Source organism: Podarcis liolepis (assembly GCF_965112155.1).
Source record: "Podarcis liolepis genome assembly, chromosome: 15".
Taxonomy (NCBI): Eukaryota; Metazoa; Chordata; class Lepidosauria; order Squamata; family Lacertidae; genus Podarcis; species Podarcis liolepis.
The window spans coordinates 5,821,712-5,892,976 of NC_139566.1; the positions used below are offsets into that span (position 1 = coordinate 5,821,712).

Here is a 71,265-nt window from a genome sequence, read left to right on the forward strand (position 1 = left end):
TCGTTCTCAGGGTGGCCAACCATTATGGGAAACTCTCAAGCAAGATTCTGGTGCAAGAACTATTCTCCCCTCCTGTGGCTTCCAGAGACTGGTGTACAGAAGTATTTCTGTCTTCGACCAGAGAAGCAGAGATAGCCATCAGAACTAGTAGCCACCAATAGCCCCCTTCACCTCCATGAATTTGTCCAAATCTCATTTAAAGACACCCAATTTGGTGGCCATCCCCACCTCTTGTAGCAGTGAGTTCCACAGTTTAACTATGGACTCACTGCCTGCAGAAGGACTTTTCTGCGCCCTGAATCTTCCAGCATTCGGCTTCATGGGGAAACGATGGGAGCCCCTTCACTTCCCAGAGATCTCGGGATCCTTTCCAACTCTGCACGTCTATGATTCTAGGTTCCAGCTTGTCAACATCCATCTTCAATTGAGACGCCCAGAACTGGACACTGTATTCCAGGTGGGGGTCTGACCAAGGCAAGATAAGAGTCGTACTATCCCTTCCCTTGACTGGGACACTAGACTTCTGTTGATGCAGCCTAGAATAGTGTTAGCTTTTTTTTGCTGCTGCGTCACACTGTTGACTGCAAGTGAAAATTAAGAAACGAGCTTTCAGACTGATTCGGCAACATCCCTTGCAAGGACTTCCTAGTGATATTTGTTGCAAACTCCATCTTGCACCTTCCGCTTGGTCCAGCCCTCAGCTGGTTCTTCGGCCCCTTCCCCTCCCTTCCCCCGCTTCTCGCACTCATCCAGCAAAGCCAATTGGATCTGACATGACGCCTGAGCCTCCCGGTTTAATCCTGGGTTATGTTTCCCTCCAGTGACCACGCTGGCAAAGATTAGCTGAGGGGCTCAGGAAAAAAACAACCCAAACACCTCTCCGTTCACCCAGGGGCTCTTTATTAAAGAGGCGTCGTCGTGGGAGAGGAATTCGCCAGTAGGAACAGACGAATCCATCAGTTTCGGGTTATCTCAGCTCCTCCTCTTCCAGTTTGGCTCTCCACATCAGCTTTCAATTCCTTCTCGGCAAAATGCTTGTGAAGGTTCGTCGGAGTACTTTAGCGTGAATTTCCTCCTGTTTATTTATTGCATTTACAATCTAGCATAAAGCCACAGGTTTTTATTATTTATATAGTTATATATTCAATATTTTAAAATTTTTATTGGAAATTTTATTTACAGCATAACACAAACCCCCCAACACTGAAATCCACCCCGATCAGACGCGAACATAACAAGCAACAGGCATAATATACAACAATACAAACAACCAAATAAAAGACTTCCTTTATCCTGTTTCTGGCATCCTTATTTACTTCTTATAAGCTGTTTCCTTTATGAATAATTATTAAGATTTTTCTAATTATAACTTAAATATCCACAAAGTCTCCTGCGGACATTAATCGAAACAAGTCCAGGTATGAATTTTAGGGCACTGTTTTGTGAAGTATTCTCTGCATTTTCCCCATGCTTTTTGAAATTCTTGTCAAGTGTGATCTCTAATTGCCTCTGTTAATCTAGCCAGTTCAAAATTGTGCCAACAAAAATGGAATGGCAAGACAAACTGTTAGAGTATATTTATATAGTTATATATTCAGTGCCTTTTTTGGGGGGGGGGTACGCAGGGGTACGCATACCCCTAAACATTTTACGGTCTTCAAACAAAAACATCTTGGAGATCCCAGGCCGCAGGGAGGTTAGGCTGGCCTCAAACCAGAGCCAGGGCTTTTTCGGCTGTGGCTCCAATCCATAGGCGCCGACTCCATGGGGCTTGAGGGGGCCCGAGCCCCCTCAAAAATTCGTTTGGGGGGGCTCAGCCCCCCCAATAATGTCGGGCGGCGGTGGGCGCGTCCGTGGCTTTTATAGGGCGCCCGGCGCGCACCAGCTCAATAACGGGCACCGGCGCGGCGGGGGGCGCCGGGCCGGGGGAGGGGGGCGGCCGGCCTGTCTCCTTGGCAACCCCATTGAGCAGCGCCGGCTCCCCCGGGAGGGCCATCCCCCCGCGCCGCCGATCGCCAACACCGCCGACGCTGTGGCTGCCCGAGCCCGAGCCCGAGCCTGAGCCCGAGCCCGAGCCAAAGCCCGAGCCCGAGCCCGAGCCAGAGCCCGTCAGTCAGTCAGTCAGTCAGTCAGTCAGTCAGTCAGGAAGGAAGGAAGGAAGGAAGGAGAAATGGGGAGGGAGACGAGGGAGGAAAATTGCGCGCAGGGTGAAGAAAGGAGAAGGGTGAACAAGACGAGCTTCCAACCCAAAAAAGGGCTGGAAGACTTGGAGGATGAAGGATCGGGAAAGAAAGCGACGCCTTCCCCGCCCGCGACGTCGCCCGCTTGTCATTGGCAGCGCAGCGGGCGCCCAGAGGGGCTGGGCACCGGCGCAGGGCCGCTCCACAGCCGCGGAGGACAGCTGTGCGGCTAGCAAGGTGCGCCGCGTAGAGCGCGGCCCTTGTGTGGCCCGGTGGCCAGGCAAGCTCGGGCGGGGACCCCCATGCGAATCTAAGACGGGAGAAGAGGGCAGAGCAAAGGGGGTCCCTTCCCCAACCTCCGGCTCTGAGACTTCCCTGCGCCCCAGAAAAGCGAAAGGATTTTCTCTTCTTCTTTTTTTATAAATATTTTATTAAAAATACAAAGTTAGAAACATACACTGAAGAAAAAAGTAAAAGAACAAGAAAAAGAAAAAAAGAAAAAGAAGAAAAGAAAACCAACCATTCAACACATTTTTTATATAACTAACTGGACTTCCTCGCATCTCCCTTACCCTGCATTCTTTATAATAAAGATATCAGCAAATTATTACATTGTTTCGTACCTTATTTTGTACTTTTCAAATACTATACCTCTAAATTTAACATACTTTTCATCAGTTACTTATATCTTAAATTAAACATAGTATTACCTTAGATTTTGACCTTTTCTTACTTAAAATATAATTTCCTGTTTCCCAAATCTAATTGCTGAAGCTATAGTTTCCGAATCGTTTAAATTTTTAACATTCATACAACTTATATTGTTTTTGTAAATAGTCCTTAATTTTTTTCCAGTCCTCTTCCGTTGTTTCTTCTCCCAAATCTCGGATTCTGCCAGTCATTTCAGCCAGTTCCATGTAGTCCATCAATTGCGTCTGCCACTCTTCCAGTGTGGGCAAATCTTGTGTCTTCCAATATTTTGCGATAAGTATTCTTGCTGCTGTAGTTGCATACATAAAGGAAGTTCTATCCTTCTTTATCACTTTCTGGCCAACAATGCCCAAGAGGAAGGCCTCTGGTTTCTTGGGAAAGGTATACTTAAATACCTTTTTTAACTCATTATAGATCATTTCCCAGAAGGCCTTCACTTTTGGACAAGTCCACCAGAGGTGAAAGAATGTCCCTTCAGCCTCCTTACATTTCCAACATTTATTATCAGACAGGTGATATATTTTTGCAAGCTTGACTGGGGTCATGTACCACCTATAAATCATTTTCATAATATTTTCCTTCAAGGCATTACATGCCGTGAATTTCATTCCGGTGGTCCATAACCTTTCCCAGTCCTCAAACATGATGTTATACCCAATATCCTGAGCCCATTTTATCATGGCTGATTTGACTGTCTCATCCTGAGTGATTTTCTCTTCAACCTGCCCTCCATCCTCTTGCGGAAAACTCTTTGCCTGCCCTGCCTGTATCTCGTTTTTGCTTTTTAATTCCACACACGCACCCTTCGGACTTCATGGCAATCGGGCGTGCGGGTGCGTTTCCTAAGAGAGTGAGGACCCCCGCCTCCTCCCCACCTGCTCCCTCGCCAGCCAGCCAGCCGCGCGCCCTAGCCAGAGACCCCCGGCCGTCCCCGTCGCGCAATCGGCTGGATCTCCCTTCAGCAGGCCGTGCTCACAACTCGGCCCAGGGACCCCCAGCAGCGGATCTCCGGCTCAGCTGAAGAATCCGGCAACAAGCCACCTCCTCCCCAATCGCTCCGCCGAAATACGCTCCAAACCCCCCCCCCAGATAGGCCGCCGGCCGCCAAGTCTCGTGGCGCCCTGAGCGAGGGTCTCTCCCCAACACCGCCACCTCGAACTGCGTTCTCCCGGCTACCCGAGCGAACCAGCGGCAGGACCCCGGTATGGGCCCCCCCAATATTTTTTATAAGTCGGCGCCCCTGCTCCAATCTGGTGGAACGCTCTGTCACAAGAGACTAGGGCCCTGTGGGACTTGACATCTTTCTGCAGGGCCTGCAAGACGGAGCTGTTCTGCCAGGCCTTTGGCCAAGGCACAGTCTGACCCCCTCCTTCCGTAATCCTCACAGAACTCTAGCCCAATGGTTGTCATTAATTTGATTCTGAATTGATTTTAGAATGAATTGCTTTCAGAATGCTGTGTTACTTTTATTGTTGTTAGCCGCTCTGAGCCCGGCTTCGGCTGGGGAGGGCGGGATACAAATAAACTTTTATTATTATACAGTGGTACCTCCGGCTAAGTACTGTATTTTTCGCACCAGACCATAAGACGCACCTAGTTTTTGGAGGAGGAAAACAAGAAAAAAAATATTCTGAATCCCAGAAGCCAGAACAGCAAGAGGGATCGCTGCGCAGCGAAAGCAGCAATCCCTCTTGCTGTTCTGGCTTCTGGGATAGCTGCACAGCCTGCATTCGCTCCATAAGACGCACACACATTTCCCCTTACTTTTTAGGAGGGAAAAAGTGAGTCTTATAGAGCAAAAAAATACGGTACTTCATTTGTTCCGGAGGTCTGTTCTTAACCTGAAACTGTTCTTAACCTGAGGTACCACTTTAGCTAATGGAGCCCCCTGCTGCCACCGCACGATTTCTGTTCTCATCCTGAAACAAAGTTCTTAACCCGAGGTACTATTTCTGGGTTAGCGGAGTCTGTAAACTGAAGCGTCTGTAACCCGAGGTACCACTTTATTATTATCTGTGATTTTTTTTACTTTTGTCCATTTTCTGTATTTATTTCCCCTGATTGAACTATAAAATGGTGATTTTCTTGAGTCAAAAACCCCCTAAACATTTTAAGGAAAAAAGCACTGTAAATATTTATGTGAAGCACTGCGCACACACACACACACACACACACACACACACACACGTGTGTCTCTGGTCTGGAATGAGTTTTAACAGCTGGGACACTGCATCTGGTATAAGGGGGCCTATCACAGTCCGCCTGCGTAGTTCCTGCAGTGGTCAAATGCCCCAAAGAACCTAGGGGTGCAGATAGACTGCTGCTGGAGCTGGAGGTTCCATAAGGACATCGGAAGAGCCAGGCTGCTAGGTCAGGCCTGAGGGGCCCCATCCACCACAGCCCGCAAGCAGGACCCGAGTTCAAAAGCAGAAACCATGCAACTTTTCAGCAACTGAAACATATTCCTCAGCCTAGGGAGAACATCTTTGCTACCACGTTGCATCCCAGGCCCTTTTCTTAAGGCTGTGAGGTTGCGGCACCCAAATCTCAGACGCCTGAGTCCTTCTGGACGTGGCTGCAGGGTTGGGGTGTGAGTGTTTGTGTGTGTTGTCCCATTTTGCTATCAGCTTGATTCTTGAACTTTCTTGCAGGCCGTATTGGCCCCAAAGAGCACACTCCGGCGGGGTTTCGCAGCCCTGTGGGCAACGCCCCCAAACAACTTGGCGCTTTTCAGCTCGCTGCTCCTCTACCGCCTCCTCCCCTTTGGCCACATGACCCCCTTCCTCACCCCCCCTCCTCTGCAAAATAACTTTTCCTTGTTTTTCGATTTCCAAACAAGTCATCCCCTTGTCCCGTCCTGCTCGCCTCTGTTCCCCAGCAAAGGTCGCAACCTCCTTTGCCCTCTGCGTGACACGTTCGGTCACGCCTTTGCAGCATTCCAGAAAACTGACATTCCGGATTCCCCAGAGAGAAGTCGAATGAGAGAGAGGGGGGGTGTCTCCCTCCTTCCCCCAACCCCTAACTAGGCAAGCCTCCTTCACCATCACATTGACAAATGCAATATTCAGAGAGAGAAATCAACCCCAAACTAGGAGCGTTTTTTTCTTCTAGGCCTTGTTTTCTGGGGCGAAGATTTGGTGGTGATTTTTTTATTAATTGCAAACTTTATTGAATTAAAACAACAACAATGGCCAAGCATAAGGCGTTGTCTTCCAGATGCAAAGTCTTGTATGTAGTCATCCACATGGCATCGAAACACACGAAGGAAATCTCTGATATTGCAGAGTCCATACCCAAAGGATACGCTTCATTCTCTAGAGCTTTAAAATAATTTCTCCTTATTGGCTGCTGCAACTGAGAAGGAAGGGAGATTACAGTGGTACCTTGGGTTACAGACGCTTCAGGTTACAGACTCCGCTAACCCAGAAATAGTACCTCAGGTTAAGAGCTTTGCTTCAGGATGAAAACAAACCCCTCTTCCTTTGTTTTTCCTCTGATCACCGTCCAATGGTGAGTTAAGTGCCTCCATAAGTACTATATTCCACTTATACCTAGAGCATTAAGATAATTTCTCTTTAGCGGCTGCTGTGACTGAGAAAGAAGGAAGATTACTGTGCTATGGTTAATAAACTGATATAAATTGAGAAATGGAGATTTGAAATTGACCGGGTACCCAGGACACAGAGAATGGAAATAAAGGCATCAGGATAGTGGTCCAAGAAGGTATTGGCGTATCGGTTAATTTCAGTTCTCTCTCATTTTTCCACTTTTCTGTTCAGTTGTCTGCATTCCCACCACAATTTGCGGTTATTATTAAAGTCTCTGTGAAAATCCATCCGCGTTTGGGTACCACTTTCCTCTAACATACAAAGGTTTATATTGATCTTATTTCTATTTACATTATTTCTAAGCCGCTCTTCCTAGAAAGTTTTCAACCTCAGAGCAGGGAACAAAGCAATAACAAACAAACAGAGATAGAAACAGTGTGCAAAAATGACAAAATCATTATAAACAGGACCGATAAACAACTAAGAAGCAAAATCCCAACACAACTTAATATTTCCAATTTAACAAAGTTCCAAGTATATGCAATTTTGCTTATTTTTGACATTTCTGAAAAGCAAATTTTTGAAAAGCAAATTTCCCCTAATATACAGTAACTGCATTTTTATGAAAGCTTCCATAGAGTGAATTTTCCAGGCCACATTCACACCCTGCATTCAATGAACCATGCTGCCACTTTAAACAGTCACGGCTTCTGCAAAGTCTCCTGGGAGTTATAGTATCTTCAGGGTGCTGAGAGTTATTTTGGAGATCCCTATTCCTTTCCCAGACCTAGAATTCTCAGAGGGGTTTAGCAAGCAATCCCGTTCCACAGGGAGCTCTGGGAGTTGTAGTTCTGGGGAGCAAGGGATAGAGAAGGTCTCCTAACAAATCTCAGAAGTCTTGAACTACAGCTCCCAGAATCCTTTGGGGTGAGGAAGAAGCGAGGGCCGTTTAAAGTAGTATCACAGCGCTTTGAATGGATGGTGTTAATGCGGCCAAAGTTTCTACCTCTGGGAGTGCTGGGAAGGTGGGAAAGATTTGAACTCGAGGAACCGATTGCCTCAGTGTGAGACAGCTTTGCGTTTAGTTTAGCCCATGAGGACTAAAAGCTTAGATTTTTTTTAGTGGAATGGCTTGTATCAGCCCTCCCGCATGGCTGTTGCTCGTTGGCTTGGAGTTAACAGTCAAACCGAACGAGGTAGGAGTCCCATGATTCAAAGGCTGGGGCAAATGGCGGTAGAGGCACAAGTGAAGCCATGGTTCCGATGCCGACGTGGAGGGCGATGGATGGAACACAGTGCTCTAGCCAGAACGGTCAGCTCTGAATTGCTTCTGCTCCGTGATTTCGCTCAGTGTTTCAGTTCAGTGATTCAGCTCATCTCAGCTCAGAGAGTGGGCGCATCTGGCTGTGCTCTGATGTCCATCGATCCCATCCTCGTCGCCAGTGTTAAGTTGTGGGTGAACATATCAGACGACACAGCGACTCTTCAAACAGCTCTTGTTTATTCACAGGCCAGAACAGAACTGAACTGAAGGGTTCAGCCAGCCTGCTTATATAGAGCTCCAGTACAACGTAACTGTGACAACTTTCTGTAACTATCCAATCACTGAACGTCACTTTCGATCCCTTATTTGCATATGTGGACCTGAACTGTCTACAGTATCCCCCTGCTGGCCCAGGGTGAGAACTTCAGTACATAAGAGAATGGATGGTGTTAATGCGGCCAGAGTTTCCACCTCTGGGAGTGCTGGGAAGATGGGAAAGATTTGAACTCGAAGGACCGATTGCCTCAGTGTGAGACAGCTCTGCATTTAGTTCAGGACATAAGGACTAGAAACTTAGATTTTTTTTAGTGGGATGGCTTGTATCAGCCCTTCTGCGTGGCTGTTGGCAGATCACCACCAACACACACACACACAGAGAGAGAGAGAGAGAGAGAGAGAGAGCGCTTTGGAGAAATCACTTTCCCAAGCTCTGATTGATGACCACACCACCTGTCCGTGGAAATCTCTGCTCAGCTGACATTTTAAAACAGCCCCTCGCTTGCCCCTGACCTCACCTGTTCCGGGTGGTCTTTTGAGGGTCACCGGGGGCGTACCTAGAGGCGAAGAGGTCAGAGGGAGCAGTTTCTGGAAAGACGCCTTTTTCTCCTGCTCCCCACAACCTCCCAGCCTCTTCCAAGACAGCTGAGGAGTTTTAAAAATATCATGCAAGGGCCTGCCAAATATTTGCCCCTCTCTCGGAGAGTGAAAATCAAGGAAATCTTAATTTGTCTGTGTGCCTGGGGGCGTCATTACAGATTTGAGACACATTCAGGCCATTTTTGACCAAGGCTGGTCTTGCGTAGAACTTCGTTTCTGGGCCGGTTCTTCAGGGCGACAGGTACCTCTGAGCATGCACAGAGTGCCCCTCTGCTAGTTATTTGCTTAGCTGGTAAAAATGCTCGATATGAGTCCCTTGAGCAGTTCGCAACTCCAAAACCTTCATTAAAAACCGATAAAAGAGAGTTTAAATATAAACAAAACCTGCAATTTTTAGACAATGATGCAGAATTAAATGGCATGTTAAAAGTGTGTGTGTGATTGACAGCTTCTAGATCAGGGATGATGACACGCACACATTTCAGGACCAGGAAGTAAATGTGGCCCTCCAGACCTCCCTATCAGGCCCTTGGAACTCTTCTCAGGCCACACCCACTCCCCTAGGCCACGCCTCCTCTCCCCAAGCCACTCTCCAAGCCAGCCCCTCTTGAGTGTTTTTTGATTGCCCCAAATGCATGCTTGGTAAAATGTAAAGGTTGCCATGTGCCCAGATTTAGCCGGTGGAAATCGCTGAGATGTCTGGAGAAATCTAGACGCATGTAGATTTTGGCGAATTTCCTTGAAAACAGCTCAAACAGCTTTGCCAAAAAAATAAAACAAGCTCAACAAGCTTAGTTTTCACGTTCTGAAATATGGCAACCCTATGATAAATGAGATTTGTACATTGTCCTTCATTCAAATATTGCAGGGCAGTTCGCAACATAAAAATACAAAATTCATAATAAAAGAAAAGCAAACCCATAAACCCCACCCCCCATGAACACAGTTTAAAACACCATAGATTTTTTTAATCGGCCAAAGATCTGGGAGAAGAGGAATGTTTTTACCTGCCCCCTAAAGATATTCAAAGAGCATTGCACCAGCAGGGAGCCACTGTAGAGAAGGCCCTGTCCTTGCATTGCCTTCCTCCGCACATCTTGCTTAGAGGAGAACAGAGAGGGGCGTATTTCATCTTCTGTACACAAGGCAAGCTTCACAACCCCGCACACATTTCCTTTGCCCCCCCCGCCACTCGCCCCCCAAGCTGCCCAGAAGGGAATGTGGCCTGTTCCCCCAGCAGCTGCTGTTCTAGCCAATGAAAGCTGCCTTCGCAACAGGTGTGATTTGCCCTAACCCTAACATTTAAAGCCCTATACGGCCTCGGTCCAGTACACCTGAAGGAGCATCTCCACCCCCATCGTTCTGCCCGGACACTGAGGTCCAGCGCGAGGGCCTTCTGGCGGTTTCCTCCCTACAAGAAGCAAAGCTACAGGGAACCAGGCAGAGGGCCTTCTCGGTGGTGGCACCCGCCCTGTGGAACACCCATCAGATGCCAAAGAGAAGAACAACTACCTGACATTCAGAAGACATCTGAAGGCAGCCCTGTTCGGGGAAATTTTTAATGTGTGACATTTTAGTGTATTTTTGCTCTTTGTTGTTGATGCATTGCTGTATATTAATATTTTGTTGGAAGCCGCCCAGAGTGGCTGGGGAAATCCAGCCAGATGGGCGGGGTACAAATAATAAATTATTACAGTGGTACCTCGGGTTAAGAACTTAATTCATTCTGGAGGTCTGCTCTTAACCTGAAACTGTTCTTAACCTGAAGCACCACTTTAGCTGAAACTGTTCTTAACCTGAAGCACCACTTTAGCTAATGGGGCCTCCCGCTGCCGCCACGCCACCGGAGCATGATTTCTGTACTCATCCTGAAGCAAAGTTCTTAACCCGAGGTACTATTTCTGGGTTAGCGGAGTCTGTAACCTGAAGCATATGTAACCTGAAGCGTATGTAATCCAAGGTACCACTGTATTATTATTGCTGAAGAAACCCCACTGCGCGACCCTGCTCTCCGATGAGGTCTAGAACCTTGATGCTTTCTGGATAAACTCTCTGGCTCCCTCCCAACTGGTGGCCTCCCTCCTTGTGCGCTGGAGACGACAGCTGCGCCGAAGAATGTGCTTTGCACAGTTCCCCGTCTTTTTCCCAGGGCCTCAAATCCCAGTTGGGCTAACCTCCTGAGACCTCTCCTTGCGGAAGGCAGGCAGCCAGCCAGCAAGGGGTTAAGAGTAGGATGTTCCCCAACAATACTATTGGGGGGGGTGCAAGGAGGCGGCAGCAGTGGCGTTGGGGGGGGTGAGACCTCCCTCCCTCCAGACTCTTCTTGGGCCTCCAGACTCGAAAAAACAAGAACACAAGGTCAACGCAGGAACTTATTAATCTGCCTGCGTGACGCCAGGCCTGGCCATAATTTTACGCGGATAATTAACTCCTTCCCGGACGAGGAAACGGGAGGGTCGCGTGTCACCCGGACCCGGCTCTTTCGCGCGGACGTGGCCGCGGCTGGACGGAGCCGCTTTCTCGCCTTCACTTCCTGGATTCCCAGGCCACAGGCGGTCGCCCCCCTGTTGCTCCGACTCCATCTGGGACACTGGAATCGTAGGGTCCCCCAAAGGTCATCTAGTTCAACCCCTGGCTGCAATGGAGGAATCGCAAGCTAAATAAGTCCTGGTAGCACTGTGGATTAAACCACAGAGCCTAGGATTTGCCGATCAGAAGGTTGGTGGTTCAAATCCCCGCGACAGGGTGAGCTCCTGTTGCTCAGTCCCAGCTCCTGCCAAGCTAGCAGTTCGAAAGCACATCAAAGTGCAAGTAGATAAATAGGTACCACTCTGGTGGGAAGGTAAACGGCGTTTCCATGTGTTGCTCTGGTTCGCCAGAAGCGGCTTAGTCATGCTGGCCACATGACCTGGAAGCTGTACGCCGGCTCCCTTGGCCAATAAAGCGAGATGAGTGCCGCAACCCCAGAGTCGGCCACGACTGGACCTAACGGTCAGGGCTCCCTTTACCCTTTACCTTTAGATGGTCACTCAGCTGCTGCTTTAAAAACTCCAGTGGCGGAGAGTTCCAAGGTCAGAGAATCTTGGAACCAGAATCTAGGCCAGCCCCTTGCAATGCACAGTTAAGAATCCCAGGCTCCTGGGGTATTTTTTTGGTGTGTGCTTGTTCCTTAACTTTCTTCCAGGGGTTCCAGGCACAAAACAGAGGGAGCTTCCCCTCTGCTCCATCGCTGTGAGTCTGCTATGAGAAAAGGTTGCAGCAGCTGGAGATTTTTAGGTTAGAGAAAAGGCGCCACGACATAAAATGATGCGAGGCGTCTTCCTCTCTCTCTCCTAACTCCAATGAAGCTGAATGCTAGAAGAGTTCTGATCGCGGCAAAATGGAAGAGTAATGAAATCCCCTCTATACAAGATTGGATCCAAAAGCTGACAGTATATGCCGAATTAGACGGTCTATCAGAAAAAATAAAGAATAAATCAAAACAGAGATTTGTTTCAAAATGGGAGGTTTTCAAAGAATATTTGAAAAATAAATATCGTAGTTTAAATTCTGTTGCAGCATTCGAGGAACTTCAGTAATAGTTGCAAGGTAGATATAAGAAATTAGATATGTTAAGGAAAAGTTTTATTATGTTAAAAGTGTGTATTGGCAATAAATAATATGAAACCGAAATATGGAATAGATGGGAGGTTGTGTCTTTAGTGTTAAGACCAATATTTGTTTTATTGTTTGTTAAGAAAATTATGTGTCTATGGTTATTCCTGTGTGTAATTTGGTATTTGTGTTTTTTTCTTTTTTCTTGCTGTATCAAAAAAACAAAACAAAACAACAAAAACAAAAACAAAACAAAAAAGAAGCTGAATGCTGGGAGACTCAGGACAAAGACAAGAAACTCCTTCGTCATGCGGTGCATTGTTAACCTGTGGAACTCCCTCCCACATGAGGCAGCCATGGCCAGGTGGCTTTAAAAGAGGATTGGACAAGTTCATGGAGGAGGAGAGAGCTATTGGCTGTGCTCTGCCCTATACATAGGGGGCAGCAATGCTTTGGAATGATGTATGGAAGTGAGAGCTGGACCATAAAGAAGGCTGATTGCTGAAGAATGGATGCTTTTGAATTCTGGTGCCGGAGGAGACTCTTGAGAGGCCCATGGACTGCAAGAAGATCAAACCTCTCCATTCTGAAGGAAATCAGCCCTGAGTGCTCACTGGAAGGACAGATCCTGAAGCTGAGGCTCCGATACTTTGGCCACCTCATGAGAAGAGAAGACTCCCTGGAAAAGACCACGATGTTGGGAAAGATGGAGGGTGCAAGGAGAAGGGGACGACAGAGGACGAGATGGTGGGACGGTGTTCTCGAAGCTACCAGCATGAGTTTGACCAAACTGCGGGAAGCAGTGGAAGTCAGGAGTGCCTGGCGTGCTCTGGTCCATGGGGTCACGAAGAGTCGGACACGACTAAACGACTAAACAACAACAACAATGCTTTGTAATACCAGTTGCTGGAGCCCGGAGGGTTTTTCTGCTCAAATTGGGCTTCTCTTTGGGGCCACTGGTTGGCCACTGTGGGAACAGGGAACAGGATTAGTCAGACCCCCCCTCCAGCCTGATCCAGCAGCTCTCCTGACGTTTTCCTGCATCTCTCCTGCCATCCCCTTTATTTTAAAAAACCCCGTCTTCCTCAGGACTCCGAAAGCCAAGTGTCAGCCTCAGGTCGGGCCGTAAATTATTCCCAATTCCCCTTCTCCTGTTGGAGCCTGACCTGATCTTGACACGCTGCTTGCCGTTTCCCCATTCCGCTCTCTCTTTTTTTAATGTCTCTGTGACAGGCCCACGACGGCTAGCCGTCCATTCATCCTCACCTGGGTTGTGAGCCAAAACCCATCCCTGCAAGGTCTTTGTGTTGCTTTTGGCTCTGCGGAAAGGGCAGGGGGACAGAGGGGCATCTCTTGACCCTTCCCTCCTCCACTCTGTGCCCGGGTGCCCCATCTGCAAGGGATGTCTTCCAGATTTTCATAATAATAATAAACAACATTTTTTTATTTATACCCCGCCCTTCCCGGTTCAGAAAACTGGGCTCAGGGCGGCTAACAACGAATTTCAAACACTTAATTGATGCAACAAAAAACAGCATAAAATACAGTATAAAACAATAAATTCAGAATACGAAAATCAATTGGGGGGGGGGGGAATCCATCCAATAAACATTAGATGATCACCAGGGTTAGCTGGCTAAATTAGTCCTATTTGGGCCAGCGAGGAGACCAAGGGAGAATTAGCTGTGGGATCCCAGAGCGGGTAATCTTCATAAAAAGGGAAGGGAAGGAAGGGGAATGAAAGATCAGGCTAAGTTCAAATTGAAAGCCAGGTGGAATAGCTCTGGCTTAGAGGCCCTGTGGAAGGAGGTTAAATCCTGCAGGGCCCTGGTCTCATGGGACAGAGCATTCCACCAGGTCGGGGCCATCACTGAGAAGGCCCCTTTCCAGAGTGTCCAGGCCAAGGGGATTCTATTCATAGCTGGGCCAGGATGGAGGCCAATCGTAAGGTAGCCAAAGACCCCAGTGGCTTAGCTCATGGCCATTTGGGAGGAGGGTCTTCTCTGGTTTGGGGTCCCCCTCTCCACCTTCTGTGATTTCCATTCTGCCCTGACAGAACTCCACCCTCTGGCCTATCCTCTTCCTCCTCCTTTCCTGGGACACTAGAGTCATCTAGTCCAACCCTTGCAACGCAGGAATCTCAACTAAAGCATCCATGACCCAACCTCTCCTTGAAGACCTCCACAACCTCCCAGGGGAGCCCCTTCCACTGTCAAACAGCTCTTAACGTTGGAAAATTATTCCTAATAATAATGTTGTTGTTTAGTCGTGTCTGACTCTTCGTGACCCCATGGACCAGAGCATGCCAGGCACTCCTGTCTTCCACTGTCTCCTGCAGTTTGGTCAAACTCATGCAGGTAGCTTCGAGAACACTGTCCCACCATGTCGTCCTCTGTCATCCCCTTCTCCTTGTGCCCTCCATCTTTCCCAATATCAGGGTCTTTTCCAGGCAGTCTTCTCTTCTCATGAGGTGGCCAAGGTATTGGAGCCTCAGCTTCAGGATCTGTCCTTCCAGTGAGCACTCAGGGCTGATTTCCTTCAGAATGGAGAGGTTTGATCTTCTTGCAGTCCATGGGACTCTCAAGAGTCTCCTCCAGCACCATAACCTAATAATAATAATAAATAAATAATAAATTTATTATTTATACCCCACACATCTGGCTGGGTTTCCCCCAGCCACTCTGGGCGGCTTCCAACAAAATATTAAAATACAGTGGTCTGTTAAACATTAAAAGCTTCCCTAAACAGGGCTGCCTTCAGACGTCTTCTAAAAGTCTGGTAGTTGTTGTCCTCTTTGACATCTGGTGGGAGGGCGTTCCACAGGGCGGGTGCCACCACCAAGAAGGCCCTCTGCCTGGTTCCCTGTAACTTGGCTTCTCTCAGGGACGGAACTGCCAGAAGGCCCTCGGAACTGGACCTCAGTGTCAGGGCAGAACGATGGGGGTGGAGACGCTCCTTCAGGTATACTGGACCGAGGCCGTTTATGGCTTTCAAGGTCAGCTCCAACACTTTGAATTGTGCTCGGAAATGTACTGGGGTCATCCCCTTTATTGTCATTTGGAATCCATTGGTTTGGGTCCTACCCTGCGGAGCAGCAGAAAGCAAGCTTGATCCAATTTCCACCGAACAGCCCTTGAGATATGTGAAGATCTCAGCCTCCTCTTCTCCAGGCTAAACATGCCCAGATCCTTCAACCGTTCCTCATCAGGCTTGGTTTCCAGGCCCTTGATCATTCTAGTTGCCCTCCTCTGCACACCTTCCAGCTTGTCATAAGAACAAAATAAGTGTCTTGGATAGACATATCCTGAAGCTGAGGCTCCAATACTTTGGCCACCTCATGAGAAGAGAAGACTCCCTGGAAAAGACCCTGATGTTGGGAAAGATGGAGGGCACAAGGAGAAGGGGACGACAGAGGACGAGATGGTGGGACAGTGTTCTCGAAGCTACAAACATGAGTCTGACCAAACTGCGGGAGGCAGTGGAAGACAGGAGTGCCTGGCGTGCTCTGGTCCAGGGGGTCACGAAGAGGCGGACACGACTGAACAACTAAACAACAACAACTGAATCAGGCCACAAGGGGGCCCATCTGCTCTGGCATTGCCCCCCAGTTGCCCCCAGTGGGAAACTAGCAAGCAGGACTCGAACACAAGAGCAACTCTCCGCTCCTGCCGTTTCCAGTAATTGGCATTGCTGCCTTGAACTGTGGTTAAAACGCTTCTTAAACTGCGATACTGAGAACTGGACCCAGGACTCCAGGTGGGGTCTGACCAAGGCAGAAGAGAGCAGTATTGTTCCTTCCTGGATCTGCACCCTAGACTTCTGTCAATGCAGCCTAGAAAGGCATTAGCTTTTCTTGCTGCTGCATCACACGGTTGGCTCACCGTGACGCCTCAATCCTTTATCAAGCGGTTTTTTTCTGCATCCTCTTAGAGCCCTTGCTTCCGACTTGACGTGACACATCCTTTTTTTTACAATTAGCTCCTCTCAATCATTCTCTCCCCCCATTCCCCCCTCTTTTACAATTCAGATTGTCACAGCTTTTGACAAGCCTTCACACAGATTTATTCCCTTTGCCTTAACAATGGGGTGTCTCTCTTTAAACAAAGCAGCCCGTTACCTTGAGCCAGGAATCATGCTTAATTGTTTTTTCCGCTCCTTCTCCTCCCCAACTTTACCATGTTATTATCAGCCTGCAAACCTTGCTGCATCTGTGTTTTCCAAGCCTGGGTATTCCAGCCCCCACAAATCTTATTTTGAAAAGGACACTTAACTATTATCGATCCTTTTCATTATTTTGATGCATCCGAGGCCTACATAATACAAAACATCTCTCAGCAGCTTCCAGCAATAATGGGCTTTCCCCACGAGCGACAGAGTCCGAAATGCACTCCTCGCTTTTGTGATTTGGGCTGTTTTTAATTATCTTGCGTGTAAAACGCCTTGAGACAGTGGTTTAGAAGGCGATTAATATTAGTGTACTAGAAGAAACAAAGATGACCAGTGTCGAAGCAATGATTCTTCAACATCAATTTCGTTGGACTGGTCATGTTGTGGGCATGCCTGATGATCGTCTTCCAAAGCAACTCCTCTATTCCGAGCTTAAAAATGGAAAGTGTAACGCTGGTGGTCAACAAAAGAGGTTTAAAGACTGTCTCAAGGCAAATCTAAAAAAATGTAGTATAAACACTGACAAAACACTGGCCTGCGAGCGCTCCAGTTGGAGAACAGCCTTTAGCAAAGGTGTCATGGGCTTTGAAGACACTCGAACTCAGGACACAAGGGAGAAACGTGCTAGGAGGAAGGCACGCTTGGCAAATCCACACCGGGATCAACTCCCGCCCGGAAACCAATGTTCCCACTGTGGAACGACGTGTGGGTCCAGAATTGGCCTCCACAGTCACTTACGGACTCATTGTTAAAACCGTGTTTATGGAAGACAATCTTACTCGGCTACGAGTGATCGCCAAAGAAGAAGAAGGATCTGTGAGAGACCAGGGTTCGAATCTTCCCACTCGGCCATGAAGCTCAATGGGTATGACCTTGGAGGATAATCACAGCCTCTCTCAGCCTAACCTCCCTCACAGCTTGGGCTCACGGAATATTATTACATGATGTTATCGCTGAGCATTATTACATAATTGGATCACCGCATAGGATTCCTTATTCAATCGGATCAGTGAATATTATCACATGTTGCTTTATTGCATTATATTGTAAATCGGATCATTCTACAGCCACCTGGAATGTTTACAGATTGAAAAAGGGAAGAGAGAAACAACCACCAGCTTACTTTTTTTAAAAGCCAAACAAACAAAAAAACCGCAAATCTACTGGTGACAACAAGAAGGTAGATCAAATGGGGGATCTTGCTTTGTCTATGTCTGAGTGAATCGCTGATCTGAAGGCGGATGACAGCTGAATGGGGAGGGGGGAGGTAGAGCAAAAGAAAAGCGGTGTGTGGGGTGTGTGTGTGTGTGTGCTGAGGCAGGAGGAGGGACCGAAAAAGAATAAGGCGGGCATGGAAGGAAACGGAGACAGGGGGACGGAGGGGAAACTGAGGCAGAGCAGAGAAGAACAATGAAATGAAGACAAGAGAAATGAAATGAGAAGAAAGAACAGGCAGGGTAAAAAAAAAACAAAGACAGAAAGAGTAAATCTTATAATTAATAATAATTTATCATAACGTATTGCCCACTCTCAGGGCCGGCCTGTCCATGGCTTGCCTCAGGTGGCAAGACCCACAGGGGCAGCAGATTTGGCCTCCAAGCAATGCATCCTATGTAGATCTTTATATCCCCCCCCACTTGTTCCCAATGTAGATCTTCACTCCCCGCTTCTTCCCTGCTGGGGGAGACCTCGTTTTTTGGCATTTGCCTCAGGTGCCGAGATATATTGGGCCTGCTCTGCCTGCTGTTCACCCTACAGTTCCTCAGGTGGATTGCAGCAATTAAACCACAATATGAAAACGAGTTTAAAAGCAACTTACACTTAGGCGGGTCCATAAATATGCACCTTGAGTGCCGAGAGAGGAAAGGAGGAAGAAACAGTGGAAATCAGGCAGGGAGGAAGAAAGAAAGAGCAGGAAAGTGAGGGGGAATGAAGGAAAGAGACAGTGTGGTGTAGTGGTTAGAGTTGTTATACCAGGATCTGGGAGCCCTGGGTTAAGGTTCCTCCACCCAGCCGTGTCTGCCACCTGGAGCACGAAAAGGTGAGATGTAAATGTAACTTGTTTTTTTATAACACAACTTACTTTTGTTATAAGCTCATAGTATACTGTGGAGTTTGAAGGGATTCTGGGGGGGGGGTCATCTAGTACAACCCCCCACGATGCTTTGGGTAATCAATAATAATAATAAGCCACGAAATTAAAAGACGCCTGCTTCTTGGGAGAAAAGCCATGACAAACCTAGACAGCACCTTAAAAAGCAGAGACATCACCTTGCCAACAAAGGTCCGTATAGTTAAAGCTCTGGTTTTCCCAGTAGTGATGTATGGAAGTGAGAGCTGGACCATAAAGAAGGCTGATTGCCGAAGAATGGATGCTTTTGAATTCTGGTGCTGGAGGAGACTCTTGAGAGTCCCATGGACTGCAAGAAGATCCAACCTCTCCATTCTGAAGGAAATCAGCCCTGAGTGCTCACTGGAAGGACAGATCGTGAAGTTGAGGCGCCAAGACTTTGGCCACCTCATGAGAAGAGAAGACTCCCTGGAAAAGACCCTGATGTTGGGAAAGATGGAGGCCACAAGGAGAAGGGGACGGCAGAGGACGAGATGGTGGGACAGTGTTCTCAAAGCTACCAGCATGAGTTTGACCAAACTGCGGGAGGCAGTGGAAGACAGGAGGGCCTGGTGTGCTCTGGTCCAGGGGGTCACGAAGACTCCGACACAACTAAACGACTAAACAACAACAACAACAACAACAACAAATAATAATAATAACAACAATAATAAGAATAAGAATAAGAATATGAATGAATAAATAAATAAGAAAGAACCCCCGTGATACTTTGTAATGCTTTGGGTAAATAACAACAACAACAATAGAATGAATGAATGAATAAAAATAAAGAAAGACGGGGAGGAAACTGAGGCAAACGGCACGGAACGCTAGGAACACGCTCTCCTTTTAAAAACCCATTCTCGGCTGGAGCCACGCCCCTCCTTCCACGCCCCAGCCAATGGCAGCGGCGCCCCTTTCGCCGGAGCGCTACATTCGCTTCCTTATATGGAGCGCCGCGCCTTATAAGGCGCCGCCTAGTCGCCATGGCCACGTTGTCAATGGGTCTCTATCTCTCCGCGCCCCCCGCATCCCTCCCGCGGAGCACGTGACCCGAGGCAGCAGGAGAAGCAGCGGCGGCGGAGAAGCGAAATTGACAAGCGGAGACGGAGGAGCGACGCTGCTGCTTCTGCTGCCGCCGCCGCATCTCTCGGAAAAGAAAAGTTCTTCGCCCGCTCCGCTTGTCCCTAGGATTTTTTTTAAAGCCAGTTTTGAGGGAAGCGGGGGAGGAAAAAAATAAAATAAAATTCCGAAGCATTGTCCGGCAGCTTGCACGGGCGGGAGCTGCGCGCGGGCGCAACTTCAGGATCGGGGCCGCCGCGCTGCGCGCAAAAGAAGAAACTACTGCTTTTTTGCACTGGAGGGAGAAGCGCAAGGAACAGCCTCGAGCCCCTCAGGCGGAATTTGGTTCAAAGAAAAGAAAAGGGAAAAAAGAGAGAAAACCATCAATTTCTTCTGCAGGATTCCGAAGGAGAATTAAAAGCGATTTTCGAGCAGGTCTGGGTACTACCCTCCTTTTCCCTCTTCCTTTCCGGTAAAGGAGATGCCCCCCCCCCCCGCTTTGGGATATTATTATTATTAAACCATATTTTATTTTGGTGGTTTTGCTTGTGGTTAAGTCATTGCTGCCCACTCTGACAGATAGGAATTTGTTTTTGAATTTATTCGGGGGTGCAGTGGTAAGTCAAAGGAGCGCTGCCTGCTATTTTTTTTTTGTCTCCCTGTTGGAGAAGAAAAGCGTTTCCTTATTTCTGGGGTACTTTCCCCTTTTCAGGTAGAAAATGACACGAGGCCACATCGTGCTATAGGCACACCTACCTGTGAGTTTTACTCCCTCCTAAAGTAGCGAGCTCCTCCGCTGACTGCAGGGGCGCGCGCTTACTCCTGAGTAAACGGGTGAAGGTTTTTGCCGTGTCAGGAGCGATTTATCCCCACCCTCTCCCGCAAAAGCAAGACAGGATAATGAGGACTCCCGAAAAAGAAAAATTAAAAAGAAAGAACTTTCGTTGGGGGAAAATGTATGAGAGTTTGCAAAACCGGCAGAAACTTCACAAATTGATTTTTTGCTCTCTTTAAAAAAACAACAACACGATTGTTGCTGTTGTTTGCAATAGTTGTTTGCAATAGTTGTTTGCAATAATGATGTCTAAGGATGGCTTTTGATGTTCAGCTGAAAAACAAAAAACGTGTCCAGTCATTTGTACTGGCATCACTTGCTAGGATTATTAATAATTATTTCTGTGGGATGAAATTATGGTAATTCAAATCGAGTTTAATGGTACTAAATATTCTGTTATAATTAAAGAAAAAATTATATGTAATTTCCGTAGCAGGATTTGACATCTGTTAAAAATATTACTAATGCTAATAAAGTTGCTTTAATTGTAATAGGGTGAAAGCTTAACACAATTGTATATAGACAGTGGCATGAATATTTATTAAATATTGACTGTTGTTACTAATGACCGTTAATGTCTAGAGAAGGAAACAGGATCTAATAATATTAGCAACAATAGTGTTATCAACAGTAATCACTAGTAATTTTATTAACAGCAATCTAATGCTGTTAATCATGATGTATCAATTACCATTACCTGTAAAAATAGCAACGTATTAATAGGAATATATTGCTAATAATGTACAGTATTGCTTTTAACAGTATTGCATTACTGATATTACAGATTTTGCAGGTAGCAATATCAATACAATTAGATGCCATTTCTTCCTGCGCAAAGCTTTTAAGAAATATTATTTATTATTCAATGGACATTCCTTGCTATAGGGGGAAATGACATTTATTCATAAATCTATTATTAGGAGGTGGTTGGAGATAATAAATTCTTCAGAGGGTTGGTAAAAGGAATATCGTTTTAATTCTTGCTACGCTTGGAAAAAGACAAATTCTCTCGCCCCCACCCCCAAATCCCTCATTGATCTGTAGATGATCTTCATCAGCTGTATTTAATACCTTGATCGGGGGTCAGTAGGAGAATAAAGATATATACAGGGGTTCAGAGTTAAACCCACATGCTCCCTGATCCTTAAAATAGTTCACCGGAATAGATCTGTCTCATTCATGCAAGCTACTTTCTCTGTTGCTAGAGAAACTCTCTCTCCTTGAAAACTGAAATCTGAATGCCTGTTGATTTTGAGCATAGAAAGGACAGAATGGGGAGGGAAACAGAGGATAGATTGGGGTCTTTGCCCTGGCTTAGATGGCTTCAATTTGCCCACACCCCAATGGCAGAAGCACCCTAAAACCCCAGAGACGGGCATTTCTGGTGATGAAACATCCATCCCAGAGACAGTTTCGGATGAAGGCTCTCCCTCTCTTTTGGAAGCCCATCAAAATCTGATGGATCGTTTCTTTGGAGCCACCACCAGGGAACTGACTTTAAACTACCTCTCAAAGACTTGTTTGTTGCATTTTCTGTTCCTTTTGGGACACCGCTGCCTTAAAAGGCAGATGAACAGCCCCCAAAAGGCTGTCTTAAGATGTCGTATATTTTACACTCGATGGGAATGTGAACTTTAGACAACCGGGATGGGAGTTCTGTGGCTTCTGGTTTTTCCTTCCTTGCACAATGTTTGCTGAGCTCTCTTCTTAAAAATAAACTAACCTCTTGCACCTTTTCTCTCTCCCTGTCCTTCCTTTAAAAAATAAAACCCCCATGCACAGATCTGTCAGGATTTGAATGCCTGCTAGCAGCTGCCGCCTCACTGGAAGAAGTTTTCTCTCTGGTTATGGGTACCCTTTTCGGAGTCGTTATAACCCTGCTGCCTGTGTGCTTTCCATCCTCTGGCGACTGAAGACCCGAGATTCCTTCCCTTCTCTCTGCTGGGCTTCTGCCAAATCGAGGCATTGTGATCTTCTTTCTCCAGCGAAGAAGGCAGACTGCTTCTTTTGGGAAGACCCACGGGGAGGAAAATGGAGAGAGGCGACTGCAATTTCCCCTCCCGGCACTGATTCTTACTAGTGGGGATTTTGGGATTCCCTCTGCCGCTTTTGGAAGAACGGAAGAAAACCTTCGTTTACAGTTGCCTGCTCGGACTTGTGGGGCGAGGAGTGGGGGGAGAAACTGCCAAAGACGCCCCTCCTTTCATTCCTTATTCTTCTCCCTAACCCCCCCCCCTTTGCAAAGCATGCAGTTGTTTGCTGTTCTGCTGGAAAGTAGATTTATAACCCCACTTTCTTTAGGATCTGTTTCATCCTCTTCCTCCTGTCTACCTGCTTCCTCCTTCTCTCCCTCCTTCACGGCTGGTCCTTTCCACCTTCTCCTTCCCAAACCTCAGCCACTCACCCCCTGCCCTTCTCTATTCCTCTTCCCTCCTCCTCCTCCTTTCCTTCCTTCTCTCCCTCCTTTCTTCTCCTCTTGCCACCTGTTCCCCAGCCTTCCTGCCCATCTCATCCTTTCCTTCTCTCCCTAGCCGTCATTCTCTTGCCCGTTGCTGCCCCTTCTTGACCTCCCAGCCTCTGCAGCCAGCCCCATAGCTCCTCCAACCAACCCCCCCTCTGCTAGATCTCTCTCTAACCCCCCTGCAATTCTCACCCCCTTTCTCCCCTCCCACTCCCCTCCTTTCCTGCCCCTTCCTTACGACCCCTCTCCCAGGATGGCTCTGGTGGTGACCCCCTGGCAGGAAGAGCTTCCAGGCGTTCCTCCAGGGGTCCCGCCGCAGCTGCCAGCCCCAGCCCCCCAGGAGCCCAGCGGGGGCAGCAGCGGGGAGGGCAAGGCGTCGGCCTCGGCCGTGGACTGTCTGGTGTGCGGGGACAAGGCCAGTGGGAAGCACTACGGCCAGTTCACCTGCGAGGGCTGCAAGAGCTTTTTCAAGCGCTCCGTTCGCCGCAACCTCAGCTACACCTGCCGTGCCAGCCGCCAGTGCCCCGTCGACCAACACCACCGCAACCAGTGCCAGCACTGCCGCCTCACCAAGTGCCTCAAGGTTGGCATGCGCCGTGAAGGTGGGTTGCCTGGGGGGGGGGGTGTCCCACACATCTCCTCCTCCTCTCTCTCTCTCTCTGTTTTCTTGCAATCTCCCTCTCCTCCTTTCGCTCTCCAGAAGCCAGTCTTCCATTTCTTCTTCTTCCCCGTTTTCTTTTTTTTATATAAGATGTTTATTAAAATTTTTCAAAATATTAAAAAAGAAAAATAGAAAAATACAAAATAAAAGTAATTAAAAACAACTCAATCTTTCCATTACTTATTTTTCATTAGCTTGTTTCCCGGACCTCCTCACGCCTCCCTTTTTTGTATTCCAATTCAGTTTGTTGGTTCAGCAAATCCTTCCCCTCTTTCTTTATCCTAATCTTTAATTTTAAAATATTGTACCATTACATCTTTACCTATTCGTAATCCATTTTTCATATTCCCTTATAGTATTGCAGCTAAAAACCACTTAGTTTCTATCCAACATCATTCTAACATTCATTAATTTTACAATATTTCTGTAAATAGTCTTTAAATTTCTTCCAATCTTCTTCCACCGACTCTTCTCCCTGGTCTCGGATTCTGCCAGTCATTTCCGCCAGTTCCATATAGTCAATCACCTTCATCTGCCATTCTTCCAGAGTGGGTAAATCTTGTGTCTTCCAATACTTTGCAATAAGTATTCTTGCTGCTGTTGTAGCATACATAAAAAAAGTTCTATCCTTCTTTGGCACCAATTGGCCGACTATGCCCAGGAGAAAGGCCTCTGGTTTCTTCTAGAAAGTATATTTAAATACTTTTTTCAATTCATTATAAATCATCTCCCAGAAAGCCTTAATCCTTGGGCACATCCACCAAAGGTGAAAGAATGTACCTTCAGTTTCTTTACATTTCCAACATTTGTTATCGGGCAAGTGGTAGATTTTCGCAAGCTTGACTGGTGTCATGTACCACCTGTATACCATTTTCATAATATTCTCTCTTAAGGCATTACATGCCGTAAACTTCATACCTGTGGTCCATAACTGTTCCCAGCCAGCCATCATTATATTATGTCCAACATCTTGTGCCCATTTAATCATAACAGATTTCACCGTTTCATCCTGAGTGTTCCATTTCAACAGCAGATTGTACATCCTTGACAAAATCTTAGTTTTGGGTTCTAACAGTTCTGTTTCTAATTTTGATTCTTCCACCTGGAAACCAATTTTCTTGTCCAAATTGTATGCCTCCATTATCTGTTTTCCCCTGTTTGGATCTCTCTTGCTCTTTCCTTTTCTGGAAGTTGTGACATCCCTTTACTTGCTCTGCTCCTCCATGCTGCCTTAGGGCTCCTCCGGAGAGCAAGGGGAAGGAGCGTAGCTCAGTGGTCAGAGCAGCTGCTTGGCTTGCAGAAGGTCCCAGGTTTCATCCCCGCTGGCAGAGGCTCTCTTGCCCTCGAAAGCAACTGCCAGTCTGTGCCAAAAGCACTGAGTTTCCAGCATCCCTGGTTTTTCTTTTTCTGTGGGTGTATTCTGCGAAATGTCATTGATGCATCAATAGTCTTATTATTTATGTATTCATATGTTACCTGCCTTTCAACCTAAGTTCCCAGGGCAGGTTCCACCAACTAAAACACAGTACAGTGGTACCTTGGGTGAAGAATTTAATTCGTTCTGGAGGTCCGTTCTTAACCTGAAACTGTTCTTAACCTGAAGCACCACTTTAGCTAATGGGGCCTCCTGCTGCTGCCACGCTGCCGGAGCACGATTTCTGTTCTCATCCTGAAGCAAAGTTCTTAACCCAAGGTACTATTTCTGGCTTAGCAGAGTCTGTAACCTGAAGCGTTTGTAACCTGAAGCGTATGTAACCCGAGGTACCACTGTATTGAAACGGCTAACAATCGCAAAAATAACGTGGGCCCTAAAAGGATACGGCTTGAGTGTCAAAAGCACTTCATTCAGTTTATATATCCCACGCTTCCTCTCGAAGGAGCCCAGGGTGGAAAACCTATCAATCATGTAGAAGGGAAAGAACATAAGCAGAGCCCGCTGGATCAGGCCAGTGGCTCATGTAGTCCAGGATCCTGTTCTCACAGTGGCCGATCAGATGCCTCAGTGGGAAACTTGCAAGCACAAAGTGCAACACACAAAAGCACAGTTGGCCCCAGTGGCTCCTGTGGGAGGGAGTTCCGCAGTTTAACGATGCACTGGGTGAAAAAGTCTTCCCCTTTTCTCTGTCCAGGGATCTGAGGGTCACCGGAAACAGTCTTCTTTCAACCCCCAAATGGCAACCTGGGTAAAGAGGGATGTTTTTAAAATCCCTCCTGAAAGTCAATTACGAGGCAGGCGGGCGCATCTCGCTCGGGAGGGCATTTCACAAATGGGGAGCCACCACCAAGGAGGCCCTGTCAGTGCCAACCGGGCCTCCTTGGTGGTGGCACCCTTACTACCAAGGCCTCCTCTGCTGGTCTGAAATGCTTGATACTGGGAAAGGTGCTTTTTAAAAAGGCACTGGTGCCTTAGTGGCCAATGGTGCGTTAATGGCGGATAGATTTGTGCATAGAAACAGAATAACCTGTTTTATACGGAGTCCAAACATTGATCCAATTAGCTCATTATTGTCTCTGCTGACTGGAAGAGGCTCTCTGGGGTTTCAAGCAGGGATTAAATGTGGGATCTTCAGCATGCAAAGCAATCGCTCTACTCCTGAGCTGCTGTCATTTCATTCAAAAATAAGAAGCTAGTCCTCATGGTTCTGAATAGAGGATTGGTTGTAATTGGGAACTGCCTTACACCAAGCCAGCCCCTTGGATCAATCTAGCTGTGTGTTGTCTACACTGGCTGGCAGCAGCTCTCCAGGATTTCAGGCAAGGGGTCTCTTCCAGCGGTATGTGGGGATGGCAGAGATCGAACTCAGGACCTTGTGCACGCAGGGTCCTTGCTCTGCCACTGAGCTACGGCCTTTTCCTGAACCATCCACACATCATTCTGCTTTATTAGCTGCGTTCTGCAGTGCTTCCTCAATGTCCGTATATTATTGCCACCCAGAGGGGCAAACTGCGATTCTTGCATTGTAGGGGGTTGGACTAGATGACCTTTGGGGGTGCCCCTCCAACTCTGCCATTCTATGGAAAGCAGGGCAAAGAATTAAATCAGGCCATTTGAGTTAAAGGCTGAGAAAACGATAACTAAAATCGACAGATTTGCGCACCGGCTACTTCCACCCCTGTCCTGATTTTATTTACTTCTGCTCTCCAGGGGACCTGGTTTAATTTCAATTTATTTGTGGCATGAAAAGTGAGGAGGATTTCAGCAGGGAGTGCTGGGACTTGACTGGGAACAAAGCAGAGATTCTGCTGCGAAACCTTTGCAGCGGCAAACTCTGTCGAATGGGAAATAGCTGCCCTGCCATTGTCCTGAACCTTCGGGACAGATAAAAGAAAGAGCTTTTTCACACAAGACGTAGCTAGACTCTGGAACTCCCTCCCACATGAGGGCAGAGGCAGCCACCAAGGCTTGAAAAGAGGACTGGGCAAATTGATGGAGGGGAGAGGGCTATTTGTCACTAGCACTAGCCCCTGTTGGCTACCAGGCACTGCGGCTTTGCTCTGCCTCCAGGAAAGCTTCTGAAAGCCGATTGCTGCAAATCGCAAGCGTGGAGAGCACTGCTGTTGCGCTCAGGCCCTCCTTTTGGGCTTCCAAAGAGGCATGTGGATGGTCACTGTGAAAAGAGGAGGCAGGACTACAAGGCCTCCACTTGACCTGACCCAGGCGCCGGGCTCTTCTGATGTCTTTACGTTCCAGAGGAAGTCTATTTACATCCCTAGTTTCTTACAGGTATTTGGCCTTGGTGAGGAGAGGATGCTGGACTAGACTGGACCCCTTTGGCCTGATCCAACGGGCTCTTATTGCATTCTTAAAAGTAAAGGGACCCCTGACCATTAGGTCCAGTTGTGGCTGACTCTGGGGTTGCGGCGCTCATCTCGCTTTACTGGCCGAGGGAGCTGGCGTATGGCTTCCGAGTCATGTGGCCAGCATGATGAAGCCGCTTCTGGCGAACCAGAGCCGAAACGCCGTTTACCTTCCCGCCGGAGCGGTACCTATTTATCTATTTGCACTTTGACGTGCTTTCGTACTGCTAGGTTGGCAGGAGCAGGGACCGAGCAACGGGCGCTCACCCCGTTGTGGGGATTCGAACTGCTGACCTTCTGATCGGCAAGTCCTAGGCTCTGTGGTTTAACCCACAACGCCACCCGCATCCTATTGCATTCTTACGAGAGCACTATACAAAGTGCCTATGTGGGGACCCTAATTCTTCATCTTCCTTCCATCCCTCTTCTGCTTTCCCCGCCTCCCGTTTTCCTTTGTGACTCTCTCCCGTTTCTATCCTGTTTTCCGCCAGTTCCCCTTTTCTTCATTTCCCCCCAATTCCCTCCACGCCTCCTCTTTGCTTTCTCTCCTCCTTTTCTCCCTTTCTTTGCCTTCCTCTTCCTCTGCAACCCTTTTACAAAGGCAGATCTTGATTATCTACCCTTGCCAACCACGTGCCCTTTGCTGAATCATCCTCCTCTCTGCTCCTGCAATTTCTTCCCTCGTTCCCCTTGATTCATGCCATCTTTGTCTTTCCAAGAACCACCCAGGGTAGGACAGCATCTCCTCCTTTTCATCTTCGCCCTTCAAAATTATTTACCTTTCCCCTTTCCTTCTCTCTGTCCTTCCTCTGCGCTTTCTTCTTCTTTATTTTTTAGGATGCGCCACTTAAGATCCCGTTTCTTCCCCTCCATATTTAAGCAGAGGGGCTCCTTTGCAAGACGATTGGACACATTAATGGCTGATAAGGCTACCAACAAGGGACGCGGGTGGCGCTGTGGGTTAAACCACAGAGCCTAGGACTTGCCAATCAGAAGGTCGGCAGTTCTAATCCCCGTGACGGGGTGAGCTCCCGTTGCTCGGTCCCTGCTCCTGCCAACCTAGCAGTTTGAAAGCATGTCAAAGTGCAAGTAGATAAATAGGTACCACTCCGGTGGGAAGGTAAACGGCGTTTCCATGCGGTGCTCTAGTTCGCCAGAAGCGGCTTAGTCATGCTGGCCACATGACCCGGAAGCTGTACGCTGGCTCCCTCGGCCAATAAAGTGAGATGAGCGCTGCAACCCCAGAGTCGGCCACGACTGGACCCAATGGTCAGGGGTCCCTTTACCTTTACCTTTAAGGCTACCAACATCTGCTGGCTGCAATGGCTATTTTCTGCCTCTACTGTTGGAAGCAGTAGCTGCTGAATAATAGCAGTTCTAGGAAACCACATGGGGGGAAAGTGCCCTGGCATTTGGGTCTGGCTTGTGGGCATCTGCTTGGCTTTTGTGGGAACATTTGCAGGATAAAAAGCTACAGGATTTCTGGGAAAGGTTTCAAGAAGTGCACAGATTAGAAAGGAAACCAGTGCAGCTGCCTCAAAATAGTTGCAAGCCCCCGGCAGTGTTTTTTAAAATCATTTTTTATTTTTTAATATATCTTTATTAATTTAAAATAAATGCATTTATGAAAAACAGATGTACATATAAGTAAACAAACATACAATCAAACAAACAAATAACAGAAAAATCAAACAAGCCACTACACTATCAGAAGATTAATATAATTATCATCATATATACTCCTGGTATTGAACACAATTATAAAATTTGTAGAAAAGAAATTTAAAACCGACTTCCAATTAATCTCACTGTCTATCCGTTTCTTCATACCGCACAGTTACTTGTATAATTTCTTTTTACCTCCTCCCTACAAATGTAGAAACAATGGAGTAAAAGGAAACATCTTGGCAGAATTAGACTGAGCCCCCAGCAGTGTTGAAAGCAGCACGGTGTCTGACCGCCCCAGTAGCAGGTAGAGAAACAACTAATCATGGCTCAGTGATTTAAAAAAAAAAGTTGTCTGGAGGGGGCAAAGGATTCCTTGGAGGAGAGAGAATGCGGGAAGATTTGAGACGGTGTTTTCAGAGCTTGCTCACACAGCACAACCTGTGGAACTCCCTGCCACAAGAAGCAGGGACAGCGACCAACTTGGATGGCTTTAAAGGAGGGTTGGGCTGGTTCATGAAGAGGGCTATCGATGGCTGCTAGCGACGATGGCTGTGCTTCTGCGTCCACGGTCAGAGGCAGCAATTCTTCTGAACGCCAGTTGCTGCAGGAACTGCAGGAGGCGAGAGGGCCTTTTGTGCTGAAGTCATGCTTGCGGGTTTCTGACAAGACGGGCCCCTGGCGTGATCCAGCAGGCTTGTTTGTGGGGCCAGAGCTGAGCGCCCCCTGATCTGCTGGTCCTGCCAATCATGCAGAAGGTGGGGAGGAAGCAGGGCAGGGTTCCCTTTGCCTTGACACAAGCTTTTTTTTAAAAAAATCATTTTTATTGATTTTCCAATAAAAAACATCCATTTAATATATCCAATCATAATACTCCAATTAAAATAAAAAACTAAAAAAGAGACAAAATTATAGTCCAAATTATAATTATTAATTTCTCGGGGCTCCCCAAGGGTCTGGATCTCTGAAGCAAATCTCCACATCTTAGTCCTGTTTCTCCTCGTTGTTTCCATATTTTCCACATCTCAATTTTGACGCTTCTTACTTAATTTTCAATTTTCTTTTTCACTGTGATTACTAACAACCCCAATGGCATGTTATTGCATCATACTATATACAAAGCAAACAAAATAATAATAATAATAATAATAATAATAATAGGAGGTCAATTTATATCCTGCCTTTTTCCCTGACAGGGACTCAAGGCGGCTTACAAATAAAATAAGAACTGCTAATTATTATTTTTCTTTGAGGGGTGCAACCATTTAAAAAACAATTAAACAATGTAATTAAAATTACCTATCTGTCTATAGGGGAAGCGGGTGGCACTGTGGGTTAAACCACAGAGCCTAGAACTTGCCGATCAGAAGGTCGGCGGTTTGAATCCCCGCGACGGGGTGAGCTCTCGTTGCTCGGTCCCAGCTCCTGCCAACCTAGCAGTTCGAAAGCACGTCCAAGTGCAAGTAGATAAATAGGTACCACTCTGGAGGGAAGGTAAACGGCGTTTCCGTGCGCTGCTCTGGTTCGCCAGAAGCGGCTTAGTCATGTTGGCCACATGACCCGGAAGCTGTACACCGGCTCCCTCGGCCAGTAAAGCGAGATGAGCGCCGCAACCCCAGAGTTGGTCACAACTGGACCTAATGGTCAGGGGTCCATTTACCTTTACCTATCTGTCTATAAGATTCCTGTGTTGTACTGGGTTGGACTTGATGGCCCCGGAAGGGTCCCTTCCAACCTTATAATTCTGTTAAAAACATACTGGCAATCTCCCTACGATAGGGGAATGGCAAACTAAGCTGTTGGACTGCGCCGAAATGGCAAAACTGACCGGAAAGCTCAGGAATCAAGAAGACGAGAACTTCAAGAAAGAATGGGGGGGGGGGGAATTATAATTTATTTAGGACACCATTGTAAAGCAGGTGAAAACATTACCAGGATTCTAATAATGCTTGTAATGGATCAAATATGATGGACAATATGGACAGGTACAAAATATTGTTGTTGTTTAGTCGTGTCCGACTCTTTGTGACCCCCTGAACCAGAGCAAACCAGGCACTTCTGTCTCCCACTGCCTTCCGCAGTTTGGTCAAACTCATTTTAGTAGCTTTGAGAACACTGTCCAACCATCTCGTCCTCTGTCGTCCCCTTCTCCTTGTGCCCTCCATCTTTCCCAACATCAGGGTCTTTTCCAGGGAGTCTTCTCTTCTCATGAGGTGGCCAAAGTCTTGGAGCCTCAGCTTCAGGATCTGTCCTTCCAGTGAGCACTCAGGGCTGATTTCCTTCAGAATGGAGAGGTCTGATCTTCTTGCAGTCCATGGGACTCTCTAGAGTCTCCTCCAGCACCATAATTCAAAAGCATCCATTCTTCGGCGATCAGCCTTCTTTATGGTCCAGCTCTCACTTCCATACATCACTACTGGGAAAACCATAGCTTTAACTATACGGACCTTTGTTGGCAAGGTGATACAAAATATAGACTGAAATAATACGCATTTGGAAATGTTGACACTAGATTCAGAGAAATGTGTATTGGGCATTGTTACAGCTCTTCATTTGTAAAACCAAATAAAAACGATTAAAGAGACCACATACTGGCAATCACTACAGAAAAATAATAATAAGGAAACGAAATGGAAACATTTGCATCCTTCGTTTCCCAAGCAGGATTGGTGTTGAATACTGAGAATCTTAAGTCAGAAGTCCAGGAGATAAAATTTTCCCCTCCCCAGGACAACGTAGCAGCATATTGGTTTCCTGAAATAAATGCTGAGATGCGAATCATGTGCTTTCTCCCTTCTTCCCCCGATAATATTTTATTTATTTTCCAACAATAACAGAAACAAAACAAACAACAATAAAAACCAAAATGAAACAAATTGACTCCCCCCCTAATCCCTTCCTTGGTTCCATTGTATATCAATGTACTACCTGTCCATTATAAAGTTTTAACCATTTGAATTTCTTATTGTCCATTCATAATAAAATTACAAGAATTCTCAAAACTCTGCCAATGTATTAACCTGTGTACATTGCAATAAAGTCCTTCCATTCTTTCTTAAATTCCTTGTTGTCGCTTCCTCTTAATTTCATTGTCAACTTTGCCGTTTCAGCATATTCCGTTAATTTAACTTGCCAATCTTCTTTGGCCGCGACGCTTTCTTCTTTCCAATGTTGTGCTGTTTGTGCAGCCGTGGTTGCGTACATAAACAAATTCTTTTGTGATCTTGGTAAGTCCATTCCTGTAATACCTAGCAGGTAATCTTCTGGGTTTTTTTTAGCAAAGGTTATTTTAAACACCTTCATTTCATTATAAATCATTTCCCAATAATTCTTAACAATTTTGCAATTCCACCATTTATGAAAAAATGTACCTTCTCTTGTTTTACATTTCCAACGCTTGTTTTCTCTAGTTTTGCACATTTTTGCTAGTTTAACCAGAGTTAGATACCTGAAGGAGCGTCTCCACCCCCATCTTTCTGCCTGGACACCGAGGTCCATCTGAGGGCCTTCTGGTGGTTCCCTCCCTATGAGAAGCCAAGTTACAGGGAACCAGGCAGAGGGCCTTCTCGGTAGAGGCACCCGCTCTGTGGAACGCCCTCCCACCAGATGTCAAAGAGAAAAACAACTACCAGACTTTTAGAAGACATCTGAAGGCAGCCCTGTTTAGGGAAGCTTTGAATGTTTAATAGACTATTGTATTTTAATATTCTGTTGGAAGCCGCCCAGAATGGCTGGGGAAACCCAGCCAGATGGGCGGGGTATAAATAATAAATTATTATTATTACTTATTATCTATACATCATTTTTTCTTTTTTATATACATTTTTATTATTTTTAACATATTAATTCCAACATTCATGCAACATAACTTCTCTTCTTATGCAATATTTTTGTACTTCCGTCAACGCCTCTGATGATGTTCCGTTCTTTATCACTTATTATGCATTGCTTAATTACATATTACCTTTAATTATCCTTAACTAATACAGTGGTGCCTCGCAAGACGAAATTAATTCGTTCCGTGAGTCTTTTCATCTTGCGATGTTTTTCGTTTTGCGAAGCACGGTCCGTCGCAACTGCGCCTCTTCAAGCGGCTTTAAGAAAAAAGCGAACAAACTCGCAAGACGTTTTCGTCTTGCGAAGCAAGCCCATAGGGAAATTCGTCTAGCGAAGCAACGCAAAAACCGAAAAACCCTTTCGTCTAGCGAGTTTTTCGTCTTGCGAGGTATTCGTCTTGCGGGGCACCACTGTAATTCTCCTCAATGTCTTTTTTTGGGGCAATATTTCAAATAATTCACCTTACAAAACTTCTTACCAACCTACTAGCGTGATCTGTTCATCACAATTAGTTTTCAAATAGTCCGTAAATTGACTCCAGCCTTCTGAGAATCTCTGGTCCCGCAGGTTTCGAATCCTTCCTGTTAGTTTATCTACCATATTTTTTGCTCTATAAGACGCGCCAGACCACAAGACGCACCTAGTTTTTGGAGGAGGAAAACAAGGGGAAAAATATTCTGAATCCCAGAAGCCAGAACAGCAAGAGGGATCGCTGCGCAGTGAAAGCAGCAATCCCTCTTGCTGTTCTGGCTTCTGTGATAGTTGCGCAGCCTGCATTCGCTCCATAAGACGCACACACATTTCCCCTTACTTTTTAGGAGGGAAAAAGTGAGTCTTATAGAGCAAAAAATACGGTAATTCTGCATAGTCCATCCATTTCATCCTCCTTTCTGCTGCCATTGCATATAGAAGCAACCTATACATCATTTTCTCCCTCCCTCCCTTCTTGTCTCCCTCCAGCCGTGCAACGGGGGCGCATGGCTCCCGCGCAGCCCAGCCCGGGCCAGTACCCCTTCACCAACGGAGACCCCTACAATTGCCACTCATACCTGACGGGCTTCATCTCCCTCCTCCTCCGGGCAGAGCCCTACCCCACTTCCCGCTATGGGGCCCAGTGCCTGCAGCCCAACAACATCATGGGCATCGAGAACATCTGCGAGCTGGCCGCCCGCCTCCTCTTCAGCGCCATCGAATGGGCCAAGAACATCCCCTTCTTCCCGGACTTCCAGTTGGCCGACCAGGTCTGCCTTCTGCGCATGACCTGGAGCGAGCTCTTCGTCCTCAACGCCGCCCAGTGCTCCATGCCTCTCCACGTGGCTCCCCTCCTGGCCGCCGCCGGCCTCCACGCCTCGCCCATGTCCGCCGACCGCGTGGTGGCCTTCATGGACCACATCCGCGTCTTCCAGGAGCAGGTGGAGAAGCTGAAGGCTCTGCACGTCGACTCGGCCGAGTATTCCTGCCTGAAGGCCATCGTCCTCTTCACCCCAGGTGAGCATCGCGCACTGCCGGATCGGAGGAGGAGGAGAGGGCTATCGGCGGCCATGACGGCCATGCTCTGACTCGCCATTTCATCATTCGGGGCAAGCCAGAGAAAGTCCTCCTTCACGCAGGGCATTGTTAAACTATGGAACTCACTGCTGCAGGAGGCAGCGATGTCTGCTATTAAGTAGTGGGTGGACATAGCAAATGACACAGAGATTTCTCCAAATACCGTATTTTTCGCTGTGTAAGACGCACCCGACCATAAGACGCACCTAGTTTTAGAGGAGGAGAACCAGAAAAAAAAATATTCTCTCCCTCTCTGCGCAGCGCCTCTCCAGCAAAGCAGGAGGAGAAATGGAAGGGGCTCCGTTTCTCCTCCCGCTTCACTGAAGAGGCACTGTGCAGAGAGGGAAAGCTGCGCAGTGCCTCTCCAGTGAAGTGAAGTCAGAACAGCAAGAGGGATCGCTGCGCAGCGAAAGCAGCGATCCCTCTTGCTGTTCTGGCTTCTGGGATAGGTGCGCAGCCTGCATTCGCTCCGTAAGACGCACACACATTTCCCCTTACTTTTTAGGAGGGAAAAAGTGCGTCTTATAGAGCAAAAAATACGGTAGTTCTTTATAAGTAAGCTGGAACTAAACTGAACAGCAAACAGCTCAGCCGGCCTGCTTTTATAGGCAGCCGGCTGTCAACATCGTAACAACAACAGCCCAGGGTTTCCCGCCTAAATTAACTTACGTGGACCTGAGTGAAAACTATACAGTGGTACCTCGGGTTAAGAACTTAATTCGTTCCGAAGGTCCGTTCTTAACCTGAAACTGTTCTTAACCTAAAGCACCACTTTAGCTAATGGGGCCTCCCGCTGCCACCACGCGATTTCTGTTCTCATCCTGAAGCAAAGTTCTTAACCCGAGGTACTATTTCTGGGTTAGCAGAGTCTGTAACCTGAAGCGGCAGTAACCTGAAGTGTCTGTAACCCGAGGTACCACTGTATACACAATACCCCTGGTGGCCAGGGTGAGAACTTCAATACATAACATCGGCCATCTTGGATGGCTGTAACAGAAGGCTGTCGTTGGTTAATGGCTGTGCTCTGCCTCCAGAGTCAAGAGGAAGCGATGCTTCTTAATACCTAGTTGTTGGAAACTGCAGCAGAAGAGAGGGCTCTCCTGCTCCGATCCTGCCTGTGGGTTTGCCATGGTTTGCAGCTAAAAAAGCCAATGCAATTCTGGGCTGCATCAATCGGAGTATAGCATCTAGATCAAGGGAAGTAATAGTGCCACTGTATTCTGCTCTGGTCAGACCTCACCTGGAGTACTGTGTCCAGTTCTGGGCACCACAGTTCAAGAAGGACACTGACAAACTGGAACGTGTCCAGAGGAGGGCAACCAAAATGGTCAAAGGCCTGGAAACGATGCCTTATGAGGAACGGCTAAGGGAGCTGGGCATGTTTAGCCTGGAGAAGAGGAGGTTAAGGGGTGATATGATAGCCATGTTCAAATATATAAAAGGATGTCACATAGAGGAGGGAGAAAGGTTGTTTTCTGCTGCTCCAGAGAAGCGGACACGGAGCAATGGATCCAAACTACAAGAAAGAAGATTCCACCTAAACATTAGGAAGAACTTCCTGACAGTAAGAGCTGTTTGACAGTGGAATTTGCTGCCCAGGAGTGTGGTGGAGTCTCCTACTTTGGAGGTCTTTAAGCAGAGGCTTGACAACCATATGTCAGGAGTGCTCTGATGGTGTTTCCTGCTTGGCAGGGGGTTGGACTCGATGGCCCTTGTGGTCTCTTCCAACTCTATCATTCTATGATTCTATTATATGATGGCGGGGGCACTTTGCTGGCCATGGTGAGAACAGGATGTGGGTCTCTTCTGATCGTGTTGGATCTGATTGCGCAATTAATTCAAAGGTGGCTGCAATGCAGAATGGCTTCAGGAACACGTTCCTTTCCTGTCGAGCGGTTGTTAGGAGAGATCAGGGGAACGCCACCACTGAGAAGGCCCTGTGCCTGGTTCCCTGTAGCTTCGCTTCTCGCAGGGAGGGAACAGCCAGAAGGCCCTCGGCGCTGGACCTCAGCTTCCAGGCTGAACAATGGGGGTGGAGATGCTCCTTCAGGTCTACTGGGCCGAAGCCGTTTAGGGCTTTCAAGGTCCGCACGAACACTTCGAATTGTGCCCGGAAATGTCCTGGGAACCAACGTAGGTCTTGCAGAACCTGTGTTATGTGGTCTCGGTGGCCGCTCCCAGTCCCCAGTCTAGCTGCCATATTCTGTCCCAGGATGATCTATGAGAAAGTCTTCTTCCCTCTGTTTGCTTGTATGGAGGTTGCAGAAAGGCAAGAGATTCAAGCAAGGAGCCAGAACAAGTTACCAGCCAAGGTGGGCTGGCTATCCTGGTGTCGGTGGGCCAATTCCTGGCCCACTGGATGGAGAAAGCTTGCTTTTGCTAGCAAGCAGAGTTTGGGGTGGTCACCTGCCTGCATCTGCGTTGGAGGGAGGTCAGACAAGATGACCCCTGGGACACTAATGAACACCTGTGTTATGTAGTGTAGTTTCACCCTGGGCCAACAGGGGGATACTGTATATAGTTTTCACTCAGGTCTGTAGATAGTTTTCACTCAGGTCCGCGGCAGTTATTTTAGGCGGGAACTCTGGGCTGTTGTGGTTACAATGTTGACAGCCGGCTGCCTATAAATACAGGCCGGCTGAGCTGTTCGCGTTAGTTCTATTCCAGCTTACCATAATAAAGAGCTACTTGAAGAAATCGCTGTGCCGGCTGCTATGTCAACCCACGACTTAACAACCTGCATGGCCAAAAAAGCCACTATGGTCTGGAGTGATTCTGTGTTATGCCAGCAGAGGGTGGAGGAGTGACTCCCTCTCGCCTCCTGCTGGAGGGAAACAGAAGCGACTTGCCCCTTTGGGAAGAATAGGAGAGCACGATCCATTTTTGAACCTGCCGCCCACAACCACCAGTCTGCTGCTGTGAAACAGGCCAAGAGGCCAATCAGACCTGGAGGATCAACCCCCCTGGAAACTACCATTAATCCAGAACACGGCAGCTAGGCTGGTGACTGGGAGCGGCTGCCAAGACCACATAACACCGGTCCTGAAAGACCTACACTGGCTCCCAGTATGTTTCCGAGCACAATTCAAAGTGTTGGTGCTGGCCTTTAAAGCCCTAAATAGCCTCGGTATAGTATACCTGAAGGAGCGTCTCCACCCCCATCGTTCTGCCCGGACACTGAGGTCCCGCTCCGAGGGCCTTCTAGTGGTTCCCTCGCTGCGAGAAGCCAAGTTACAGGGAACCAGGCAGAGGGCCTTCTCGGTGGTGGCGCCCACCCTATGGAACGCCCTCCCATCAGATGTCAAGGGGATAAACAACTACAGTGGTACCTCGGGTTAAGTACTTAATTCGTTCCGGAGGTCCGTACTTAACCTGAAACTGTTCTTAACCTGAAGCACCACTTTAGCTACTGGGGCCTCCTGCCGCCGCTGTGCCGCGGGAGCATGATTTCTGTTCTCATCCTAAAGCAAAGTTCTTAACCCGAGGTAGTATTTTGGATTTGGATTTGATATCCCGCTTTATCTGGGTTAGTGGAGTCTGTAATGTGAAGCGTATGTAACCCGAGGTACCACTGTATCTGACTTTTAGAAGACATCTGAAGGCAGCCCTGTTTAGGGAAGTTTTTAATGTTTGATGTTTTATCATGTTTTTAATACGTTTTTAATATTCAGTTGGGAGCCACCCAGAGTGGCTGGGGAAACCCATCTGGATAGGCAGGGTATTAATAGTAGTAGTAGTAGTAGTAGTAGTAGTAGTAGTAGTAGAAGAAATAATAATGTATATCCCTCAAACCCAGTGTTGTCCATACTGACTCTCCATGAATTCAGGCCAGGAGCTTCCCTAGAGATCATAGAATCATAGAATCATAGAGTTGGAAGAGACCACAAGGGCCATCGAGTCCAACCCCCTGCCAAGCAGGAAACACCATCAGAGCGCTCCTGACATATGGTTGTCAAGCCTCTGCTTAAAGACCTCCAAAGTAGGAGACTCCACCACACTCCTTGGCAGCAAATTCCACTGTCAAACAGCTCTTACTGTCAGGAAGTTCTTCCTAATGTTTAGGTGGAATCTTCTTTCTTGTAGTTTGGATCCATTGCTCCGTGTCCGCTTCTCTGGAGCAGCAGAAAACAACCTTTCTCCCTCCTCTATGTGACATCCTTTTATATATTTGAACATGACTATCATATCACCCCTTAACCTCCTCTTCTCCAGGCTAAACATGCCCAGCTCCCTTAGCCGTTCCTCATAAGGCATCGTTTCCAGGCCTTTGACCATTTTGGTTGCCCTCCTCTGGACACGTTCCAGTTTGTCAGTGTCCTTCTTGAATTGTGGTGCCCAGAACCGGACACAGTACTCCAGGTGAGGTCTGACCAGAGCAGAATACAGTGGCACTATTACTTCCCTTGATCTAGATGCTATGCTCCTATTGATGCAGCCCAGAATTGCATTGGCTTTTTTAGCTGCCGCGTCACACTGTTGGCTCATGTCAAGTTTGTGGTCAACCAAGACTCCTAGATCCTTTTCACATGTACTGCTCTCAAGCCAGGTGTCACCCATCTTGTATTTGTGCCTCTCATTTGCTGCTGGGCGTGAGATGCTGCTGGGCATGTGTGTGTTAACCTGGGCCCTTCTGCATGCCAAGGAGGTGGTGCACCTGTGAGCTGTGACCCTCCCCTTCACCTTTCTCCTGGCACCGCTACCTAGAGCTGGCCTCTGCAGAAGCAGAGCTCCTTGCATGCATGTCAAGGAGAAAGGGGATAGAGAAGAGTTTTTCTCCCTCTCCCATAGTTCTAGAAGCCGTGCAACGAAGCTGAACGTTGGAAGATTCGGGGGAGAGAGAAGAAAGTGCTTCTTTGCAATGCACCTTGTTAAACTCCCTCCTGCAGGATGCAGCGAGGGGCAAAAGCCTAGGTGGCTTTAAAAGAGAATGACACAAATTCATGGAGCAGGAGAGTGCTATTGAGGGCTACTATCTGTTGATGGATGGCCATCCTGACTCGGCCCCAGACACACTGACCAGATGTTTGGAAGCTGTGGCTGGATGGTTATGTGGGAGCCGGTTGAAGCTAAATCCTTCGAAGACAGAGGTCCTCTGGCTGGGACGGGACGATATGGGATTGGGGGGGGGGGCAACTCCCATCTCTTGTGGTGGCACAATTAGTGCCAGCACCATCCGTTAAGTGTTTGGGTGTAATCTTCGACACCTCCCTTTCCATGGAGGCGCAGATTGCAGCTATAACAAAGGCGGCATTTTTTCATCTTCGCCAAGCTAAGCAGTTGGCTCCTTACCTCTCTCGCCCTGACCTAGCCACTGTGATCCACGCGACGGTCACCTCCAGACTGGATTATTGTAACTTGCTCTACGTGGGGCTGCCCTTGAGACTGACCCAGAAACTCCAGCGGGTGCAGAATGCTGCAGCGAGACTCCTTACGAGGTCTTCGCTGCGAGATCACATTCACCCGGTGCTATACCAGCTGCACTGGCTCCCGGTGGAGTACAGGATCAGGTTTAAGGTGCTGGTTTTAACCTTTAAAGCCCTATATGGCCTAGGACCCTCGTACGTACGGGACCGCCTCTCCTGGTATGTCCCACAGAGGAACTTAAGATCTTCAAACAAAAACATCTTGGAGGTCCCAGGCCACAGAGAGGTTAGGCTGGCCTCAACCAGAGCCAGGGCTTTTTTGGCTGTGGCTCCGATCTGGTGGAACGCTCCGTCACAAGAGACTAGGGCCCTGCGGGACTTGACAACTTTCCGCATGACCTGCAAGACAGAGCTGTTCCTCCAGGCCTTTGGCCAGGGCACAGCCTGACTCCCTCTTTTAGTAATCTTCACAGAACTCTAGCCCAATGGTTGCCATCAATTTGATTTGAATTAATTTTATAATGAAATGATTTTAGAATGTTGTATTATTTTATTGTTGTTAGCCGCCCTGAGCCCGGCTTCGGCTGGGGAGGGCGGGATATAAATTTATTATTATTATTATTATTATTAGCCATGTTGTCTATGCTCTGCCTGCACAGTCGGAGGCAGGAATGCTTCTGAAGACCAGTTCCTCGAAACTGCAGGAGAAGAGATTTGCTCTTGTGCTCAAATCCTGCTTCTGAGTTTCCCATTGGGGCATCTGGGTGGCCGCTGGGAGAACAGGAGTCTGGGCTAGAAGGATCCGGCAGAGCCTTCTTACGTTTCTATCTGCCCTCTGAGCATGTGGTTTTTTTTGCATTCTGTTTCAACCATGTACATGGCTTTGACACCATTGTCTTGGGAAGCGGTCTATAAACTTGTTGAATCTCAATGGCAACCTCCTCAATTCCGTCCTGCCATCGATCGGTGCTGCCTATTTTCTTGAAGGCATCAGGTAGCTGAGCTTGCGATGGCAGGGAGTGTGTGGGGAGTTTTTTTGCTTGCGTCTTAAGTGATCTCGCCTTGCCAAAATGTACATTGGTTCCTGAAATCGCCCCCAAGGCCAGTTTGCCTTTGCTATTGCAAGATGGAAACTGTCGGAAGTTTGGGCACATAGCCTTTGCACAGAGCTAAGAGAGTGAGAGGGACGCGGGTGGCACTGTGGGTTAAACCACAGAACCTAGGACTTGCTGATCAGAAGGTCGGCGGTTCGAATCCCCGTGACGGGGTGAGCTCCGTTGCTCGGTCCCAGCTCCTGCCAACCTAGCAGTTCAGAAGCATGTCAAAGTGCAAGTAGATAAATAGGTACCGCTCTGGTGGGAAGGTAAACGGCGTTTCCGTGCGCAGCTCTGGTTCGCCAGAAGCGGCTTAGTCCTGCTGGCCACATGACCCGGAAGCTGTACGCCAGCTCCCTCGGCCAATAAAACGAGATGAACGCCGCAACCCAATAGTCGGTCACGACTGGACCTAATGGTCAGGGGTCCCTTTAAGAGAGTGAGGGACCTCTGTACCCCCAGACTGTACCTTTAACCTTACGAGCTTGCAACCTTAGCAAGAATAGGTTGGAACAAAACCTGCATCTCACGTCCCCATGTCTGCTGTGGTCATCTAGCATTTGCTAGGGGGCGAGTTCACAAAGGTGCTGGAGAAACTATTTGCTTTGATGCCCGGAGTAATGCGCCACGACTGGCAGATAAACAGCCCGCCTCTCTGTGTGTTTTTTTTTTAATTAACCAAATCTAGCTGCCCCCCTTTCTCTCCCCACACGCACACACCCTGGTGCTCCTTTCATCCCTTTGGTGGCCCGCGACAGCATAGCCAGAGTAAGCGTTTTCAAGTCCCAGCTATTGATGCCGGCGACGGGCGGCCCATTCTCCCCACGCAGCTAAATGTCTGTTGCGTTAGCCATGCCGCGTTAGAAAAAAGCAGCGGCTGTGAATGGATTCGCGGTGAGGTCCCTTTTGGGGGCCTCTGTCAATAGCGGCGGCGTTCGTGGCCTGAATAGCCACGGCGCTCATTTGAGGGGCTCTGAATGGAGCTGTTTTGTGGCTCCCGCAACGGGGGAGAGGGATGAACTCAGCTTGAAGGTTTCATTCAAGCTGGGAAACGGCAGCCCTCGGAGACGTATTTCACTGGAGTGCTTGGGGGGGCGGCGGCGGCGAATGCTTCTCAACAGGCATGGGGGGGGGAACACAACAACCCTCAAATGTATATTCTCTTAATTGAATCCTGGAATTATGCTCAGTGGAATTTTTTTTGGGGGGGGGGAGGTGATGTAATAAATAAATAAATAAATAAATAATATCCCGCCCTCCCCAGCCGAAGCTGGGCTCAGAGCGGCTAACAACAGGAAAATAATACAGCATTCTAAAATCGTAAGGTTCTCCGTGGGACATACCAGGAGAGGCGGTCCCGTAGGTATGAGGGTCCTAGGCCGTATAGGGCTTTAAAACCAGCACCTTAAGCCTGACCCTGTACTCCACCGGGAGCCAGTGCAGCTGGTAGAGCACTGGGTGAATGTGATCCCACAGTGAGGACCCCATAAGGAGTCTTGCCGTGGCATTCTGCACCCGCTGGAGTTTCTGGGTCAATCTCAAGGGCAGCCCCACGTAGAGTGAGTTACAATAATCCAGTCTGGAGGTGACCGTTGCGTGGATCACAGTGGCTAGGTCAGGGCGAGAGAGTAAAATGACTGAATTTGGTAAAGTGATGCTCATTTCAAGAATCACCTAAGACTGAAGAAAGGAAGAAGACCCTCAGTCTAGCATCCTGTTCTCACTGAGGCTAATACCTGAATGGTAAGATCACAAGTAGGACTTGAGCACAAGAGAATTCTCTCCTTTCCTGTGTTTTTCGGCAACTGAAATTTAGAAACATTGCTGTCTCTGACCACAGAGGCAGAGCGCAGCCATCGTGGCTATTAGCCATCAGTGGCACTCATGAACACAAAACTTATTATGGTCAGAGACCAGCTTAAGAAACACAAATGGAACTACAATCCCAATATATACAACAATGGATTTTCAGTTTAAAATTGCAATAGGCATAGTAAAGGAGGTAAAGGGACCCCTGACCATTAGGTCCAGTCATGACTGACTCTGGGGTTGCGGCTCATCTCGCTTTACTGGCCGAGGGAGCCGGCGTACATCTTCTGGGTCATGTGGCCAGCAGGACTAAGCCGCTTCTGGCGAACTGGAGCAGCGCATGGAAACACCGTTTACCTTTCCGCCAGAGTGGTACCTATTTATCTACTTGCACTTTGACGTGCATTCGAACTGCTAGGTTGGCAGGAGCAGGGACCGAGCAACAGGAGCTCACCCCGTCGCAGGGATTCGAACTGCCAACCTTCTGATCGGCAAGTCCTGGGCTCTGTGGTTTAACCCACAGCGCCACCCCCGTCCCCTGTAGGGGACATATAGGCTTATAAACACAGATAGGCATATAAACACGTAAAAACTTTAAAATAGACTACCTTAGAGAAATGACCCAAAGTCGCCTGTGGATCCGGGTTTGGGAATTTCCAAACTAGATTGAATCGGGCGATGGTCTGCGCCTACAGATCTGTGCGCAGAATCTGACGGCCATCCGGGTCGTCTTGTGGTCTTTGCTTAATAGGAGAAGATCGAATTTTTGCTTTGCCGGGAGGTCAGCAAGCCATACCAGCAGCTGGTTGAAGGTTTCTCTATGTGCCTCACTGTAAAAGGGACATCTAAAAAATATGTGTTCAGGGTTTCCTATATCCCCCAAAGGACAGGCACAAATTCTCTGGTCAAATGGGACTTTTTTAAAGGACCCTTCCAAGACTGGCGAGGGCAGAGCCGAGCTTTCTGGCAAGTGTAAAAGCCCTTCTTGCATTTTTGGATACAAGAAAAAAGAGATATGCTGCTGCTGGTTCCCCCAACCGCTCTGGGCATCTTCCAACATATATAAAAATATAATAAAACTTGAACCATTTTAAAAAAACCCTTCCCTATACAGGGTTGTCTTCTGATGTCTTCTGAAGGTTGTAAAGTTACTATATTGGCCTGAAAATAAACCACATCCCCCCCCCCAAATTCCGACTGTGAAAAGTTAAAGTGCGGCTTAGATTTGCGACCTTACAAAACTGGCTTTTACGATATCGCTGCAGTAAAATGGAACGGGTGCGAGTGCCTGCGAAATTTTAAAAGTGTGGCTTATATTCGGGTGCGGCTTGTATTCGGGCCAATAAGGTACTTTTCTCCCTGGCTCGGGGGTGGGTGGGTCGCATAACTCCATACCCTCCAACTTTTCTCCAGTGAAAATAAGGAAAAGTGGGATGTTCCGGGATCAGATCAGAAACCGGGACGGCTTCTGTAAATCCAGGGTTGTAGGAGCTGGAGTTTTGGTTGTGCTGTGGCCCTGGTGTGGGCTTCGGCTTGTGCATATGTTTGGCCCCTGTGAGAATAGGATGCTGGCTTAGCGGATGGTGACTTTTACCACATATGGTGGACTTGTGATAAAGTTAAGAATTTTGGGGAGTTAATTTACAATGAACTCAAGAAAATATTTAAATACACTTTCCCAAAAAAACCCAGAAGCCTTTTTGTTGGGTTTGATGGGTAAGGAAATTAAGAAAGTGGACCAAAGACTTTTTATGTATGCCACGGCAGCGGCAAGAAACATGCTTGCCCCAAACTGGAAATTGCAAGACGTTCCTACCATTGCAGAGTGGCAGACAAAAATGATGAGCTACGTGGAGTTAGCCAAACTGACGGGAAGAATTCAGGACCAGGACGATCAGAGGTTTCAAGAAAATTGGAGTAAATCTATGGTGTATATAAAGGATAATTGCAAAACTTTTAAAACACTGGCAGGACTGAAATAGCTTACAATGTACCACAGATACAAGGTTTATAAATAGAATTCGCGATATAAGAAAATAAGGGATACTTGCTGAAGGGATGGAGGGAAGTCACAAGCTTGGCAGAGCTAATAGTATCTATGTGATTTATTGTAAAGGTAAAGGGACGCCTGACCATTAGGTCCAGTCGTGGCCGACTCTGGGCTCATCTCGCTTTATTGGCCGAGGGAGCCGGCGTACAGCTTCCGGGTCATGTGGCCAGCATGACTAAGCCACTTCTGGCGAACCAGAGCAGCGCACGGAAACGCCATTTACCTTCCTGCTGGAGCGGTACCTATTTATCTACTTGCACTTTTGGCGTGCTTTCGAAGTCCTAGGTGGGCAGGAGCAGGGACCCAGCAACGGGAGCTCACCCCGTCGCGGGGATTCGAACCGCCGACCTTCTGATTGGCAAGTCCTAGGCTCTGTGGCTTAACCCACAGCGCCACCTGCGTCCCTGTGATTTATTGTATTGTACTGTAAAAGTATGTATGAGGACTGTAACAGTATGTATAAGGAAAATAATAAAAAATTATATACAAAAGAAGAGAATAGGATGTGGCCTAGATAGGATCTTCTCTATCCATCAGCTGGGCTCTCACTCCGATCAGTTGATCTCCCGTGCGAACCTTCTTTCCTTCTCCCCCTTGCAGATGCGGTGGGGCTGACGGACTTGTGCCATGTGGAGAACGTCCAGGAGAAGTCCCAGTGTGCCTTGGAAGAGTACGTCCGGAACCAGTACCCCAACCAGCCCAGCCGATTTGGGCGCCTCCTCCTCCGCCTCCCTTCTCTGCGCATCGTCTCCGCCCCTGTCATCGAGCAACTCTTCTTTGTGCGCTTGGTAGGCAAGACCCCCATCGAGACGCTGATTCGAGACATGCTCCTTTCCGGGTCCAGCTTCAACTGGCCTTACATCTCCATGCAGTGAAAGCAGCCGGGGGTTGGAGGCTGTGACTCTTGCCTTTGCCCCCCAAACTGGGCGACGGGGGCCTGGTTGGTGCGCAGACAGCGGTGGGCTGTCGCTCAGGGAGACAGAGCGTCTCACCTGTGCTCCCTCCAAAATGGCGGCCCTCGAGACAACCAGGAAGTGACATCAAGGAGGTGGAGCTTGAGGGCACTTTCCCGGTTTCTTGGGAGTGACTTTGGACAAGCAATCCCTGCCCTTCCATATTTATATCGCAGACAAAACAAAATGTCGGCCGTATTCTTAAAATGAGCTTGATCCTTGGATGGTTATTTTTTAAAATGTGTTTTGTCTACAAGAATGTCCTTTCCCCTCAAGGAATTATAATGGAACAAGGGCATTCTGGATCGAGAACCTGAGATCTTTCGTTGTCCCATTTCTAAGAGATTTCTATAAACTTCATTGGCGGGTTTGCCTTGGGCCCACCTTCTCAACTGGTGAATGTTTTGTTGACAGCGTGTTGGCGACTAGAGGCCAAGGTGAAGGTTTGCAGTGGATTGCGATACAAACTTGGCGATGCGCAAAAACACGTGTGGCTTGCTGAGCCTCAATTGTGCAACGGCACCTCAAACAATCTTTCGCCTTCCCTTTTGCGTTTGTGCATAAATGTGTAACGAGGGAGAAAAGGGCTGGGGCAATTGGGGGAAAAAAAGACTTGCCTCTTCAGACCGATCAAAAAGAAAAGACTTGCCTCCTCAGCCTGCTTTTCTTTTCTTTTTATAACAAGGACTTTCTTTTTCAGGCCAATATGTGTGAAAGTGTCCTTTACAATATTGCAAAAAGCCTGCATATCTTCCAAGACTCCTTCCCTGTGGGCCTTTACAGCCTAGGGAACTGTCTACAATCTATGATGTTTGAAAGTGATGGTGGCTATCATAGCTTCATATCATACATGAAGCGGAAGAGATACAGAAAAAAACGAACAAACCCAGAATTGGAGTCGGGGCAGTTGATTCCATTCATGTGCAAAAAAGAGGAGATAGACAGGGGAGAGACTTCTTCTTTTTTTAATCTAAAGGAGGGGCAAAATGATTTGGGATGTCTCTTACCTGGAGGGGGAAACATGCTATTTATAAAATAAAATAAACTCAGATTATATCCTACTCCCGTTGCCCAGCTAAATGTACTTACATACAATTCAACACCCATAATTTTTTAAATTTCTGATGGTTTCTTTGTAAGCGCAGCGGCGGAAGATCTCATCTTATGGATTGTGGGTTCCTTTCTTGGATGCGGGGGATGAGGGGAGACGATAAAAAAGAAAAAAAGGAAAAATGTAGCATCTATCAAGTAGATTTAATTAAAAAAAATAAATGATGGAGCTGGCATTATAATTAAAATTGATGATTGCTGAACTCCTTCCAGATTATTTTTATAAAAAAGAAATTCACTTCCCTCCCTTTCTCCACCTTTCCCCTATCTATATTGCCCCAGAATCTGTGGGTTTGGGGAAGATGAGCCCCCCCCTATTTTTTTCTCAGGAAACATTTGCCCAGGACGATTAGGACAGATGGCGCGGCCAAGTAGGAGGAAGATGGTTTGCGGGAGGTAAAGCAAGAGAACGTGTGTGTGTGTGTGTGTGTGTGTGTGTTTGTGCGTATGTGGTTTCAGGAAATGGAACCTCAACGTAGCTGTTAAATGTTTTCCATCAAAGGGGGGGGGGGAGCGGCAGGCAGGCGTGAGGGAAAGGAAGGGGGGGTGTCGCTTGTGCATTTTTGCTGTTTATTCCCTCCTCGACATACAAATGGGCTCAGAACGTGTTCAGTCACCACCATATGGAGTGATGCTCACGTCAGAAGCTGGTCCACGGAGGCGGGGTGCGCAGGGACTGTTACGAGCTTGGATGAGGTTTTTCAGAACATAAGAGGCTCATTGCTGGATCAGGCCCAATGGCTCGTCTAGTCCAGCTCCCTGTTCTCACAGTAGACGACCAGAGGCACAAGAAAGACCCAAATCTAGGAGCAGTCTCTTGTCTTGTGGCTTCCAGCGACAGGTATCCATAATAATAATAATTTATTATTTATACCCCGCCCATCTGGCTGTGTTTCCCCAGCCACTCTGGGCGGTTTCCAACAGAACACTAAAATCCAATAACCTATTAAACATTAAAAGCTTCCCTAAACAGGGCTGCCTTCAGATGTCTTCTAAAAGTCTGGTAGTTGTTGTTCTCTTTGACATCTGGTGGGAGGGCGTTCCACAGGGCGGGTGCCACTACCGAGAAGGCCCTCTGCCTGGTTCCCTGTAACTTGGCAGAAGTTGTGGTGGGCAGAGCTAGTAGCCTTCTCCTTCATGAATTTCCCCAATCCCCCCTTTAAAGCCATCCAGGTTGGCGGCCGTCACTGCACCTTGTGGCAGTGAGTTCCACAGTTTAACTATGTGCTGTGTGAAGAAGGGCTTTCTTCCATCACTCCTGAACATTCAGCTTCATTGTCTGCAAGTTCCAGTGTTACAAGAGAGCTAGGAAAAGTGATTTAATTTGATTTGATTGGCCGGTTAATAAAAATTATTAAAACAACAACACAAAAAACTTTTCTTTACACACTTCTTTCACGGCATGCCGGATTCTATAAACCCCTCTCGTGCCACCTCTTCTGTTTCGAGAAAAGGCACGTAAGTCCCAAACAATGCAACCTTTCTTTGTACGAGACAGGGAGATAAATAATGTAGTTTTTTCACAGAAGGCGGGCTGCAGCAGAATGGAAACGGCGTTGCGTGCTGAGAATACATGACAGAACACTACTCTTGAAAGCACCTCCATGCTTTGAGAGTTCTCTCGCGTGCTGTGCTGTTGCGACGGGGAGAGCTTTGGTTTACGACTCTTTTTGCAAAAGCCCATTAGAGAGCCGTCAAAAATGGCCTTTTCCCAGTGAAGGAACGGGGCAAGTTTGCATTTGACCCGCCAATAAATATCTTCCAAAGTGGAGGAGAATCTTTTAAATTATATCCAGGATTGGCTTTGAGTTATACACCAGGAGAAGATCTCTGAGGCTGAGGGAGGGGGGCGGTCAGGACAATTCCCATCAAGGACAATTTTTTGGGGGGTGTATGAAGAAGTTGCCAGCTGGTTTTCACATGAAAGTTGCTTGTCTCCGCAGCGGTAAAGGTGGCCGCTGTTATCTACTTCTCTACGGGTTGTTTGGAAGGACGCAGCGTTTTGCAGGCTGCCTGCGCACTCTGCAGATACCGGAATAAAATTTCCGCCACTTGGGCCGTCACCGGTGAAATCTAGAGAGCCTGTTCCCAAGAACTCGGTGTTAAAAAAAAGAAGAGATTTTGGCAGAGAGCCCTGCAGCTCACTGCTAGAACACCTACTTTTGCATGCAGAAGGTCCCAGGGTCTATCCCTGGGTATCTCCAGGTAGAGTTGGCAGAGGGCGCTGCCTGAAACCCTGGAGAGCAGCTGCCAGTCAGTGTAGACAATACTAGCTAGATGAACCCAATGGTCTGAGTTGATGTAAGACACCTTCCTATTTTCCGCTATGGGAGTTGGTACACAGCCATCTAACCCAGGGGTCAGCAAACTTTTTCAGCAGGGGGCCGGTCCACTATCCCTCAGACCTTGTGTGGGGCCGGACTATATTTTGGGGGGAAAACAACGAATTCCTATGCCCCACAAATAACCCAGAGATGCATTTTAAATAAAAGGACACATTCTACTCATGTAAAAACACGCTGATTCCTGGACAGTCCGCAGGCTGGATTTAGAAGGCGATTGGCCCAGATCCGGCCCCTGGGCCTTAGTTTGCCTACCCATGATCTAACTTGTAGAGATGTGCATAGATGCTGGGAGAGGATATATTTATTAGATATTATCCTTCCTTTCCCGCATTTTTGTGTTCAGCAGAATGCGTCACTTTGTAACTGAAAAGGGAAGCTTAGGTAGGCGAGTTTTAGCCTTTCAGTTCAAGTAATCCAAGATGTTTTAAGGCAGGCTGGATTCTCCTGGCATTTCCCTCTTTTCTTAAAACAAAAACCACACAAACAATCCTGTAAAAGGTAAAAAATAACGTTTACTCACTCAGAATGCTTGCTGAAGAGTAACAGACACAGCAGCTTGGTTCAGGCAGGCTTAAAATGGCAATTCAGTTAGTTCAAAGTCTGTCTTAAGATGGAATGAGGTGGATGAGCTCATCTGACTAACCAGGTGAGGAGATATGTGGCTATACCCTCCCGCTGTCAGGGCACAGGTGGGAGTGGTGCTCAGAGTGTTCTCTAGCAAATTTAGAAGAGCTTCAACTACTATCATGCCTATCTAGCAAACATACATTGTTGGCTGGAATGCATTGTTAATATTACACATAACCACTGGTAGCTTTTGATTTTGCCTGGCTCTCTTTCGGAAGCATCCACTCGAGAGGCTGTCTGTAGACCTAGTGGTAGCAGCAGCCACATCATCATCATCATCATCATCATCATCATCATTTACTATTTATACCCTGCCCATCTGGCTGGGTTTCCCCAGCCACTCTGGGCGGCTCCCAACAGAATATTAAAAACATGATAAAACATCAGGCATTTAAAACTTCCCTAAAAAGGGCTGCCTTCAGATGCCTTCTAAAAGTCAGATAGTTGCTTATTTCCTTGAATTACTTATACCCCGCCCATCTGGCTGGGTTTCCCCAACCACTCTGGGCGGCTTCCAACAGGAGATTAAAAATACATTAATACATCAGTCATTAAAAAAACTTCCCTGAACAGGGCTGCCTTCAGATGTCTTCTAAACGTCAGATAGTTGTTTATTCCTTTGACATCTGATGGGAGGGCGTTCCACTGGGCGGGAGCCACTACCAAGAAGGCCCTCTGCCTGCCTCCCTGTAATCTCACTTCTTGCAGGGAGGGAACCGCCAGAAGGCCCTCGGAGCTGGACCTCAATGTCCAGGCTGAACGAAGGGGGTATAGACGAGGTATACTGGGCTGAGGCCATTTAGGGCTTTCAAGGTCAGCACCAACACTTTGATTTGTGCTTGGAAACGTACTGGGAGCCAATGTAGGTCTTTCAGGACCAGTGTTATATGGTCTTGGCGGCTGCTCCCAGTCGCCAGTCTAGCTGCTGCATTCTGAGCTGGAGACCTTCCCCTTAAAATAAAGCAAGGCCCTAGTCCTCATGTTTCAATTGGGAACATAGGAAGCTGTCTTATTCTGAGCCAGAGCCTTTTTCACCCAGCTCAGCATAACAGCGTTTGCTAGCTGGCAGCGGGTTTCAGACGGAGAAGTTTTCCCCAACCCTAACTGGAGATTGAACTCGCGGACTTTCTGTGCACGGCACGAATGATTTCCTCCTGAGCTAGAAATCGCCTCTTTGTCTCTCATCGAGGGCAATGCCTTTGCACAAAAGGAAGGGTTTCTTCACACAGTGTGTAGGTCAACTCGCTGCTTCTAAGCTATAAAAGAGGATTTGACAAATGCGTGGAGGTGAAGGCTGTCATCTGACCTGTATGGTCCAGCTCTACGCTTGGAGGCAGAAAGGCTTCTGAATTTTAGCTGTCAGAAACCACATGAGTGGAAAGTATTTCTGCTGTGCACAAGCCCTGCTTGAGGGCAGTTGCCCCTGGGGGCATTTGGCTGTCTGCAGATGGAGCACCGAGCTAGACCGCCACGTGGCCCCGATCCTGCAGGGCTCTTCAGCTACTTGCCCGCCCTATGCCGCAACAGAGTCCGAGCTCAGCATGGGACTTGGCTAACAGCATCGCAGGTGCGCACATGTCCCCTGTCACAAGCTTTCGTGCAACCCATAATATTCCTGAAGTGCGCTGGCTCGCGCTGTCAAACGAGAACAGGCTTGCTTGAGAGGCTAATTAACACATTGGCAAGATATTTTTTTAAAAAAAGACGACTAAGGAAGCAGGTGTAATTTTGGAGATGCCTCGATGCTTTGCATCAAAATTTCTGCGCATTCTTAGGCGTGGAAAGATGGGTGGGGGTTGAGAGAAGGAAGGACTCAGCCCTCAGTGTCTGCCAAAGGAAAATAGGATTTTTTTTGGGGGGGGGGGAGGCATTTAAGAAGTATCCAGTCCCCAAATCTGTCTGTCTTGTAGGGCACAATATCATTTGTATTGTGAGAAAGAAGGAGGAGGGCTTGGTGAACAATTTTTTTGGGGGAAGGGGAGAACGAGCTCCCAGTTCCCTGACTTCCAAAGCCACAAGGCTTAATTTAACTACAACTAATCCAGAATGCGGCAGCTAGACTGGTGACTGGGAGCGGCCGCCAAGACCGCATAACATCGGTCTTGAAAGACCTACATTGGCTCCCAGTATGTTTCCAAGCACAATTCAAAGTGTTGGTGCTGGCCTTTAAAGCCCTAAATAGCCTCAGCCCAGTATATCTGAAGGAGTGTCTCCACCCCCATCGTTCAGCCTGGACACAGGGTCTTCCCATGCAGTGGAACGAGGTGATAGAACTAAGCGTGAGCAAATCCATCTATTTCATTTTGTCACCCCTCCCTCCAAAAATCTTAAGTTAATTTCTCCACATTTCCACATCCATTTGCAATTCTCTCCCACCCCCTACAAAACCCTCGTGAAAAATCATCTACATTTTACTGCAATTTTTCCATTTTTGTGAGTAATTTTTGCATATTTTTTGGGGTAAAATTTGATTCAGTTCTGATCTGCAGTTCCTGAAACGAGAAGGAAACTGGAACACAGCTGTCCTTTGAAATCTGCATGTCTCTGAATTTTGCAGAGCCGTCCCCCAGCCAGCTAGCCCATTTTCCTGGGAGGCACGAGTGCAGATTGGATCTTGCGGACTCTGGCTCTGAAATCAGGGTCTCCTCCCCACTGAGACATTCCAGTTCTTGAAAGGACCTATTTGGAACTAATGTTTCAAGTCCAAATAATAAAAAATAAATAAATTTTTATTTATACCCCGCCCTTCCCGGTTTAGAAAACCGGGCTCAGGGCAGCTAACAACAAATTTAAAACACTTAATTGATGCAACAAAAAATAGCCTAAAATACAGTGTATAAGGCGAATAACAATAAATTCAGAATTCAAAAATCAATTTAGGGGGGAAATCCATCCAATAAACATTAGATGATCACCAGGGCTAGCTGGCTAAATTTGGGCCAGCGAGGAGACCAGGGGGAGAATTAGCTGTGGGATCCCAGAGCGGGTAATCGTCATAAAAAGAGGAGAGGGAGGGAAGGAAGGGGAATGAAAGATCAGGCTAAGTTCAGATTGAAAGCCAGGTGGAATAGCTTTGTCTTACAGGCCCTGCGGAAAGAGGTTAAATCCTGCAGGGCCCTGGTCTCATGGGACAGAGCATTCCACCAGGTTGGAGCCATCACTGAAAAGGCCCTGGCCCTGCTGGAGGATAGTCTGACTTCCTTAGGGCCCGGGACCTCTAAACTATGGTTGTTCATGGACCGGTCCTCTGCGGGGCAGACCAGGAGAGGCGGTCCCATAAATATGAGGGCCCTAAGCCACAAATAGCCTCAAAGGGGAAAACAAAGAGGGGATTTAAAGACAGGGGAGGGATTTTTCTATATCTCCCCAGGTGTGGTTGGGAGGCAAAAGACACTAGTGTTATGCTAAAGCTAAGCAGGGCCAGGCCAGGTCAGGAAATGGATGGGAGACCTAGGAGGCCTCCTTTACCCACCTTAGTTCTGGGATATTTTCAGCATACATACATACATACATACATATCACACCCATTCATGTATATATATAACAGTCACATAAATAAAGTGGTTTCCTAAAATGGCACACCTCAATTGTCAAAAGCCTGGGTTTAAAGAGGCGTGTCTTCAGCAATTACTTTTTTTAAGGTAGGGTTGGGGGGAAAAGATTGATATGATAGAACAAGACGCATGTATTTTCCTCTCTTTTTTTTTTTAAGTGCTAATGGATGGAATGCAGCCTCAAACCCCGCCACTAGGAATATTGCAAAGAGTCGTTTATCGGATAAAAGCGTCACTTTAAAATCCCACCCTATTCCCAGCGGACAGGCGGAATGTGAAGCCTTCAGGGAGGGGTGTGTGTGTGTGTGTGTCTGTCTGTCTGTCTGCGTGCGGCTTTTAGTAAAATGGAGGCATTTATTTCTTCTCCCCTTGCAAGAAACGATAAGGACTGATTGGCTGCCTCAGAGTGTGCCCCCCAAATTGTGCGCAGGTTGTTGCCATTTTGCAGGATCGAAAAATGAAACAGAACAATTGAATGGTACTGTTGGATGGGACCACAACAGGGTTTCTAGTCCAACACCCTTCAATGCAGGCATCACAGCTAGGGAATCGCTGGCAGACGACCACCCAACTTCCATTTAAAAACCTCCAACGAAGGAGATTCTACCACTTTCTGAGGCCATCCATTCCACTGCCGGACATCTTTCCTGCTTGGCAGGGGGTTGGACTCGATGGCCCTTGTGGTCTCTTCCAACTCTATGATTCTATGATCTCTTCCCTTCAGAAAGTTCTTCCTCTTGTTTCTATAGGAGACTCTCAACTTACGTTGGGGTTACGTTCTGGGGATCGTGCGTGAAGCCAAAATTGTGTATAGTCAAAACAATGGGTAGGCAAACTAAGGCCCTGGGGGCCAGATCTGGCCCAACCGCCTTCTAAATCCAGCCCGCAGACGGTCTGGGAATCAGCGTGTTTTTACATGAGTAAAATGTGTCCTTTTATTTAAAATGCATCTCTGGGTTATTTGTGGGGCATAGGAATTCATTCATTATATTTTTCAAAATATAGTCTGGCCCCCCACAAGGTCTGAGGGACAGTGGACTGGCCCCCTGCTGAAAAAGTTTGCTGACCCTTGGTCAAAACACATTGGGTTCAAGGATGGGTGGGATTGCGGATTGCGAAAGTCTTTTCCCCCCAGAAGCCTGTGTAACAACAATAACAATAAGCTCACAGTGTCCAACATTTCTCTAAGTGCTGGACATACGTTAAAAAGCCTTGCAAAGCTGTCCTACTTGATGGCCTTGTTTATTATATCATGCAGCAGTGAGTCCTGCAGTTTTAACTATGTTGAAGAAGCCCTTCCTTTTCTGCCTGCTCTGAATCTCCATCTCGATAATCCGCGAGCCCAATGAGCTCACATCCAGTGAAGCTGGGAGATTCTGACGGAGAAAAGGGAGGGCTTCTTCGTGCGGTCCGTTAATTGAACTACGGAACTCACTTCCACAAGATGCCAGCTTGGGTGGCTTTGAAAGGGGACTGGAGAAACTAATGAAGGACAAGGCTAAGAACGGACCTTTGGAACGAATTAAGTTCTTAACCCGAGGTACCACTGTACCAGGGAAAATGCGACTAAAATCTGGGAAAAGGAGGAACAAGAGAGAAGCTTAGCCCAGCATTTGTCTATCTCTCTTAACACACACGATTTTCTCTCCCTCTAGCCCTCTCCCTTCGATCAGAACCCGCTGGCAAGTCTGCGGAGGGTCTGCGAACGTTCGAGCATTTATAAATATATATATATCTAAGTGAAACATCGCCTGTCAGTAAAAGTCCGTTAAAAATAAGTATTTGTGAGAGTTTATTTTTACTTTTTAAAAACAAGGAAAGAAGGGAGAAGGGGGCCTTAAATCAAACCTGTTCTGCTCCCATCCTTCCTTTGTTGGTCTCAGACTCACTTTTGGGGGGGCTTTTTTTAAAAAAGGAGAAGGGGGGGGATTTAAAAGAAGGCCTTTGGCAATGACACTTAGAGTGTCAACACCATATGTGGGAGGTGTTTTGCATGCGAAATTGACTGGGTGGGACGGATCCGAGAGAGTGACCCAGCCGGGCACCTCGGAATGAAACGCTGGTTATTTTTTTTTTTTGGGGGGGGGTTAATATGCTTTTTTTGCGGCCCACTCTCAGGCTCTGCCGCCGTTCCTTTTCCCGATCCGCAGTGCCTCCACTTAAAATAAAACGAAAATCAGTGGAGATAGTTGTGGGCTCTGTATAGCACCTTGCGGAAGGGCAGGCTGGTTCCCCCCCCATCATCTCTCCCCCCCCCCCACTCTTCTCCTTCCCCTTCTCAACTCTTTTCAAACATTACCCATTTGGTTTTATTCTGGGAAAGCGGGTGGGGGTGGTGGTGTTACGGGCAGATAATTAGAGGCACCATCTGTGAGAAAAATCCAAAAGCGAAAGGGGGGGGGGGAAACCACCCAGCCTAGCATGGAGAGAGAGAGAAAGAGAGAGAGAAAGAAAGAGTGAGGGGTGAAAGAGAAACCGAGAATTGGGGTGCGGAGAGAAAACGTTTAACGCTATCCATCCTTTGGGAATCAAATCCAAAGGAAAATTCAGTTTCCATTTTTGCAACCTCCTGTCGCCAGGCTCGAAGCTAAACCGAGCCTCCGTATGCCAAGGTTGTGTACCTGGAGATTGAACTGGTGATCAACAAAGCAGGCATTCTGTTGACAAGCGATGACCCTTCCTTGTCTGGCGGGAAATGTCACTGCCCTTTTGAAAGATGCTCCCGTAAGAATGCAAGGATCTGGCCAGAGGCAGCCCATCTGACCAGCACCCTGTTCGTACAGTGGCCAGCTAGTTGCTCATGAGAAACCTGCAAGCAGGATTCGAACACAGGCCCTCCTGTGGTTTCCAGGGCCTGGGATTCAGAGGCACCGCAGAACACAGCCACTACAGCTAAGAGCCGCCGATAACCCTTTCCTCCATGAATCTGCCCAGTCTTCTCACACAGCTCACATTAATTTCAGTGCGGCGGGTTATATTTTTTAAGGGTCTATAGAATTGATGCTTTCGAATTCTGGTGCTGGAGGAGACTCTTGAGAGTCCCATGGACTTCAAGAAGATCCAACCTATCCATTCTGAAGGAAACCAGCCCTGAGTGCTCATTGGAAGGACAGATCCTGAAGCTGAGGCTCCAAGACTTTGGCCACCTCATGAGAAGAGAAGACTCCCTGGAAAAGACCCTGATGTTGGGAAAGATGGAGGGCACAAGGAGAAGGGGACGACAGAGGACGAGATGGTGGGACAGTGTTCTCGAAGCTACCAGCATGAGTTTGACCAAGCTGGGGGAGGCAGTGGAAGACAGGAGTGCCTGGTGTGCTCTGGTCCGTGGGGACACGAAGAGTCGGACACGACTAAACGACTAAACAACAACAACATGGCCTTCAGGCAGTGCCCTTCCACCTACCTATTTCCCACTCTGCTCTCTTTTGCTTCCAGCGGTGCCCAACTCGGAGGGGAAGGGTTGCCGTTCAGTGGTGAGCACGTGCTTCTCAAGCAGAAGATCCGGGATCAAGGACTGGGGAATGGTCCCTGCCTGAAACCCTGGATAGCCACTGCCAACCCGTGTGGGCAATACTGAGCTAGACTGACCAATGGGCAAGCCGAGTAGAAGATCGGTTTGCTGCGTCCCGGTCCAAATCAATCCTTTATTCAGAACAATGAGGACCGGAATCTTACTTTATCAGACCCTCCAAGTGTCCCTATTTTCCAGGGACAGTCCCGGATTTACAGAAGCCGTCCCAGTTTCTGATTTGATCCTGAAGTGTCCCACTTTTCCTTAGGATGTCCCTATTTTCACATAACACCGGTCTTGAAAGACCTACACTGGCTCCCAGTACGTTTCCGAGCACAATTCAAAGTGTTGGTGCTGACCTTGAAAGCCCTAAACGGCCTTGGTCCTGTATACCTGAAGGAGCTGAGGTCCAGCGCTGAGGGCCTTCTGGCAGTTCTCTCCCTGCAAGAAGCCAAGTTACAGAGAACCAGGCAGAGGGCTTTCTTGGTAGTGGCACCCACCCTGTGGAACACCCTCCCACCAGATGTGAAAGAGATCAACAAGGCAGCCCTGTTTAGGGAAGCTTTTAATGTCTGATGCATTACTGTATTGTATTATTTTGTTGGAAGCTGCCCAGAGTGGCTGGGGAAGCCCAGCTAGATGGGCGGGTATAAATAATAAATTATTATTATTATAATATTATTATTGGAGAAATGTTGGAAGGTATAGAGTTACACGACCCCAGAGCCAAGGAGATAAGTAACTATATAACCTTTAGAAGACATCTGAAGGCAATCCTGTATAGGGAAGGTGTTTTTTAAAAAAAACATTTAATGCTTTAGAATCATAGAATCCTAGAATAGAATCATAGAGTTGGAATAGACCACAAGGGCCATCGAGTCCAACCCCCTGCCAAGCAGGAAACACCATCAGAGCACTCCTGACATATGGTTGTCAAGCCTCTGCTTAAAGACCTCCAAAGTAGGAGACTCCACCACACTCCTGGGCAGCAAATTCCACTGTCAAACAGCTCTTACTGTCAGGAAGTTCTTCCTAATGTTTAGGTGGAATCTTCTTTCTTGTAGTTTGGATCCATTGCTCCGTGTCCGCTTTTCTGGAGCAGCAGAAAACAACCTTTCTCCCTCCTCTAGGTGACATCCTTTTATATATTTGAACATGGCTATCATATCACCCCTTAACCTCCTCTTCTCCAGGCTAAACATGCCCAGCTCCCTTAGCCGTTCCCCATAAGGCATCGTTTCCAGGCCTTTGACCATTTTGGTTGCCCTCCTCTGGACATGTTCCAGTTTGTCAGTGTCCTTTTTGAACTGGGGTGCCCAGAACTGGACACAGTACTCCAGGTGAGACACAGTACTCCAGGTGAGTACTATGTTTTTGTACGGGTTTAAGCTGGCCAGAGTGGCTGGGGCAACTCAGCCAGATGGGCAGTGTATAAATTATTATTATTATTATTATTATTATTATTATTATTATTATTATTGAAGAGGACGTCCCTATTTTCATCATATTGGAGGGTATGCTTTATCTGAAAGGGGAGGGCTGTGGATGGACTCTGGATCAGGCTGCTTCCTGTGTTCCCATGTGAAATGCAACCAAGATTTCACCAGGCGTGGGCGTCACACATTCAACTTTTCCAGTACAACAGGAGCCCACCAGCTGCTATTTCCCCAGTTGCCATCACCAAGGTGCTGGAGATGGGCAAATCTCTGTTTCAGTTTACCTTTTCTCCAATCGGAAATTCGGTTCATCTCGTTTCCTCATCGGTTTGTGATACGATTTTTAATTTTTTTAAAAAAAAACTTTAAAAGAAGTCCTCATGAAAATTATAATCAACATCCTTCTTCATTTATGGACATTTTTTTTGGTATGTGAACTTGCTCAATATAGTCGGTTTTCGAAAGCTATTTCCCGCAAAATAATGGGAGGAATTCAACGTTGTGCTATGATGAAACACTCTGCATGCAAAAGCATTTCAGTTTGCCAGATGGAACAATTCCCCACTCCTCCCCCTGCAGGCTGTTACGGGAGTTCTCCTGACTCCCCACAAGCCGATTTTGGACAGTGTGGGGGCCGGTAGAGGGAGGAGAGGGGGAAATCCCTGTCACAAACTCGAAGTCCTTGCAAAAGGGTTCTTCTGTGAGTGCTCTGTAAGTGAATCCATCCCTATGAATTTTTACAAGTTATTTTCACTAAAATAAAAGGCATTCATACCTCGGAAGTCGAACGGAATCCGTTCCGGAAGTCCATTCGACTTCCGAAACGTTCGACTTCCAAAGTGCGGCTTCTGATTGGCTGCTCCTGCAGCCGATCGGAAGCCGCGGAAGCCCTGTTGGACATTTGGCTTCAAAAAGAACGTTCGAAAACTGGAACACTCACTTCTGGTTTTCGATTGTTCAGGAGCTGGGACGTTCAACTCCCAAGGCGTTTAGGAGCTGACGTACGACTGTATGCACTGTTATGCTCATATACAGTGGTACCTCGTTTTATGAACAGCCCTGTTAACGAACTATTCGGTTTACGAACTCCACAAAACCGGAAGTAGTGTTCTGGTTTGCGAACTTTACCTTGTTCTACGAACGGAAGCCGAATGGTGGAAGGGCACCGGCAGCGGGAGGCCTCATTAGGGAAAGCACACCTTGGTTTAAGAACATATTTGGTTTAAGAATGGCCTTCAGGAATGGATTAAGTTTGTAAACCGAGGTACCACTGTACTATTTTGCCAAACAGGCATTTTTTGCAAGCAACTTTCCCTATTTGTTATAATATTCTTTACATGTTAGTTTTCACTGACATATGCATTTTGAAGGCACATTTCCTCATAATGTGCACATTTCTGTAGTTTTTTTGTGGGAAGGATGGGAGAATCTGCAGTGGGCACTGGAGAATCTCCAAGTGCAAATTTCACTTGGAGAGCCACTTTTCAATTTCAGGAAGTGCAAGTCTGGTTCTTAATGGGTCTTAGATCCAAGTTGTCCAGGGCTTCGTAGATCACCCCAATACCCTTGAAGCTGGCTCCGTAGCCTAAGGGCAACTATTGCAGATGTTTCAATAGAGCTGTCACACACTGTTCCTCTGTCCCCCATCTGACTGCTGTGTTCTGCACCAGCTGGAGCTTCGAGACCAGGCCTGAAGGCAGCCCCACATAAAGCACCTTGGACCAATCCACTTTTCAGGTTATCAAAGCATGGACCACAGAGGCTACATTATCCTGATCCAGAAAATGCCCAGTACCAGACTGATGATAGCTGGATGGATAGTGATGCTATGCCTCCATTCATGGAAGCAGTAAAGTTTCTGAATTCCAGTTCCTGAAAACTGTAGGAGGCCTCTAGTGGCTGAATCCTGCTTGTGGGATTACTGCAATGCACTCTATGTGGGGCTACCTTTGAAGGTGACCCGGAAACTACAACTAATCCAGAATGCGGCAGCTAGACTGGTGACTGGGAGCGGCCGCCGAGACCACATAACACCAGTTCTGAGAGATCTGCATTGGCTCCCAGTACGTTTTCGGGTACAATTCAAAGTGTTGGTGCTGACCTTTAAAGCCCTAAACGGCCTCGGCCCTGTATACCTGAAGGAGCGTCTCCACCCCCATCGTTCAGCCCGGACACTGAGGTCCAGCTCCAAGGACCTTCTGGCAGTTCCCTCATTGCGAGAAGCAAAGCTACAGGGAACCAGGCAGAGGGTGGCACCCGCCCTGTGGAACGCCCTCCCACCAGATGTCAAAGAGAACAACTACCTGACAGGCAGCCCTGTTCAGGGAAGTTTTTAATGTGTGACATTTTAATGTATTTTTAATCTTCGTTGGAAACCCAGCCAGATGGGTGGGGTTGTTGTTATTGTTTAGTCGTGTCCGACTCTTCGTGACCCCCTGGACCAGAGCACGCCAGGCACTCCTGTCTTCCACTGCCTCCCGCAGTTTGGTCAAAACTCATGCTGGTAGCTTCGAGAACACTGTCCAACAATCTCGCCCTCTGTCGTCCCCTTCTCCTTGTCCCCTCCATCTTTCCCAACATCAGGGTCTTTTGCAGGGAGTCTTCTCTTCTCATGAGGTGGCCGGGGTACAAATATTAAATCATTACCATCATCATCATCATCTGGCTGACCAAGGTGAGAACAGGATGCTGGACAAGGTGGGTCATTGACCTGATCCAAAAGGCTCTCCTCATATCCTTATGCTCTCATCCGATCTGGCTTTGGCAACTGATTACCAAATTCCCCTACGGTCCTACGTGAACTGCAGGAAAAGTTAAACCCTGCTGGCGACCAGTCTGATTCCACCTCTCCGCTCCCAGCCTTGCAGTGTCAAACCCCGCTTTTTTTTTGCTTTCCGCAGATATCAAGGCAACCCAGCTCTTAATGAGATCTGCGCGAAGGTTCCTGTTTGGGAGAAAACACGGGCCGGGGGGGTGGAGGAACAGGGGATTCTATTTCCTAATGAGTTGGCCGCAGCGCTCTAAGTGGGGTGCCGGAGAGAGGGATCGATAATTTGGGGGTAAGTTTGCGGTCAGTAGCCACATGCTATGCGAAAAGGGTTATTCCATGGCGGCGAGGGGGAACCAGGCGCAGGAGCTTAACTCTTCGGGGGCCGGCATTGAGCAAGAGCTCGCTGCTCCCAGAGTCAAATAGCGGCTTATTGGGCTGTAGAAATCGGTGCTGAGGAGGATTCTGAATCACAGAGTGAAGATGCAGAGACATGATCCTAGGTCTGTTAGGTTTTCTGAATGGTTAATTTTTTTAGGAAATTCTACAGAAGAAGAACGGAAAATTCTGCAGCATCAAGAACAGAAACCTGCAACCATAATAATAATAATAATAATAATAATAATAATAATAATAATAATAATAATAATAATTTTTTATTTTTACCCCGCCCATCTGGCTGGGTTTCCCCAGCCACTCTGGGCGGCTTCCACAAAGACCAAAAATACACTAACACGTCATACATTAAAAACTTCCCTGAACAGGGCTGCCTTAAGATGTCTTCTGAATGTTTATCTCTTTGACATCTGATGGGAGGGCGTTCCACAGGGTGGGCGCCACTACCAAGAAGGCCCTCTGCCTGTTTCCCTGTAGCTTTGCTTCTCAAAATGAGGGAACTGCCAGAAGGCCCTCGGCGCTGGACCTCAGTGTCCAGGCAGAACGATGGGGGTGCAGACGCTCCTTCAGGTATACTGGACCGAGGCCATTTAGGGCTTTAAAGGTCAACACCAACACTTTGAATTGTGCTTGGAAACATACTTTGCTCAAGAGGGGCCCCCAAATCTATATGTTGTGTTGGACAGAGCTGCAAGGCATCTTGGGATGCAGACACCCCCCCAAAAAATATTGGATATCTTGTTCAGTGACCCCCTCTGCTGCACCAGTTGTTGGCACACGTACTCCTGGCCCGCTTCACAAACCAGAAAGGCTGCGGATATTGCAGTGGTGGTGTAATTTTTTAGAAAGAGCCGCCTTGTTCAGCTATTTGCTTGAGCACCCTCCAGTTTTACCAAATGACAACAAAGTGTCTCTGCACATGTACAGAGCGACTTGCTTACCAGTGTCAAGCCACAGCGAATAAGATTCAGAGGCGGTGGTCTGAAGTCTGAGGGTATGGTCTCCAAAGAGATGCTGGAGCTCAGGCCCCTCTCAAAAAAATACATTTGGGGCACCCAAAATGCCTTAGCCTCTAGGAGTCAGTGTATAAGATCTCAAAGGCACCATGGCAAGGAAGGCTGGTTTACACTGGTCTTCATTCAGGGGAGATTCCCACATCACCCATCAATGACTCAAACATCATTCCCTTTCTGCAGCAATTTCTGCTTTGACTAACAGCTACATACACAGTTTTTTAAAAATCTGCTGGCGCTGTTATCTGCTTGCTTTCTATATATATATATACATATATGTGTGTGTATGAATATATGAATATACCGTAGTTTTCCGTGTATAACATGCCCCCGTGTATAAGATGACCTCACCTTGCCAGCAAAGGTCCGTATAGTTAAAGCTATGGTTTTCCCTGTAGTGATGTATGGAAGTGAGAGCTGGACCATAAAGAAGGCTGATCGCCGAAGAATTGATGCTTTTGAATTCTGGTGTTGAAGGAGACTCTTGAGAGTCCCATGGACTGCAAGAAGATCAAACCTCTCCATTCTGAAGGAAATCAGCCCTGAGTGCTCACTGGAAGGACAGATCCTGAAGCTGAGGCTCCAATACTTTGGCCACGTCATGAGAAGAGAAGACTCCCTGCAAAAGACCCTGATGTTGGGAAAGATGGAGGGCACAAGGAGAAGGGGACGACAGAGGATGAGATGGTTGGACAGTGTTCTCAAAGCTACCAGCATGAATCTGACCAAACTGCGGGAGGCAGTGGAAGACAGAAGTGCTCTGGTCCATGGGGTCACAAAGAGTCGGACACGACTAAATGACTGAACAACAACAGCCGATGCAAAAACCCAAGGAGCACAATTAAAACGATTGCGTTCACATCTCATTGCTAATAAATAACAACCATAAACTAATAATTCACTAGAAAGGTGAGACGGCGGGAGGAGGACTCTTTCGGGTTGTTCCAAAAGACAGATCTTCCCCTGACATGGGGTCATTTAAGGTGACCCACTTCTCAGCCAGCTAATTTACAATCCTGGCGTTTGCAAAAGGAGGACCGGGCGAAACATTTCCAAAATGGGGACTCGAATTTTATCGCCCAGGAGAGGTGAATGAACGCAGATTTTGGCAGAGGTGGGCAGAGAAGGAGGGAAGGGAAAGGGAGAAGAAGAAGAGGAGGATTTGAAGCAGGCTGTTAATAAAATGGGTCTGGGGTGGGGGGTGGGGAGACAGGCGGTAGCTGCCCGCGTAACCCCGGTTTTAATTGGGTTCACGTTGAACAACAGGGATGTCAACAGAGACAAGCCAGTTAAGGAACGCCCGTCGGGTCCTGCAAAATGAGTGGGTGGACTTGTTGGGGGGGGATTGTGGTGGGTGGGCAGCAGAAAGCGTTGTCATTGGGGTTGCCTAGCGACGCAGGCGGCTGACCCCCCGTGCAACAAGCCCATCAGACGCGAGCAGAGACTGACAGGCTCGCTCGGCGTCCTTCGGATGAAACAATCGCAGTGGCAAAGGGGGCTTTGTTTTTGCGGGACGACTCTGGGTTTCGTCGGAGCTGATAACGCAGACCGCCCCCCCCCCAGAACCTCTTTCAAAATGCTAACGCCACACCCTCAGACGTTTGAAGTGAGAGCCACATGGCCCTGGGGCCCCTATCCCCAGACTATGTTCCAAATATTCACAGACGTGATGCCCCTCCCAAATTCACAAACCACATTTTGAGGAGGCCAGGAGAGCGTGGGGAGAGAAATGTTTTCCTCTCCTCATTGCAACTCTTTGGAGGTCCCGAGCCTCAAGGAGGTTAGACTGGCTTCAACTAGGCCAGGGCCTTTTCAGTACTGGCCCCAACTTGGTGGAACGCTCTGTCACAAGAGACTAGGGCCCTGCAGGACTTGACATCTTTCCGCAGGGCCTGCAAGACGGAGCTGTTCCACCTGGCCTTTGGTTTGGACTCGGCCTGACCCTTATGTTTCCCTCCCCTTATGGTCTTGATTTATCAGCTATTTTAAAATGAGGCTGCATTTTAAATTGCATTTTAACTTGTATTTTAAATTGGTTTCCCCCCTCTCTTTTCCCCCTATTATGTTTTTACTGTGATTTTATTGTGTTAGCCGCCCTGAGCCCAGCTCTGGCCAGGGAGGGCTGGGTATAAATTATTATTATTATTATTATTATTATTATTATTATTATTATTATTATTAACAACTCATGGGCATCCAGTGAAGCTGAACGTTGGAAGGTTCAGGGAAGATGAAAGATGCAGTGCATGGTTAAACTGCGGAACTCACTGCCACAGTGACGGCCACCAACTCGGATGGCTTTAAAAGAGGATCGGACAAAGTGATGGAGGAGGAAAGGGTTATCAATGGCTGCTGGCCACTGTGGCGGTCCTCTGTCTCCACTTTCAGAGGCGACAATGTTTATGAATCCCAGTTGCTGGAAACCATTGGTGGGGAAGAGTTGCTGTTCTGCTCAGGTCCCAGATTAAGATGGGCCTGAAGCAGCAGTGATATCTTCGGTTCGAGGGTGGGGATCGCACGTCAGAGGTGGGCAGGGCCAGAGGCCAAAGGAAAATGTCTTGGGGAGCAGGCAGTGTGGCATAGTGGTTAGAGCATGGGTAGGCAAACCAAGGCCTGGGGGCTGGATCTGGCCCAAGCGCCTTCTAAATCCGGCCCGTGGACGGTCTGGGAATCAGCGTGTTTTTACATGAGTAGAATGTGTGCTTTTATTTAAAATGCATCTCTGGGTTATTTGTGGGGCCTGCCTGGTGTTTTTACATGAGTAGAATGTGTGCTTTTATTTAAAATGAGTTATTTGTGGGGGCATAGGAATTCATTCCCCCCCCTTCAAAATATAGTCCAGCCCCTCACAAGGTCTGAGGGACAGTGGACCAGCCCCCTGCTGAAAAAATTTGCTGACACCAGGGTTAGAGCGTTGGACGAGGGCCTGGGAGAGTTGTTGTTGTTTAGTCATTTAGTTGTGTCTGACTCTTCGTGACCCCATGGACCAGAGCACGCCAGGCACTCCTGTCTTCCATTGCCTCCCACAGTTTGGTCAAACTCATGCTGGTGGTAGCTTCGAGAACACTGTCCAACCATCTCGTCCTCCGTTGTCCCCTTCTCCTTGTGCCCTCCATCTTTCCCAACATCAGGGTCTTTTCCAGGGAGTCTTCTCTTCTCATGAGGTGGCCAAAGTCTTGGAGCCTCAGCTTCAGGGTCTGTCCTTCCAGTGAGCACTCAGGGCTGATTTCCTTCAGAATGGAGAGGTTGGATCTTCTTGCAGTCCATGGGACTCTCAAGAGTCTCCTCCAGCACCAGAATTCAAAAGCATCAACTCTTCAGCGATCAGCCTTCTTGATGGTCCAGCTCTCACTTCCATACATCATACTGGGAAAACCATAACTTTAACTACACGGACCTTTGTCCAAATCCTCCCTTTTGGCCATGTAGCTCACTAGGAATGACCTTTGGCCAGTCACCGCCTCTCAGCCTAACCTACCTCACAGGGTTGTTGTGGGGATTAAATGGGTGTGTGTGTGAACCATGTGTGGCGCCTTCAGCTCCTAGGTGGAATATAAACACAGTAAATAAATAAAACCAATAAATAAAAAAATATATTGGAGACCAGATAAAGAGCAGCAAGCAGACCTCCCAAGCCATGGATCTGGCTCCCCGAGTCGTCTATAAACAGGCTGCTTCCTCTAATTTATTTATTTAATAGATTTAATAGCGATATAACCTTCTCTTCTCCTTTGAGTTACGGCCTTGCGATATGGACCCCCCCCTCTGACGCACGGCTCCCTCCTCGGACGGGAAGATGAAAAGGGTATTAGCAGTGATGGATGCTCCGCAGAACGGCCCTTTGACAGCGGCCGGCTTCACTCACGCCACCCGGCGGGGCAGCAGGGAGCCACGCCGAAAGGGCCTGTGCCAAAACTGCTCTGGGAGAATTGATGGGCGAACCTCCGACTGAAAGGGAGGCAGACCGGTGAGGGAGGTGGCTGATTTCTAAAGTGGGGGTGGACTCAAACGCCGGAGCCCCCTTCCCCGCTTCATCCCACATTGTGGTGGTGTAAGAGTGCAGTCATTTTACACACTAGCAAGGTTATGCTTAAAATTCTACAAGGCAGGCTCAAGCAGTATGTGGACCGAGAACTCCCAGAAGTTCAAGCTGGATTTCGAAGGGGCAGAGGAACCAGAGACCAAATTGCAAACATGCGCTGGATTATAGAAAAAGCTAGAGAGTTCCAGAAAGACATCTACTTCTGCTTCATTGACTATGCAAAAGCCTTTGACTGTGTCAACCACATCAAAGACCCTGATGTGGGGAAAGATGGAGGGCATAAGGAGAAGGGGATGACAGAGGACGAGATGGTTGGACAGTGTTCTCGAAGCTACCAGTATGAGTTTGACCAAACTGCGGGAGGCAGTGAAAGACAGGAGTGCCTGGAGTGCTCTGGTCCATGGGGTCACGAAGAGTCGGACATGACTAAACAACTAAACAACAACATTGTTGTTGTTGTTGTTGTTGTTGGGGATGTAATCCACTGAGAGCAGTCAAGTACAAGATTCCTTGTAATGCTAGAGAAGACATGCGGGGGAATATGTGTTTCAGTCAGTCGAAAACCTGTGGTGTAGTGGTTAAGAGCGGTGGACTCGTAATCTGGTGAACTGGGTTCGCTTCCCTGCTCCTCCACATGCAGCTGCTGGGTGACCTTGGGCCAGTCACACTTCTCTGAAGTCTCTTCGCCTCACTCACCTCACAGAGTGTTTTTTGTGGGGAGGAAGGGAAAGGAGAATGTTAGCCGCTTTGAGACTCCTTCGGGTAGTGATAAAGCGGGATATCAAATCCAAACTCCTCCTCCTCCTCCTCTTCTAGCGGGAGCATCCTTCCTTTTGCATGTGACTACAGGTGGGTGTGACCTTACCTGTCCAGGTAAAAAAAGGACAAGGCATGCAGCCCCCTCCCATCTTCTCCATCTTCCTTTCGTCTCGTGAACTGCAGTGACTTCCAGTCTGCAGTCACTGGGATTATTCCCCCATATGGGGTAGATCCACATGTACATATTTGTAACTAAGTCTGCCTTCAGGGATCCAACTGTGAACTGATGTGAGTAAATTTCTTTTATTGACTTTGAATAAGACTCTTGTGTCTTTATTCTTTTTAAAGGGAATTTACAATTCAATGTGATACAGACTGAATTGTATAATAGTGAGAGGCTTACACAAGCCTGCAACCAGCTACCTTCTGTGCGTAAGAAAGGGGAATGTGAACTCTGCTAAGTAAAGGAACTTGCTAGAGCAAGTTAGGAAGGATATTAATAAACAATATATTCTCTCCTGCCACCCTGAACATTCCCACGATGTGGTGTAGTGGTGAGGGTGTTGGACTAGGACCTGGGAGAGAGCAGAGTTCAAATCCTCCCACTTGGCTACGAGGCGCCACCTATCCTTCTTCACAGGGTTGTTGTTCCTGTGGGGATAACAAGGGGGGGGGAGAACTTTGTAACGCTGCCTCGAGCTCTTTGGAAAAGAAGAAGGTGTGGCATAAATGCAACGCATCAAAATAAATAAAAGCTTTATTTTCCCCGCTCTCCAGCAGCATAGCCTTCTCACCATTCGCACGCCCCCAAAATGGTAGGATCGTGTCCTGTGTCCCTCTTGGGCGTGTGGGGTCTTTCCTGCTCGGTAGATTCCAGGTGCTCCTTTCCCTCTTGTTCTACGAATGTTCGGCACCGAGCCTTTATTGTTCTGTCAGTTAAGTTCCTTTCCTCCCCACCCCCCCAATTTTTAAAATAAAAATACCAGTGTCTTCGTATTTTCACGGAGGCGTGCTTGCTGCCTGAATGGAAATACCTACTATGCAATTAAGTCAGACAAGAATGGCTTCTTCAAGAAATAAAATAAAATTCTCTCACTGCCACTGTTTCCCCTCTTCACAAAAATCGGTTGATAATTTGTCGTCAATGCAGTGTGAGTTCCTCAGTGAGATATCTCTCTCTCTCTCTCTCTCTCTCTCTCTCTCTCTCTCTCTCTCTCTCTGGGTCCTTCTAGTGTGGGTGATGATTTAGAAGCATTCAAAAGCGCCTGTTTTTGCTGCGTTCAGAAATGGTGAGATTTCTGCCTTGTGACACCCTGGAGGAGCAAGCCTGCTTTTGAGAACATGCTGCTTGTTTTTGATCTTATTTTTTAAACAGTAAATAGTGATGTTTTCCACTTTTAATAGCTTGCAATCCCTTCGGAGCAGGCAGGAGAGCAACGAGGCAACGCCCACCCACCAACTTACTTCCATGCATTTTACCCAAACGGCAAAGCTGTGCCTGTTGAATTTCTGGGGCTCCAAAGGTTGGAGGATCCCTACCAGAAAATGCTTGTAGGTCTCATATCCACGCTCCTTTACTATTAAAAGCATGTTCCTAGTCTTCATGGCTGTGTCTATTTTGAAGTGTGAGGAACAAGGTTCCAGATGTTGTGGGCCATCTCCCCCCCTTTTAAGACAGTTTCTAGCGCTCATGGAGGGGACGCGGGTGGCGCTGTGGTTTAAACCACAGAGCCTAGGACTTACCGATCAGAAGGTTGGCAGTTCGAATCCCCGTGACGGGGTGAGCTCCTGTTGCTCGGTCCCTGCTCCTGCCCACCTAGCAGTTCGAAAGCACACCAGTGCAAGTAGATAAATAGGTACCACTCCAGCGGGAAGGTAAATGGCGTTTCCGTGTGCTGCTCTGGTTCGCCAGAAGCGGCTTAGTCATGCTGGCCACATGACCCAGAAGCTCTACGCCGGCTCCCTCGGCCAATAAAGCGAGATGAGCGCCACAACCCCAGAGTCGGACACGACTGGACCTAATGGTCAGGGGTCCCTTTACCTTTACCGCTCATGGCTGCATTTCTTTTCTAAAACAACAACAACACGTTTCCAACATTCAGTGTTGTGTTCCATACAGAGGGTAAGGTGCTAGCCCTTGCGACAATTACCTTTCATTTTAAGCGAGTTTCTAGTCCATATGAACACATTCCTTAAAATCAAAATTTTGGTTCTTGCCCTCATTCTGTTTTTGAAAAGCAATTCATGGCTGAATTTCTTGGTTTTTTTTTTGAAAAGTAAGCTTCTAGGCTTGGTGGCTAAACTCCTTTAAAACAACAGCAACAAAGTTCTGGTCCTCGTGGCTGCATTCTGGTTTTTTGAAAATTAAGCTTCTAGGCCTCATGATTGAAACCCGCCCCCCTTTTTAAAAGCAAGATTTTGTGCTTTTTGTGCAAAGGGGAGGTGAAGGCGAGGTCAGCGGTCTAGCCCATCGCTTCGAATCACGGAGGAAGGAGAGTTAAGGCAGCCTGACAACCTCAAGATGACCATTAACACCTTCCCTCCCGAGGCTCCGCAGTCGACCTCACAGCCTGGGTTGGGGGCAGCATGGGGTTTCATGGGCAGAGGGAGGGGAGGTGTGGAAAACTCTAATATCTCGACTGAGCAGCCCCTTCCCCATCTGATCTTAGCATTCACACAAATAGAGAACAGTCCGATTAGCTAAAAAGAGAGAAAATGGCTACGTTGAGACCAGTTAACTGCTTACTGGGGGGCGCCATCCACTTTTAAAACTCGCGAGCTGACACAGTTGTGCAAAGAGCTCCTTGCTTCCCCGCCCTGGACATGAAAAAGTGGAGTTCTGCTGCCTTGCTGGGATGGTAAAATCCTCATGTGTCACACCCATACAGGCAGGCTGCGATGTTTTGTCAATGAATGGGGTGCACCTTGGGAAGGTATGAAGTAGGCGGGCCAGTTCAAAGTGAAAAAGTGATTGTCACTGCCTACATCCTGATCTTTCCTCTCTGAGAGCCAGCGTGGTGTAGTGGTTAAGAGTGGTGGACTCTTAATCTGGTGAACCGGGTTCGATTCCCCGCTCCTCCACATCCAGCTGCTGGGCGACCTTGGGCTAGTCACACTTCTCTGACGTCTCTCAGCCTCACTCACCTCACAGAGTGTTTGTTGTGGGGGAGGAAGGGAAAGGAGAATGTTAGCCGCTTTGAGACTCCTTAAAGGTAAAAGTAAAGGACTCCTGACAATTAAGTCCAGTCGCGGACGACTCTGGGGTTGCGGCACTCATCTCACTTTACAGGCTGAGGGAGCCGGCGTTTGTCCGCAGACAGTTTTTCCAGGTCATGTGACCAGCATGACTAAACAGCATGACTAAACACAGAAACGCCTTTTACCTTCCCGCCAGAGCGGTACCTATTTATCTACTTGCCCTGGCGTGCTTTTGAACTGCTAGGTTGGCAGGTGCTGGGACTGAGCAACAGGAGCTCACCCCGTCGCGGGGATTCGAACCGCCGACCTTCTGATCGGCAAGCTCAAGAGGCTCGGTGGTTTAGACCACAGCGCAACCCGTGTCCCTTAGGGTAGTGATAATGCGGGATATCAAATCCGAACTCTTCTTCTTCTCTTTCCTCCCAAGAAAGAAGATTCCAACTAAACACCAGGAAGCGCTTTCTGGCGGTAAGAGCCATTCAACAGTGGAACTTGGGCGGCTGTAAACTCCTTCCTTGGAGGCTATTAAGCAGAGGTTGGGTGGCCATCTGTCACGGATGCTTTAGTTGAGATTCCTAAATTGCAGGGGGGTTGGGCTAGATGACCGTTGAGGTCCCTTCCAACTCTATAATTCTCTGATTTTCTGATCCCACAGCCAAATTCTGTGCAACTGCCATAAAACTTAGGGAACAAGCTGTACTACCAAAATGATTAAGGTTTTAAATGATAATTTTAGGTTATATTTTAGTGATCAAGATATATATATATTTAACTGCCACTATATCTGAATATTTGACGCGGGTGTCGCTGTGGGTAAAAGCCTCAGCGCCTAGGGCTTGCCGATCGAAAGGTCGGCAGTTCGAATCCCCGCGGCGGGGTGCGCTCCCGTTGTTCGGTCCCAGCGCCTGCCAACCTAGCAAT

The 71,265-nt window shown here is 47.8% G+C and overlaps 1 protein-coding gene across 2 annotated transcripts; it reads left to right on the plus strand.

Moving 5' to 3' along the window:
• Window positions 1-19,526: 19,526 nt before the first annotated feature.
• Window positions 19,527-46,895, plus strand: LOC310694240 (COUP transcription factor 2-like). 2 transcript variants are annotated; one of them, XM_083477290.1, is made up of 4 exons: window positions 19,527-19,947; window positions 22,130-23,410; window positions 33,730-34,257; window positions 45,234-46,895. In XM_083477290.1, exons 2-4 carry the CDS (start codon window positions 23,062-23,064, stop codon window positions 45,506-45,508), a joined length of 1,152 nt encoding a protein of 383 aa, XP_083333416.1. In that variant the 5' UTR covers window positions 19,527-19,947; window positions 22,130-23,061; the 3' UTR covers window positions 45,509-46,895. The 2 variants fall into 2 exon arrangements, with proteins under 2 accessions (XP_083333416.1, XP_083333417.1); XM_083477291.1 differs by lacking the exon at window positions 19,527-19,947 and having other exon boundaries at window positions 22,994-23,391.
• The last annotated feature ends 24,370 nt before the right edge of the window (window positions 46,896-71,265 follow it).

What these genes read in the sequence shown, in the direction of transcription:
- LOC310694240 (XM_083477290.1), top strand. Translation starts at nt 23,062, where the DNA reads ATGGCTCTGGTGGTGACCCCCTGGCAGGAAGAGCTTCCAGGCGTTCCT. An exon ending in GGTTGGCATGCGCCGTGAAG is followed by an intron (nt 23,411 to 33,729) that starts GTGGGTTGCCTG and finishes GTCTCCCTCCAG; the next exon opens with CCGTGCAACGGGGGCGCATG. An exon ending in CATCGTCCTCTTCACCCCAG is followed by an intron (nt 34,258 to 45,233) that starts GTGAGCATCGCG and finishes TCCCCCTTGCAG; the next exon opens with ATGCGGTGGGGCTGACGGAC.